Below are 71,195 nucleotides of genomic sequence, written 5' to 3'. Positions count from 1 at the left end.
TATCAACGTCATTTGATTTTGGTCACTTTTACTTGATTATATTAAATTAAATACGGAACAGAAACGGTGGATTTTATGTACATTTGTGCATAATTTTGTTCACATATATTTATCAATGCGTATTACTTTAACTATTTACACATATTTGATTGATCGACAATTTGTTGAATCATACATGTTCACGAGTCTAAGAACTTGTGAACAACATGATGTTAGCATGTGAATTATGACATCAATTTGATGGAATTTGACAAAAGTGCTTGGGATTTTAAACATTTGAAAACACACTATTAAAATTGACTAAATTTATAGCATAAGGACCAAATGAAAATTCAACTAATTAGCACATGACCGAAAATGAACTAAACTCATTTTAAATATCCATGTGCGTGACTCAAATAAAGATGTATGCATAGTGATATAGAGAGATACCCAAGTAATTTGTAGCAAATGTCATCTCAATCTTGTCCTCAGAATACTCCAAACCTTTAGAATATATCCCTCCATTGTTTCTGCAAATTAAATTGAGGATTTCATGCATCAGTGCCATGAACAACAAGTTCTGACATTGGTCGGTCCGATAGTCTAAACGGTATATATATCGAGCTTAAAAAGGAAACACACGAATAATCACCATCAGAAGAATGAGGAAACTCACATGAGGATATTGAGGGGTAGTCTTAGAGCCAAGAACTGGGAGCAGAATCTATTAACAGAAGTAAGGGAGCTCAAATCAATCTCCATTATTATAACCTCAGCCTTTGGATTCTCCCTTTGGATTCCCTCCTTCACTTTCGACGCCTTCGCCAAGTCTCTTGCCGGCATCACAATCCTCACCCCTCTCTTCGCCAATACTCTGGCAGTTTCAGCTCCAATCCCTGAAGTTGCTCCTAAACATTTTGCATATTCAACACAGAAATTAGCTCTTTAATTAAACACCAATATGTTTGTTAATTTTTTTAATTCCTGTTCATGAAAGTAGGTACGTGATCACTATTGGTTTCCAAACAATGGTCCAGAAAGCAGTACTGAGAACAACTCTGAACCAATAAGAAATTACTATTGATCAAAAGAGACAAAACAATATCTTGCCAGAGCCAAAAAGAGCCACTAACTTATACTCTATAGAACTTAGAATCTTAGAATTGTTTATATATTAGAATTATATATAATTTATTAATTAAAGTAGTATATTAGAAAATTGTTGGGAAAAAAGGGTAGGAATGTATGTTCTCCAGAGAGATCTTGTCAGATATGTTCCATCTCTGCAGATAGCTTTCACAGAGAGAGAGAGAGAGAGAGAGAGATTAAAGCTTGCAGAAGCATCTTAGAAGCAGCTAAGATACACACACACACACACTACACTTCTCTGATGATACTCTAGAAAATTTCCAACACTCGATAAGAATTGGCAACTCTTTCAGTTCTCTGTTGGTGAAAGTTGACCAAATATATATGAAAACATAATATATAGATCTTCATCACAAATTAAGGTGAGTTTTTCTTTAGAAAAAAATCCACTCTTGAAGACTTGAACATCCATCAGAAAACTATATATATATATATATATATATATTCTGTTAGACAGTGAAAATTAAAGGACAAAAATAGAAATCTTCATCATGTATATAAAATCTAGAGTTTATCATAGTACTAAATATTACAGAAGAGAATGAGATGAATATATGCATGTCTTTATCATACATCCATACAGATATTCTATAAGTCCGAGACCATGAATGAAACTAACCAGTGATTATTGCAGTTAGACGATGAGAAGGCACTGATGAAGACCAACAATAATCTTGAGTAACTTGTTCGGCAGTTGATTTTGAGCCATAACCACTTGGCCCTGCAATTCCTGCCAAGTACTTTAGTGTTTCTTTCATGGTGGATAATTTCCAAGAAAGAATATTATCCTAGCTAGACTACAGCAAATTAGAAGAGACCTATTCTGGGTAGAAAGAATTACAGAATTTATAGTACAACACAGTGGACGTGGAGAGTTTTAGGGTAGTCATTCGACCACCCTAACTAGTGTGGTCTCGACCAATAAACACAAATATTGGAAGTTTCTGTCACCAGTCAATACAAATGATTGGTCCAGACTACTTATTGTAATTATATCCAATGGTCCATGGGATAAAGTGATTAACTTCAAAGTTCAAAGTTTATTACTTTTAGAGCAAAAATGCACCATTAGTTTTTTGTCTTTGTTTCTCATTATTACTGTCTGTCAATTTCAGGCTTGATTAATTGCAATTTCAAGTGCATTTTATTGCTTAATTAATTAAAGTTATCATAGATATAATTAATCATGATCATCTATCACAAAAAGAGGTACCGTCACTGAATTAATTAAGTAGGATATTAGTTTGGGGGTAAAGTAATGGTGTGGTTAATTGTTAACCACTTATTTTTTTAATTATCTTATAAACTTGGATTTGATTGGTTGGGGTGGCCAGAATTAATTTTGCTTAATGGACAATTTCTTCTTAGCTAATCATCTTGTGGGAAATTACTGTCCTTAATGCCGGCCGAACCCAAAAAGTAATTATAAGGATGACATTTGTGCTTTGATTAGGTGCTTGATTGCAATATTTAAGTAGAAATGAAGATTAATCAACCTGCAGATTACTACTTTAACAAGTTAGTCTAATCCAGAGAGAGATCCGCGCGGAGGTAAAACATGACAGCTTTTAGTTAGTTGCATCATAGCACACGTACCATGCACATGGACACATATATATGGTCCATATGTGGATCAATTAATTGTGTTTTATATCGGATTATAAACCTTGTACGTCAACGATATATTGTTTCATTTGATGAAATGAAATGCAAGTTGATGACAAGGATTTGGAAGAAAGTTATTCTTTAGTCTTTACATTGCCATGCGTTATGTGTATAACAATGTCTAGTCGTATGGCGGACGAAGTACTGCTCAAAATTGGTTACTGTTGAGAATACAGAGTTTGAATTAATCTATTAATTAATTAAATTCTAAACTCTAAACGATAAAGACAAGATAATAAATTAACACTTGCCAGACAATAAAGAATCATCTGCTACATATGAATTAAATTAATTAAATAGAAAAAAAATTCTAAACAAGACCATATATGTATGTGTGAATTCATCCAAGTAGTTCCGTTTCCAGCATCTGCATCATTCTGCATGCACGAAAGCAGAAAAGGGCTAAGACCCCAGAAAAAGCAAAACAAAAATTTGTGCGAATTGAGAACCCCACACGTGCACAGCAAGAAGAAAATGATGTTGCATATGATATAATTACAGACAATGTTCTTTATTGAGAATGTTTTTGTATTCTACGAAACAGAAGAGATTGAAATTGTAGACTTTAGGTGATTTTTGCAGTAGACAGAAATGCTTTGTTGCGTGCGATCTGTCTCTCACGTCTCCTTTTTGTCCCTATGGCCATTTTTCACATTCGATCAATTAACCTTTACTTTCTTGTATAGAAATGATGCGCGGTGTTGGCTCTTTCATGGACTAAAAGAGAACACTGAGGTCGACTCCTCAACAATGGAGTGTGAACTGGCTATTGCACAAGGGACCCCTCCTGTTTCCTCTTCTCCATACACCTCTCATGACTTGCCACACATGAAGAAGCACCTCTCTCTCTCTCTCTGTACAGTGTTTGCCCTGGCTAGCTAGATCTTCGCATTCGATCATGGCATGATAAAAGTATTAAAGTTGCTGAGCTAGCTTAGCTTGAATGGAATGCCAGTCTTCGATCTGTGCGTACAGTGCGCCATTACAGATACATGCTTGTGGAATACAAAAGGTGAAGAGGAAGAAGGGCTTAATTTGCTTTTGTATTCAAACTGTTTTGCACATAGTTTTGTCGTGGGCGTGACCTATATTTCAAGATCATGTCATTGCTTTTCGAACAAAAACAAATGGGAGAATTCTCTGATTAGGATGTCCTCGATCATGCATCCTCCGTTTTTTTCTTCTGTAAGAATTTACTTGAAAAGCTTATAGCACTAATTAAGTAAAAACAGCGTAGTAGCTAGGTTAGACAAAATTATAAGTTTAGTAGGTTCTAAAGGTATTTTCAAAAAGCTAGCTTGACAAGTTCGATCTATATGCAATTCAAACAAAAAACATATCCAGCAAAATAAGCAACCCTAAACAGAGGCCAGCTAGCTGTTTATGCGGATATTATATGGGGGCAAAGAGTTGCTACTTGGGAGGATGCATGTAATAATTTCCCCAATATGTGAGTCATACGACAATTTATTAAGAGAAGGTGGAAAACGTTCACATTAAAAAAATAGATTTAGTGGACAAAATTAGTAGATTAAAATCCACACCCACATTATTAATTTTCTGTTGTCTCTTTCTCAGACTTGGTACCACTTAAAAAAAAAAATTGCATTAGCCACGGGCCACGCCGTCGCAAAAACCTCTTTTGTTGTGGCAAAAGAGCATTGGCGACGGCTCTGCTACGGCAATGCTTCTGACGCAATTGGTGGCGTCGCCAATAGTATTTGCGACGGTAAATGCACCGTCGCAAGATTATTAGCGACGGCAAACCATTTGCCGTCGCAAGAATTTTGCGACTGAAAAATGCCGTCACAAATACCAATGGCGACACCACCAACTGTTACTGAAGGTTTTTGCCGTCGCCAAAAGTCATTTGCTACGGCAAAAATGCCATAACAAAAGTGTTATTTATGAATAAAAAAATCTGGCATGCAAATATGCATGCCAATTATTATTATTATTTTTTATACAAGCTATACAAAAAGGAATGAAGCTTATATAGAAAAGTGTTACATTTTAGTTTTTGTCATGGATGTCACAAAAGGAATGATGCTTCTACCAAAGTTCACAAGATAATTAACTTTTACAAGGTAGAGTTATCTTCCTCTACTTCAAGATAAACTTTGCACGAATCTTCCTTGATCTGCTTCACGTACCAATTACTTTAGTGTTGCTACAGCCTCCTATAACAGAAAGTCAGAAATCTTCAAGCATTCATTAAGGAAACAAAAAGCTAGAAAATCAATGGGAGATGTACATGCATGACACATATATTGTTCATATCAGGAAATACAATATATTCCCCTCAAACTCTTTTTAACTTTTTGACATTTTGTGCCAGGAAGAGTAAGAAGTAGTTCACTAGCTGGTCTTACTTCGACATTAAAGATAGAGTAGTTGATTTGAAGAATGCTAAATCCATACTTACCTCGAAATATATGTCTGAATTTCCATTCATTATCATGAAGACCACTGCAATTAGTTCTTGCACAATGGGCTGTTGTGAGTAATCCTGAAGGAACACGAAAAATGAACTAATGACACCCAAGTTCATGAGGAAGAGCAGTTTAAACACTACAAAGGAAGAGCAGTCTAAAACAATATCCTAGTAAACAGACCATTTTAAGTAGGGTAGTTTAGAAGGTGCTTTGAGGTAATAGAAGACATTGGTGGTAGTTCATCAAGCTAGATGGTTTAATGTTCTTTAAAGGGAATAGACCTGCTATGCCTAGTATCAATCCTTAACAGGGCAACTCAAACAAAGGAAGGGAAAAAGAAAAACAAACAGGTGAAGCAAAGTGAAATTACAGGTACTTTAGAGATGTCATTTCACCAATGTATTTTGGGGATTGAACCATTGATTGAGCAGTTCTTCACTACTATGTAAAAACCATATGAAGAGTTTAGATAATATAAGGGTAGACTATAGATGAAGGGAAAACCCATAATGATGGCCTCATTTTGTTCACATAACTATCATAGAAAAAGTCAGAAAAGAAATACCATCAACAGACAATTACTAACTACCTATGGGGAAATTGCAACCAGTTCTGACTTTAAAATGATTACTCAGTGGATACTCCTTCTCAATTTTATTAAGTCTTCTTGGGATGAAAATTACCAGTCTAAAATTATTGAATCCTATAAAAACTCATGCGGAAATGCATTGAATATGCTAATACATTGTCTTAGCTTACTTCCCAATTCAAATCAACTAAAAACAACAGATGCACAAAGTCATCAATAAATTAGCTTGACATAATAAGATACATAGACATAGGTACTATAGGCAAAGAATCAGTTTTATAGCACAACCTGAATCCAATTGTGGAAGCCAGAAACCTCTTCTTCACCACGCTGCTTCATTTCTCCCACAAAAACATGTTCAAAAGCAGGGGAACAACCAGAAGTGCCACCACAACCATAAAGATCAAACCAAAGAGCGGTCAATGTTCTTTTGAACTCTTGATAGTTCTCCAATACAATGCCCTTGTGTGAGAGATATCTGTGGAGATATTTAATGGGAGCAATTCTGCTGATTTCTTCTATGAATACTGCTTGCTCTTATTTCTCCTCAGATGTGATGACTTCTCTGCACCCTTCATTTGGGTTGTAGTTATCTAAAAGAGAACAGAAATGAGAAAAAGTAGGCCTTCTGAGCATATCTTCACTCAGCAAGGCCAGGTAAATAAGTTTTCTTCTGCTAAATCTCCCTTATGGTAAACCTTCTTCCCTTGTGCTAGAACTTTAATATTTTTAAGGGAAAAAAAATGCAAACAGTACCTGACCTTTGACCCATTAGTAACTTTAGTACCTAACAAAAAAAATATCACTTTGGTACCTGAAGTTCGGACCCCGACCCAACTTTAGTACTTAAAACACTGTTGGCCATTACGGCATTAGTCAACTGTCAAACAATGAGGGGTGTTCTCGTTCTTTCACTAAATTTCTTCTTCTTCCTCGAGCTCTCTTTGTCTTCTTCTTCTTCTCTTCTTCCTCCGAACTCTCCCATCATCTTCTCCAGACCATTGCCTGAATGAAACCCGATCAGGCATCCCCACCACATCCACAATCCCAAATGAATTCACCGCCAGAAAACAACATATGAGATTAACAACCAAATAGGTTGGAACAAAACCCAGAAAACAAAATGGTGAAACCAAAATTTTTTGAAGTTTCTATTGATTTTGCATTTTCTTTCCCGATCTTCCAAAATCCCGATCAGATTTCGCTTAGCAACCTACCTACCTACTTTGCAATTGGAACTCAACCTAGCTCTACTCCGCTCCTTTCTTCCACTTCGGCACAACCACCGTCACCATACCATGCTTAACCTCCACCATAGCCTCACTGCTCTTACAACCCTCTGGAAGAGGAACCAGGGTTTCGCAGTTGTCGCCAGTCCCGGAGCTTAATGCTAACGGTGTTCTTCTCGACGTCCACGGCGACATTGACGATTTCCTTCCCGAATCCCAGAAAGGCTCTCGTGACGGTGAAGCTGTCGTCAGAGTCTTTGATCTGGAAGATGGAGAGGGGGCCTTTGTTGTTGGGATCGTTCGGATCGGCATGAAGATGTGGTACCTCATGGCGACACAGGCGGTGGTGGAGATTGACGGCTGTGATGGGTGGTCATTGTGGAGGAGCTGGTGGGGCAGAAGTGCCGGGGAGAGGAATGACGGTTGTGATGGGTGGTCGTTGACAATGGTTAAGGGACGAGAGAGAGAGAGAGAGAGAGAGAGAGAGAGAGAGAGAGAGAGAGAGAGAGAGAGAGAGAGAGAGAGAGAGAGAGAGAGAGAGAGAGAGAGAGCTCTGGAAGAAGAGGTAATATATATATATATATATATATATAAAATGAATTATATATATATATATAAATAATGAATTAAATATATATATATAATGAATTAAATATGAAAGGACGAAATTACCCTTCAATATATGCCACATGTCAGACGTCGTAACGGCCAACAGTGTTTTAGGTACTAAAGTTGGGTTGGGGTCCGAACTTCAGGTACCAAAGTGATATTTTTTTTTTGTCAAATACTAAAGTTACTAATGGGCCAAAGGTCAGGTATTGTTTGCATTTTTTTCCCTATTTGTAAAGAAACATACATTTGAGACTTGAGATAAAGAAGGATGAGCATGGGACTTGAGACTACACTTACAGGTACTAAAGTTTTGGCAAATTAATTGAATACTTCTTTAGTCAAATTTCCTTTAAAATTGTTTCCCATGAATGACCTGTAAAAAATGAAAAGAGACTACATGGTTGTATGATTCTTACATTTGACAATTGTTGCTAACTTGATGTAAGAAAAGATGTAGACTTGAAGCATCATATAAGTTGACTGCACAAGTAACTTACAAAGTTTCAATGTTAGTCCAGCTCTTTATGATGTCAACGGGCAGTGGAACAAAGATATAATTCCCGGATATTGAACTACATTGAGGAAATAGACTCTTAATTACTCGTAATAAATCTCAATCAGATTACATCATATAGAAATTGAAGAGACTTGGAGCAATATCCTAATATACTTAAAATAGGGCACACCTACAAAACATGGAACACTTGAAGTAATAATTGATGTAAAATGAAACAGACAAGAAAGACAGGAAGAGAAGAAAAGATCTAATTCTGCAGCGCTATAACTACAACATCCATGTTCCCTTGGCCATTAAAGAGAGATATTAGGAAATAAACCAATCGAGACAAGGAAAAATAATTATGATATAGGATAAATGTGAGCAGTATAACCCGACATATATAACAAGCATGGGTGTGTACTGTAAATGGATTACAAGTAAATAAATGGATCAACATCAATGCACGACATCATATCCTTCTACAAGTAAACCAATAACCTATAAATCCACGGCATGTATATCTCAAAAACAGAAACTACACAGCATGTCAATACAACGATATTGACATAGATCCTACATTTCTTATCTAGACAACAAGAAGATTCACTTATTCTGAGGAGATCTACTCCCAGTGGTCTAGCTCTACTTAGACATCTTGATATTGACTTAATTAAACACAAAACTATTTGACAAATTTAAGACAATAGTAACAAGCGTGCAAGTCCTAAAATCAAAAAAGCCATAGCATCAACATTGCAGATACAAAAAAATGCAATTGCATACTTAATCATAGATCCAAAGTTCTATTTATACCAAATGTTGTCGAAACCAAGAGTATGAATTGTTTAAGTAGATGAATATAAATTAAACTAGGAGGGAGCACTGACATTTGTTTTTGCTTGAGAACCCTCATGACTCTCGCCTTAATAGCTTCCTATGCAAGGCCAGGCCTTGTCTTCTTGGTCTGCTCTTTGTATCTATTAAGTTCAACATCAAGCTTCTTGATCATCTGATCCACTGTATCGCCTCTTTTATTAATTTGTTTGTTTGCAAATAATGTACAGTTGAACGAAGAGGTTTAGCAAAATATACCAATTAAAAAGCATATCTACAGCTAAAACTCCCAAACAAGAAATCCCATTGGTCATTGAATAACCTAGAATTAAGCCCATAACCAATTAAGCTCCAATAGTAATACAAACACAAATGGAAGCTTATCAATCACCAATTAAAGTAACCCACAATAGCCGTAGGCCATAAACAGAAAGAGAGAGAGAGAGAGAATAGAGCGAACCCTATCGGAGGTATCTCCAATAGAAGAGGAGGCGCTTTATCTTTCTTGGCACCAAGACCGGCGACGATAGTGAGAGAGATCCTAGTGGTGGCGATGGCAGCTTCTCAAGAGTATTGGCGTCGACGGCGAGATTGAGAAAGAGAAAGCTTAAGGCTGGTCGAGAGAGTCGACAGCTTCTCTGTTTTTTTTCTTGTCAAATATGATGTCTAGGGCTGGTGCTTAAGGCTACTGAAATCAGAGGTAGTCTGCCAATTCCTGCGACGGCCGTACATTGCTGAAGCAAATTTGAGCGACTGCACATTTTTCCGAAGTAAATATTGCACCATTGACAACGGCATATTTTGCCGAAGCAATTTTGGCCACTGCATGTTTTGCCGAAGCAAAACTTGAACCTTTGGCGATGGCAAATCACTACCGACGCTAACTATGTATAGCCATTGCAATTCTTTTTTGTAGTGGTAATTAGATCATTAATTTAGTTAGTCCTAACGTAGTTTTGTTTTCGATCTTTTCTTTCTGCAAATGACTGCTAGTCTTTGGTCTAGGAGAAAAGCATATTCCTACACTTCAAATTATAGGATTTTATTTTTGGAGGGGAAAGTTGTGACTAATAATTCCGGCTAGTTTTTGGTCTAGTTGATTAAAGTATTTCTTTCAAATAAACATATTAGTTGTAGAAGTTTGAAATTCGAATTTCTCTTCCCATTTTTTTTTGATAATTAAAAAAAAATTGAAACTAGGGATAACAACGTATCAATTAGGCGTATGGATCAAGCTTTCCATGTCTATCGATCCCATCTCATCGGATGAATCCATTCGACTACGTGTTGTTGGTTATTCGCTTTCGTTTATGTTTTTATTTAAACTATTTTTTTATTTTGTTTAGTTTGATGATGAATAAAACATATGTACTCACTTTTGCATACAATAAATCGATATTAAATCAGGTTAAGCTTATGCGACCTGAAAATTTAGATATCTACCAGTGCATATAGTGTTGTCATCCCTAGTTGCTACTTGGGGGAGGAGCCTACCCAATGTGAGTCATGTGACTAATTCATTAAGAGATGGTGGAAAACATTGACATTGAAAAATGGATTTAAAAGAGCTATAAAATCTATGAAAATCTAAATCCTACATTTTAAATCTTGTCTCTTTCTAAAGCTTGGCAATTAGTTTTGATAAATCAGTCCTAACTCTTGATTAGTGCAAAGAAAGGCCCAACAACTCCATTGAATAGTACCAAATGGAAAAGAAGTCTATGAGAGCTTAAGCACAACCTCTAACCTAACCAAAGAAAATGATTATAATCATCTCAACAATCCATAATTGACTTAAACACAGTATTTATACTACATTTTTCCTTCAAATGAAGAGAATTGAAATACCCTAAAAAAACCTAAGGGCACGAGGCTTCAAATGATGTCTCCTCCCTCACCAAGATTTCCATACCTGAATTGATTCACTCTGTAATATACGAAAATTCTCATTGCCGACAAACCCCAAAGCTTTTCCTCATATCAATCATATCAAAGCGAACCCTTTTTCCTCTTCCATGAGATTAAGTAAAAAAAAGCTAGGGTGGTTACTTGAAAAAGAACCTTATACACATTTCATCTTGATCATGAGTGCCATCCCCACGTGCCCACAATCCAACCATGCGATCAAAAAATCGATGGGACCTTCACGAAGAGAGTCAATCACGGAATAGAGTGAGACACAATTTAGCCCTAGTGCTTAGTTGCTTACCCTTTATTATACCTCTCTAATGAAGCTAATCTATATTGCCATTTTGTATGTTAAGGATCTTAATGATCAATTGCTATAAGATTCTAAAAGAATTTATTTGTAGGGGCCCTTTGTAAGCAGCAAGATTTGGAGGAAAAGTTTGTTTGTCTTCATCTTCCATATGTTTATGAACCTTATCTAATGTAATCAAATCGACGTGGGATTTTAAATTTTAATTCAAAGTCCAAGGAGAGGAGATAAATATATGTTTTAGGATATGCTAATGTAGCTAACATTAGGTTTGGTTGAAGGTATGGACATACCTCCTTCTTACCGACATTATTAAAGAAATGGTTAAACATATATATTCTTGAAGGATCACTGGTTAATCACATGATGGATGATCTCTTGTTAAAACTAAGGGTGGTGGGAAAGGAGACATTTAAAAGAAATTAGACCAATAAACATTCAAAGACAACATAATGTGTTTGCCATTCTTGGTGAGTGGCTTATACTATGTAAAATAGAGCAAGTCAAAACTCAAAACATATTTTCCCAAAGGAAATGATGATAATCGGGAGTGCTTAATCTTCCTAAGTTTGATATGTGATAGCTTGTGTGTCACTATTATCATGTGAAAGAAAAATCATTTTTTTTATTGAGTAGTGTTGAAGGAATCAGATTTGTCAACTGAACTTAAACATTAAACAAAGAATTATATTGCAGATACTTATGACCTGATAGAGCTTGATTTTATGCTTTGATATCATGAAAAAATCGGAGTATTACTTCTGAGTCAATTAGTAATGAGTGAGACCTGAAACTCTATAAAGCTCTCATACAATATTTTATTTTCAATGTGGAACATCGACACATAAAAACGGCTCAACTAGATGTGGTTCGCATATCACAACATGTTTTTATCAAACCCTAATGGAAAACAATCATATACCCCCTAAACAAAGTTGACCTTTAGACTCTAAAATGAAAATTTTCAATTTCACAAAATGAAATTCTCCTTGAATATCAATTGGGCTATGTTGCCAAGTAATGGTCCAGTCCCCAGGCCCAATAGACTCATCTGACCCAGAAAGCCCAATGGACATGAATGGGACGTAGAGTAATACACATATTACTTCCCTGCAACCTCACACAGCCGATAACAACTGTTCCCCCCCCCCCCCCCCCCCCCAACCCGACTCCATTGCTTCCGGTTTTGGACAGCTTCTACTTCGCGGCTACACACTAAAGTTTCATTCTTGCTTACTCCCCAGAATTAGGGTTTTGAATTCCCATGGATCCCCACACTCGCCTCGATGACGTAAGCCCTCAAATCCCTCAGCTAAACCCTCACTACATTTACATCAGCTTAATTTTGCATTCGGATTAATCCCAATTCGGTTTTTGTTAAACCCAGGATGACGATTTCGGAGGTGACTTTCCGGGAACTAGCGGTGCCCGCCGGTCAGGTTAGTTTCAATTTCGCTGTGACCAAACGCTGGCTCTTAATGTGTGATTTAATTTGGCTATTGATTTCTGTGTTCTCGTTTTGATGTGTGGAAATTTAGGTAACAAGAGAAGCTTTGGGGAGATTGAGGACGAAGATGATTTCTTTGGCTCAAAGCAGGTATCTTTATATTCATTCATGGCATTCATTTGGAAATTTGAACAATTCACAGTTGTGTGAATCCATTGTTTCCATTACTATCTAAGGTGGACCTGTATGATACAATGTTGCAAAAATTTATTCGTTTTCGATTTACAACAGAATTGGTAACAGTTAGCAAATGAAACTCTGATGATGCCGCGGTTAAGGATTATATGTATGAGGTGTATTTCAGATGCCGTGGTTAAGGATTATTTGTATGAGGTGTATTTCAGACATTAGGGTTTTTGTGGAAGGCATAACTTAGAGATGATAGTACATTAGCGCACTTCAACAAAACATTGCGTAAATTTTATCCAACGTAAATGTATAATGTTATAAGAGTAGGGTTTATGGTGGAGTCTGAATTTGGATAGTTTCTAATAGGATATATAGGAAGGGAACTTTAACAAGTTACATCTGATATATGCATTGCTTATCGTTCAGTTATAGTTTAGTCCCTTTAAGAGAAAGATAGTGATTTATTTACGATGTAGGTTAAAGCAAAAGTCGAAGAAACTGCTCCTGGTGTTGCAACAGGAATGATTTTGTCTCTGCGTGAGAGGTACTCTAAAATCTAGAATGGTTTATAGTTTACTGATCAAACTTCTATACCTTGGGCAGTTGGTTTTGCATTTAATATTCGGGAGGGCCTAAATTGATTATTACAATGAATTTGTTTTGCAGTCTCCAGACCTGTAAGGATGATCTTGCAAAGTGCCAAGTATGTATCATATCTCATTTTCCCTCGTTTCTATCTCTTCATTATCCTTCTACAGTTAGTGATATATCACTCATGTGACATCAAATTCCATCTAGTTGGAAAATCTAATGCTTACTACTGTGTAATTTTAAAAATAATTTCAAATGTAATTCCTTCTAGTCACATGCTTGATTCATGGCACCTCCTGATGCATGCACCACCATTATATGTGTTATATGGTTGTACCTACATTCTAATTCTTCTCTCATATATTAAATTATGATCTTCTTGGTTTCAGATGGAATATGATGCTGCAAAATCTGAGGTTCAGAAGTGGCATTCTGCATTTCTGAATGAACCCTTTATAAATCCGGGGACTTCTCCTGGTTAGTTTCACAATATCATCAGTGTTTTCCTTCTTTGCATACCATTATATTATGTAACATTATACTTGTTATTCTATGAGAATCAACTTACCTTTTGATATTCAACATGTATCTGTTGTCTTTCCTATTAAAAGTCATTCCAACCTGTAATTGTAGATCCTACATTAGTCATCAATTATCTTCAGACCCTGAAAAACTCCGAGGAGTCACTGAAAGAACAGGTTTGTGTTCATCGTTCCTTTATTAGTCATCAGTAATCTCCAGCTTTTGTTCATCTTTTAATTTTTAATTTTTAATTATTATTTTTCCACCAGTTGGAGAAAGCAAAGAAAAAGGAAGCTGCATTCATAGTTACATTTGCAAAACGGGAGCAGGAGGTCGCAGAGCTCAAGGTAATGTCTTTTGATGTCTGGTCCCTTTTAAATCCATGAGATACATTATGTACATCACTCATGTGAGAATATAGGAGCATTGTAGGAAACTCTCTTTCTAGTAGGAATAAATTTTTGAAGTCCTAAGGAGAAACAAGATTTTTAAAATAGCAAATATGTACAAAGTGTGGATGAGGAAACACTCAAAATTAAAAGCACCCTTCACTTCACAGGTGCTAGCATCTACATAACAGAAGAAGAGTGTAGTCCCTAAAATCAGAATTTGACACCCTTAGGGGTGACCAAAAGAGAGTAGGAAGAAATAAAAAGTAAGAAGGATTTTCTGATGAAGACATCGCTGATCAAGGGCTTCTGGAATGTATAGCCTTGAACATCAATTTATGCCATAGACATCTGCACTCATTACCAAATACCAATTGGTTTTGGTAATGTTGGAGGAAAAGATTGTAATGTTGCAATTGCACCTTTACTATGTTTTCGTGATCATAAGATACTTCTGATATGCTCCTCCTTATCATAGATGACACATGTGATTCTTTTTATGCTAGGAAAGTCTTACAATGCTCGATTTTCGACTAGTTTAATTATTTCTGTGTGATCTAAGACCCAATTTCTTAATACACAGTCTGCAGTTCGGGATCTTAGAGCTCAACTTAAGCCACCATCATTGCAGGTAGCTAAGCTTATCCATTGTTTTTTATGATTTCAAAATTGATCTAAATTTTGGTTTGGTTGTACTTAAGAAATTGTTTTTATTAATTCAAATAAAATGCTTGTCGCCTGAATCTTTTGTTCTCATTAATTTACAGGCAAGAAAATTGTTGCTTGATCCAGCAATTCATGAAGAATTTACTCGTCTAAAGGTTTGTGATCTAAAAGTTTGAGTTCTAGTAAAATTTTTTTGAAGTTAATGACAGACTATTTTAGCTTCTAAAGTTGGATGTGGGCTGAAGCTCGTTCACACCATCATGTGTTGTCTTTTTAAATGTTGGTAGATGTTCACTTGGAGCTATGGGTATAACCTGTGAGATTTGTTCTTTATAATACCCTTAGCTCCCTTATTATTTGTACAAAGAAACATTTGGCCAAGAAGGAGAAATATACTAAGGTCTCTTGTGAATAGCATCACAAGGGAAACAAGTTAAGAATGCACTTTGTCCTCTTGTATGCTTATTTTCATGTATCACCTTCACTTGCATGAGTGATAATCGTCAGGAATAATTAAAAGGGAACTGTGAATCACGAGAAGAAAATGTTTTGTTCTTTTGGTTGAGGTATTCTGTACATTTATAACTAACTTCTATCTTTGTTTTCCTGATGCTGAAATGTTAGAATTTGGTTGAGGAGAAAGAAAAAAGATTGAAGCAGTTCCAGGAAGATGTCGCTGCCAATAATTTTACTCCAACAAGCAAGATGGGGAAACAGTTAATGGCTAAATGTAAGACCCTGCAAGAGGAAAATGAGGAGATCGGCAATGAAGCATCTGAGGGAAAGGTGATATGCATTTGGTGGCTCCTGATTTTATAAAATAGCTTCCCTTCTTTCAATAGCCAAAATACGTGCATGCTTACAACGAATTTGTCCTAGTTATGTTTTTTTAACAAATGTGTATTGTTTCACTCTTGGGGGTGATCTAGTTTTCTACATTATACACTTGTTATCTGATTAAGGATTTGGTATTTGTTGGTCTTCAGATGCATGAATTATCCATGAAACTTGCTTTGCAAAAGAACCAAAATGCAGAACTTAGAAGTCAATTTGAAGGTCAGTCATACATTCATTATTCAGACTTTGGTTCATACAAATGAGAATTGCTTTGTGTTATGCTTGATATTAGCTATTAAAAGTTGGCTTTTATAGTCAGTTCCTCATTCTTTTTGTGTTTTTGCTTATAGCATTGCACATGCATATGGAGGGCCTCACAAATGATGTGGAAAGATCAAATGAAATGGTATGATTCTCTAATTTTCTCATTTATTGATATTCGTATCACCGGAGCATATCACATCTTTTATAACGATGTACAAGTCTAATTTCTGTTCATTTTGGTTGCATCTAATTCTTTGGCTGACTTTAATTAGATATTAAGAGTCGTTTTATGTGTATCACTGGGGAAAGTCAATCTGGGATTAATTCTAGATACTCTGACTTGACAATATATAAAGAGGAGAACTTTGTGTAACATCTTATGATTTTGTTACTTGTTGAGAACCAATACATGAAGCATCTTACTTTGCAGGTGGTCATCATGCAAGAGAAGCTTGAACAGAAGGATAGTGAAATCAAAAGATTAAAGGACGAGCTAGAGCAGAAGAGCGTAATGGTGGAGGAGAAAATTGATCCAGCTTCTGATAATGGAAAATTCAGCGATGAAGTGATGGTATCTGGGGAAGCCAATGGCTCAGATGATAAAGATTTGTAGGATATCATAGTTTTCAATAATCCTGTTTTATGTACATTTATCATTAAATTTTGGACTTAAATTTTGAAAACTGAGTAGTCTGGTGGAAATGCAATGTTTTGGGAGCGTTTCTGCTTCAATCTAGTTTTGGCGCATGTGTTGTCTCAGTGCGCAAGCGACGGCTTTTCTTTTAATGCTGAGTAACAATCGGCTCTATGGTTAAAATTTCAAAGCCGTTGCTGGTTGATTGAGAATTTGAGATGATAGATTAACAGTTCATCTGGATACGTGGTGGATGTGTACTATTACTGTCCCAGTTAGTTTCGGTTGATGGGTAACAATTCGTAACATATATTTTCTTACTAGCGAGGACGTTCACATCCAGTTTATGCGTTTTCTCAACTCAACACACAGTTTCTTCGGCAAAATATACATTTGTTGCAAATCTGGAATTGAGATTCAGGCTTCCCAATGCTTCAGTTTTAACTTTGAAATATGCACTTATTGCAAGGGAAGGGAATTGAGCTGCAAGTTCCTAATGCTGGGGTTTTAATTTGTCCAAAGTTCTTTCTTTGGTTGAATTGGTATCCCTTTGCCCCGCTTAATCATAAAGACATAAACTAGAGTTCCATTATTTTATCTGATCAAAACGAAATGGTTCGTTTAAAGTTGGGAGAACTACCCAGAATGTTGTTGCCACAAAATCCAGTTCCGCGGATAACCTCAAGCATTCATTTCTGTTCCACTATGATATGTTTTCTAATATGATATGCAAACCGTAACTTACATGAGGAGATCACATATACAACTTGTTAAACTGGGCAGTCATTTCAAAGATGGTTTAATCTTCCCCGAGGCCACCCTAATCCAGCACTACCAATGTTGCCTTGTGCTTGAATAGGTTCAACTAATCCCTTTGTAGTCTTGCCAAGCGTCTCCCCCTATGCACATCAAATAGGAGGAATGAAAGGTGAGTATGGCTACAAATGGCTCTCTTTGAATACAAATCTACGAAAAACTTTAGCCTGGTGCAAGTCCAAAAACAGGTAACTAGAATTTCAGTTTACTTTTACCCACAATTTACCGGACAACTCTAGAATACTAGTAACAGTACCTCCTTCCAGCCCATGCTTTCCAAAACTTTCCGGGCGTAACTTCCAGCTCCAAATGACATATTCAGGGCCTCTGCTGCAGCCTCCTCTGTGGAAGGTGTTGGCCGATCAATATCACCATCTACTGAATTCTTCTGTCCTGGACCCACACCAAAACCACCATGCAAGGCTCTTCTATCAGCAGCTCTATCCCTATATTGATAGCTTTCAAGCTGGAAATTTGAAAGAAGACAAATTATGAGGGAAGTGTGAAGATTGTGATAGAATTGCATCCTCAACATCTTACAATGAATAAAACTAAAAATGACTGCAATCAAACTGTAACCAATGCACTGTGTACCATACATGCGAATCTGGAAGTCTTAAAAAGTGAAAAATTAACAAAATATATAGGACATGCAATTCAGACCAAATTAGTAGTTTGGTGTATCCAGGTACTGTTCTAGATTTAACATATAAGTATATAACTGAACTCTGAGAGAATGAGGTATACTGGTAAGAGGGAATCTTTTTGACCAGTTACTTGTTGACATTATGGGTCTGCTTATGTAGCATTGCTTACTTGGACTGTGCAAGTGTGTAAAACTTGTGGTATTTGACAATTGATATACCTTTATAATTAACCTTAACAAGAAGAGTACAATTCAGCGATTCGGCATGCCCAAGTTACCTTTTCATGTGCTGTGTCTGGCAACGACGATGAACCCCTGCTGAATGCCATTACATGTGCAGTTTTGGAATCACCTCTTACGCTGGATTTAGGGTGCGGAAGGACTTCTCTGTTGTCTGCTAATTCTGGGAAGCCCCAATACTTGGTTGGGTTCGAAGAATCATAAGTTGATATGGAGGCCAAATATTGTTTACTGGGAGTCCTCAATTTATAAACTTGTCCTGGAAGAATCAGGAAAGGTTATCCCATACAACAATCAAATATTAAAATTAACTGTAAAAACATGCTTGTACACAGAACACAACATCAACACAAGCAGACAGCATGTTTTTCATTATTATGTATGCGTTGCCAACTCGCCAAATGGTAGAGGCAAAAGCAAACCTGTTGTGACTCGTACCAGGTCAAGATGCACTTCACAGATTGGAGCAGTTTTTAAAAGACCGCCACCAGACGGCAGAGAAGGATGAAGCTTAGCAGACTGCTTTGCTAACCTCCCAACAAGCCTTGGCCTTGGTACCTCACATTTTCCATCATTTCTTGGCTTTGTGACCATTTCCCAGTCCCATAAACTTATCAGTGAAGACTCCGGGATTGGCACTTCTGCATCTTGAACGACCTGACCATACTGAGCTCGCCAGTTCTCTTCATCCCATGAACCACCTGGGGAAAATATGATCATATGTTTCAATATATTATGCAACCGGTTAACTAGAAGCAAACCAATAACCCTACAGGTTAACTATGTGCTACTTATCAAAACAAAGGTGGGCAAGCAATACGTAGAAGCAACAAAATGGCAACACCTTCATCAGAGACATTTTCACTCGACTGAATTACAGCACCATAGTCTTCTGGAATCGGCGTGGATTCATTGAGCTCGTGACCATCATTGTTCCCTGCAGTTCCAGAGAAAAACTGATCAGAATCCTGTTTCAGCCATAGCAATCTTTTATTTCAAATGAATAGAACAACTAGGGACAAACCATCAGGTACAAATGTTTCGGGGTACGCTGCCGCCGTATCACGATCACCAGCATTGGCTTCTAAGTTGGAATAACCAGACAAATATAGTTCAATAAGCGTATCCTCTAGCCTAGCAAAAACCAAATCATCACAGTAAGTAAAATACTTGACCAAGCATTTAAATCAACAAGGAAAAGCAGTGACTAATGAGAAAAGGCAGAAAATACAATACCATTCCGAGGGAGGAGGGTGGTTTTCAGGTGCATCACTGCTACTGCACTCTGTATTGCCTGTTTATAAAACAAACCATTTCCGTAGTTCGAAGTAACCAAAAAATATCACTCATAGTTTCCAACCATAAAATTGCAGGCACATTGCATATGTATACTTGGTTCAAATATTCTCACCTACAGCTGAGAAGGGCTCTTCTTGAATGGGATTCTCAGTGGCACCCATTTGGCCATGACTGGTTTCCAAACTATTACCCTGAAAAATAAAACTGCCGAACATAAATTTCAAAACTTTGAGACACGCAGGAGAGGAGGATAGGGGGTACCTGGTGAGAGGGAAGAAGAACGTAGTTTCCATCTTCGAACTTGTAATAAAGGCCGTCGCGAGTGCTGTAGTACCAGCCAGCGTTGGGGTCATGGTAGAATCCGGTACTGGCATGAAAGTAGAGCTGAGACTGTTCGTCCCAGACGAAGGAATTTTCCGGGTTCTGGGAGTCGGGTAATCCGGTGGCAATCGGACTCTCCATTTTCATTTGCCTCCTTTTGTCACTAATCGGAAATCTCCGCGACCGTTTTACTCGCCGTAACAGAAACGAGGTATGGTAGTGAATTTGGGCTAAGAGCCCATTTTGGGTTTGACTCGTTTATATTTGGTCGTGGACCGTCCTAAATGGTTAGTTTAGGCCGAAACGATCTTGGTTTTTTTTATTTTATTTGTTTTTTTTTTATCTGTTTTCTTATTTTTTAATCATAATACAACGGGCCTCATCGATAGATAATCAAGCATCTTTGTTAACATTGTTATTCTTTTTCAAAATTGTCATCACTTATTATTTGTTATTACTAGGCTTTGTTTACATAGCACATTCTGACGGAGGAAATAGAGAAGTAGTATGCTCAGTAGAGCGAAGCAAACGGCTTCGGAGAGTCGCAGTAGGCCGGAAAAACGAAGTTGGGAAGCAACATTACGTTGAAGAATTTCGATGGTGCTTGAAGACACGTTCTTTGTTCTCTCTTTCTTTGAATCTTTTTTTTAATCACTTAATTTTCTATATGTTTCTCAATTATTATTAATTTTCTAAAATATACTTAACTCATAATATAGAGGAAATGACTTTTCCTTTTGATGAAAAATAGGTGTTATTACATTATTAAAAACTTTAAAATTGTATGAAATTAATGTTTAGATTTCTCCAATATCTCAACTGCACTAGTTAAAATGTAGTTTGAGTTGTAAAGCATGACAACAGTACATTTTCAATCCCTTGTATTGTTTTCTTTGCTAATGAAATTTATGTCAAAAAAGTCACAAAATGGTTGCTTTACAAGTTTGCATATGGTTCATATGTTTGCTAGTCCTCACGGTTCTATATTTAATTTAGGACTAAATACTGTTAGTCCTTGAGCTTTTGACTATAAAACATTTCAATCTCTGACCTTTTAATTTCACACGTTTAGTCTATGTACTTCAAAATTTCAGACCAATAGGTCATTGCTGTCTAAAAGTAGAGACGAAATGTCTATTATGCCCTCAATTCTTTTTTTAATTAATTAAATTTTTTTTTTTTTGGAAAATGATTTTTTTTCCCTTTCTTTCTTTATGTTTGAAAAAAAAAGAATAAATAAAATAAAGAAAAAAGAATAGATAAAAAAGAGAGAAAGGAATAAATTTTTTTTTTTAAAAGAACTGAGGGCATAATAGACATTTCGCTGTCACTTTTAGACTGCAAGGACCTATTGGTCTGAAATTTTGAATTACAGGGACTAAACATGTGAAATTAGAAGGTCAGAGACTGAAATGTTTTATGGTCAAAAGCTCAAGTACTAAACAATATTTAGTCCTTAAAGGACTATCATTAATCATCACATTGAAATTATCTTGTGATATCATATAATTTCTATGTAGTTCATGGACTCTGACGGACAAATTTAACCTCTTATTCAAAAAAAGGAAGAAGACAATTTAACCCATGAGTGTTCAAATAGAAGTGTGTGCGAATAGGTACTCTTAGGTTAGAAGTGGAGTTAGCATGTGTGTGTGGACTTGTCTTTGTTCATTATCACACTTATCCACTGTCAATTGTGGTCAGTGTGTATTAGTTATTAGTTTTATTTACATTTGGATTAAAACTATAAAGTAAAAGAAATATATGTTATGAACTAGAATTGATTGACTAAATTAGAAACCAATAGTTTCTTAATAGCTTTTCAAACATATATGGCAACAAAAGTACCACTCCAGAAAAAGTATATAGTTTTAACATATATATATATATATATATATATCTGTGTGTGTGTTATACCAACAAAATAACTAATATGAATTAATTTGTCATTGAGGCCTAGAATTAAAGTCATAGATCTAAGGCCTCATTGAGGACCCGAGTCATTTGCCCTACAAGAAACATGTCATTAAGAAAGAGGAAGCACATGTCCCCTAAGAGCAAGTTCACCCGTGGGTCACCTACTATTCATTGCCTTTTATGTGTTATTTTGCCCTCTGGGTCACGAGTACAATGTATTTCGTGCTCTGGGTCACGGGCACAGTGTATTTTATGACCCAGAGAATGAAAATATATACAAAAAAGCAGTGAATATAGTAGGTAACCGGTGACCTAATGGGTGAACTTGCTCTAAAACATCACCTAAACCAGTGATATCACTACTATCGTAAATAAATTTTGGAGTTCTTCCAATGAATCTTAAATAATTTAAAGTTACAATTTTTTAGTAACTCAAATAATTGATGCGATGAAATTAGAATTAAGTTGTATATATCACCAATCATTAATTTTCTCTAATATATTCAAAAAAATATTTTCATTCAAAAATGTAACCTACCTAACCAAACCTTGAAAAAAATGCACTACATTTAAGTTTTTAATGCTAGGAGCACATTTTCTCCTTTTGCTCATTTTAATATTGAAATTCTTGCATTTGCTAATGAATAGACTTTACTTGCTTTGCATGCCCTCGTTTCACATGTTTATATTCTACTAGCTCTGAATCACACGCAGCTCATGCAAGTGCTTAAAATGGCTTGAGAGTTGAGACTTGAGACCCATGAGCAGATGAGCTTGGGTGAAACAGAAAAAAAAAACAGAGCATCGATCTAGCCGTCACACGTACTTAGAATTAATGTATTAATTCCGTTAACCAATACTGCCACGCGGTTCAATTGAATCACATCACATCACTCCTCTATATTTAACCGGTGATCGAGTCCGTAAATATCAGACATAGCTAATTAAACTAGCGTTAGGGGTGGCATGTCCATGTGTGGACTTCGGGGCTGAGTCAATGAGCAGAAATATAACTGTGGCATGGTTGGCCAACAAGTGTTCAACCTTAGCCTGCTGCGCACAGCAATGCCATTGTTACACCTGTCTTCTGAACACGAGGTTTCTCTATTTTCTAACAATGGAGATGCCTTCCTGACTAAGAGAGAGGCTGATGTTGGAAATATGCAAATGCTCGCGGTCCACAACGAAGATGAAGAAACCTCTAGAAAAAGTAATGAAAGACCTAGAAGACAGTTCGAATAAAGAGGACATAATCTAACGAGATTATGAAAGGGGGAATAAAGAATAGATTTCATTTACCAACTTTGTTCCAGGTCGAGTACGTTGGAGAAGGACCATGATGAAATTAAGTTACTTTAACCTTTACCCTGACTCCACTTTGACAAAAGTGGACACCAGTGGACACCATTCCTCACCTTATTTGAAATATGGAAATTATTAAATATTTCGTCCTCTTTTTTGTTGGACATGAAGAAATAATAACCGATCTTCAGTTAAACAAACGCATATTACAGCTAATAAGACGATATTATTTATATAATTTAAAATAAAATATTAAGTATTTTTAATTTTTTATATGATAGATAATACATTTAAATTATTGATGTTCTTTCATTTTTTAAAGGATGATTCTAGTTGGAGCTTTAAATTTGCTATATGGACCTCTATCATTTTTCAATAGTTATTGGATTTTGTCAACTCATATAAAAAGACATATAAGGATAGAGAGAGAGAGAGAAAAGAAAAGAAAAAAATCTTCTTACCTCCCACCACAAATTAACGACGTTTTTGTTTTTACTTTCAAAATATGTTCTTCCTTCAATCTCCCATGTGATACATTTGTAGAAAATTTTAAATTGTTATTGTTTTCTATTAAAGTCCCATGTTTTGAAGATGGAATTAGATAGGTTTGGCCTTCATACTTGTAAGCAAGAGTGAGCAAGACTACTCCTTATTTGTTTCAACTTTAAGAAGGGATAGATGAATGCAACAGTAACAAAAAATACTTGTAATTTCTCATTAGTTTGTTCGGCTGCTTCCCTAAACTTTTTCTTCTTTTTCTTCAAAGCTTATATCTTCAATTCTCCATGGCTTACGACACTCCAAAATGTTGGATTGATTCATAGAACCGGGGGAACCAACATCAAAGAATCTCGCTTTTAGAAAAGGCTCTTCTTCAAGTTCTAGCGTTAATCCCTGTAAGACTCACGAGCAGCGTTAATACCTGAAACTTGACTTACTTGACCAGTCCAAGTTCATTATGCTTCTTCTTCTCTTAGTTGAATTAATAGAGATAATAATAATATTAAAAAAATAAAACAAAAGCTTGTTGAAGAATAAATTTAGTTGTTTAAGGATATTTTGGTAAAATTAAGGAGGTGCACTTAGCTATTTAAGTATTTAAAAAAGTGAATTAGAGGTCCAATAAATAGGAGAGGTTCAAATAGCAAATTTAGATATCCAACTAGAACCTCATTTTTTAAAACGTGATTTATACTGTTATAGCAAAAGGAAAGAGCCAAAGAGGTCCATTACCTCGAGTGATTAAGTGGTGGCTAGGGAATTATACCGGTCTGCCCCATAGAAAAGGCCCCGCCCGGACACTACTAGCTAGCTAGTCTAGCTATTGTCTTTCACTATTCATTTGCACGCATCATGAAGCATATGTTGCTATTTGCTTCATTTGATCGTGACTTCCTAACCAACATTCATTCTATTTCACTTCACGGAAGCATATATATAAGTTGCTAATTGCAAAGATACCATGTCTTCTTCATTACAATTATAATTCCAAGAATGTGTTGCTAATTCCTTGGATGCTATGTTCTATTGGCCCTCTTCTTTTGGATCGAATATGTCATATCCATTTGGTCATATGCATCAATGGGGTCAGTCCTTGGTACAAGTAAAGGTGTATTAACCCTTGTCTATATACTCGGTACTAACTAATAAATTGGAAAAGAAAAAAGTACTTGTCCCATAACCCATTAAAGCAAAGCTCACTACAACTTGTTGATGGTTAATTCCCAATCTTGAGCCAATCACAAACGCAAATAGCTCGACTTTAATTCTTCTCGCACTTTGTAACATAACATTCTAGATTACTCACCTTACCTTTACAAATCCCTATTTAAACCCCTCCAACTCCCCCGCTCAATCACCAACCAAAGCCTACACTGCAATCTTTTCTACTCCCTCAGATATCTAAGCTTTGTTTCCATGGCTCCAAGCCTAAGCAAGAACAATGCCGCAGACGTAATGGGCCTTGTAGACAGCAACTCACCACTGTCAATAACACTACAAGGCACAAACTTCCTTGCCAACGGACACCCAATCCTCACAGAAGTCCCACTAAACATCACAGCCACTCCATCAACAAACAAAACCACCGTGGGCTGCTTCATTGGCTTCGACGCCGACGAGCCCAAAAGCCGCCATGTGGCGCCACTCGGCAAGCTCAGCGGCATCAAGTTCATGAGCATTTTCCGGTTCAAAGTCTGGTGGACCACCCACTGGGTCGGAACAACCGGAAACGACATGCAGCACGAGACTCAGTTCATGATCCTCGACAAAAAAGACTCCACCGGCCGCCCCTACATCCTCCTCCTTCCACTTCTCGAAGGTCCCTTCAGAGCCTCCCTCCAACCCGGCACCGACTGCCACGTTGACATGTGCGTCGAGAGTGGCTCGACACGTGTCAGTGAATCCACCTTCCGGAGCGTTCTCTACATGCACGTCGGCAACGACCCGTACGGTCTTGTCAAAGAGGCCATGGAGGTGGTGAGAGTCCATTTGGGAAGCTTCAAGCTTCTGGAGGAGAAGACGCCTCCGCCTATAGTGGACAAGTTTGGTTGGTGCACGTGGGATGCGTTTTATCTTATGGTGCACCCCAAGGGAGTTTGGGAAGGGGTTAAGGGCCTAGTGGAGGGTGGGTGTCCTCCGGGAATGGTACTCATCGACGACGGCTGGCAGTCCATTTGTCACGATGACGACCCCCTAACCGACGAAGAAGCCATGAAAAGGACATCTGCCGGTGAGCAAATGCCATGTAGGCTCACAAGTTTCGTAGAGAACTACAAGTTCAGAGACTATAAGAGCCTTAGTGGTAAGGGCATGGGTGCCTTTGTTAAGGACTTGAAGGAGGAGTTTGGGAGCGTGGACTATGTCTATGTTTGGCACGCGCTATGTGGGTATTGGGGTGGGGTTAGACCCGGGGTGAAGAGCGGGTCGGGTTTTCCGGAGAGCCGGGTGATTAAGCCGAAGCTGTCGGAGGGTTTGGAGAAGACGATGGAGGATTTGGCGGTGGACAAGATCGTGAGCAATGGAGTGGGGCTGGTGGAACCGGAGATGGCCCACAAGTTGTATGAGGGGCTTCATCAGCATCTTCAGTCGGTCGGGATCGACGGTGTCAAGGTCGATGTCATACACGTAAGTTCTCGAAAGCTCTCGCTTTTACTTCCACATTCAAAAGTCAAAACATATATATCATGAAGACGTGAACCGTTAGCTTAAGTCGGGGTGTTTTAGGTCATGTGCGTGCCGAGTGCCGACTGCTCTGCATAAGAGGAGTTGTTAATTTTCAATTCAAATTTGGTGAAAGAAGACAAAATTTTGGAGACTAATAGTAAACTAGCTCAACATAATGGTAAAGATATTTCACTATGGAGTGCCTAAATTTGTAACATCAGTGGGGTAATTTGAATTTTTTTTTTAGGGAATAAAAATTTTATTACTAAATACGATTCAAATCGTACTTGAGAGCATCTAGGATTAAGTGTGGAGCATTTATAAACCATTCATCATGGACCTTAGATTCAAATATGTAACTCGCAAGTCTATGAGCTATTGTATTTGCCTGCCTAGGAGCTATTTATAATCATTATAACCCCTGGAGCTGGTCTACTGGGGAGTAACTGTATATGAAATTTCCACTTGAAGCACTTACACCGCCATGGTGCGTGCAGTTGCTTGAGATGTTATCCGAGGAGTTTGGTGGTCGGATTGAGCTGGCCAAAGCTTATTACAAGGCACTTACTGGTTCTGTGAGGAAACATTTCAAAGGCAATGGAGTGATTGCTAGCATGGAGCACTGCAATGATTTCATGTATCTTGGCACAGAAGCCATTTCACTTGGTCGTGTTGGTATGTAATCTCTCTCTGAATAGTGTTTATTCTATCTATTACGTACCGCAACAAAAATGCTAATGTTGTGCTTGAGAGATTTCTAGCTATTGATGATGCATGTAGATCAGATCTTTGGCTCCCACATTCATCTGATGGTTAAAAATTGCTTATGCACTATATACATAGCACAACTCGTAAAAACAGAAGGTATAAAATGATAGAACACATGGACTAATTAATTTCTTCACCTTGATCACACAAATCTGTAGGAGACGACTTTTGGTGCTCTGACCCGTCTGGAGATCCAAATGGGACATATTGGCTACAAGGGTGTCACATGGTCCATTGTGCCTACAATAGCTTGTGGATGGGGAACTTCGTACATCCAGATTGGGACATGTTTCAGTCGACTCACCCTTGTGCTGCATTTCATGCTGCATCAAGAGCCATATCGGGAGGGCCGATCTATATCAGCGATTCTGTGGGACAGCACAACTTCAAGCTTCTTAAGAGTCTGGTGTTGCCTGATGGATCCATATTAAGATGCCAATACTATGCACTTCCTACTAGGGATTGCCTATTTGAGGACCCTGTTCATGATGGGAAAACAATGCTCAAGATTTGGAACCTCAACAAGGTAAGTAAAGTTGTAAACACTTCTCAAGTAAAACTTGCAATTGATGCTACTCCTTCTCCTTTCAAATTTTAGTCTAAACAACGGGACGGTGTTATTTTTTATTTTATTTTTTAATTCAAATATGAGTTCATATTGACGCTACTCTTTCTCAAGGTATGTAAAGTTTTAAACACTTTCTCAAGTAAAACTTGCAATTGATGCTACGTACAAATTTTAGTCTAAACAACGGGATCGATGGTGTTTTTTTATTTTTTTTATTTTTTATTTTTTATAATTCAAATATGAGTTCATATTGACGCATCATTTAACAAGTCTAGCTAGATTATAGTTCATCTAAGATACCAAAAATGGTTATAAATACATGCGCGCAGTTAATTCATTAATGTCTCCATGTTTTTGTACATATAAACTTGTACCAGTACACCGGCGTTCTAGGACTTTTTAACTGCCAAGGAGGAGGGTGGTGCCCCAAATCAAGGAGCAACAAAAGCTTCCCTGAGTTCTCAAAGTCGGTGACTTGTTTGGCAACCCCAAAAGATGTGGAATGGAGTCATGGGAAGAACCCGATTCCAATAAAAGAAATCGACGTATTTGCTGTGTACATGTTCCAGGAAAAGAAGCTGAAGCTTTTGAAGCCAGCAGATACGGTAGAGATTTCACTTCAGCCTTTCAGTTATGAGCTCCTCACCATTGCTCCAGTGAGAGTGCTACCAACAAAGTTGATCCAATTTGCTCCAATTGGATTGGTGAACATGCTCAACACTGGTGGTGCAATTCAGTCAGTAGAATTTGAGGATGGTGAAACTGTCGTGAGGATTGGACTGAAGGGCAGTGGAGAGATGAGAACATTTGCATCAGAAAAACCAACTGCTTGTAAGATTGGTGGAGAGGAAGTGAAATTTGATTATGTTGATAAGATGGTTATTGTCCAAGTGCAATGGCCTAGCTCTTCAATAACAACCGTGGTTGAGTACTTCTTTTGAGTAAATGGGAGAAGTTGTATTTGATCTATGGTGTAATTGCATATGATCTCTTCCCGGAAAAGTACTAATATTAGTTCTCTAACATATATATTGGAGCAACAATGTATTTGTAATTATTTATAAAGTGTTTTTATCAAAAGTGTGCGATATTCATACCGAAATTTCTTTGCCAAAAAAGAAGAAAAAGACGGGTATGTATATGTTTATGAGAAAAAGGCCTAAAATGTAATCGAATTAATTTTCAAACCTTTTCACTGGATTGGACAAGTCCGACATTATTAATGAGGTGAGACCGTGAGAGGTGGTGGCTTTCATGTTGGTAGCCCGTAGCCCCAAAAGAAACCCTAGTAATGTGGTGGTGCTTCCACATTCCCCACTACATGGAGCTCTAAACCAGGCGGTAAGAACATTCACTAATGTTCATGTTGGCTCTGTCATTTGCTATTCTTTGATCCATATTAGGGCATCTCCAACAGACTAGCTATTTCAACAAAAAGTTATAAATTTGGCTAATTTGAGATAGTTTAGCACTCCAGCAGAATAGCTATATGAAAGTCAAATTTGGCTTTTGCTAAAATCTCTAGCTAAATTTAGCTAGGGAGGAGAGAGAAAATAACAAAAAGTTAAACGCTCCACGTTCAATTTTTTAGTTTAGCTAACACTGCTGGAGGAAAAGCTAGAAATTTACTATCTAAATTTAACTTTTAGATGATTTAGCTAAAAAAATAGCTTTTACTGTTGGAGATGCTCTAAGAGTCTAAGATGAGACATAGATTCATACATGGGAGTAAAATTCCTATGACAAGTGTATTCAAATTCTGATACTGATTTTGTTTTGACTTTGAATTTCGCATGTCTAAAACACATTAAAATTATTGCATCATGAATAATTTGTGTCACAAATTAGCAATGAATCAGTAATATTTAAAGTGAGAAGAAGAATGTTTCAATATTTCCAATGGTTCATCACCGGTGATTAAATATTAAATAATTAGAATCTTCATAATGTTATTAATTATGTTTTGGGAGATAGTGGAGAAAACTAATAATTAACCATAAGTATAGATCAGAGGTGGTAAACGGGCCGACCTGACCCATTTTAAGCAGACCTAGTTGTGTTTGGGCCGGCCCATTTATTATCGTGCCGGGCTCGTGTCAGCCCATTTACTTAAACATTAAGCCCGGTCCAACCCATGGCCCGAGCTCATATGTTGCCGGCCCGTGCTCATACCGGGCCAATAAACGGGCCATGCTCGTGCCTACTCACTATAAAGCACGATTTTAAAATATTAATTTGAATAAATAAAAAGTAATTTTATTTAACTATTTAGAAAATTCAAATAAATTAAGTTCTACAATGTTTTTCTCAATGTTAGCTTTTTAAGATTAGTTTTCTAATGATTTTTTTATATTCCACTACAAGAAAGAAAGAAAGAAAAAAAAAACTCAAAATATATTGTTTTTATTATATTATTGTGAGATTAATCTCTATTAATATAATGAAGATTTAGTATCATATTATTTTTTCCTTCATTCTATAGTTGTATTATTATGAGATTAGTCTTTATTCATAAACATATATTTAATATTTAGAAAAAATACTTTATGTCAAAACAAAAGGATATAATGTTTTTTTTTTTTTACTATTTTGACAACATAAAAAAAATAGTATTGGTAAAACTGTCATGAGATTTTAAATAAGGAGGTCTATTATTCAAATATCATCATTGTGGTTTTTAATATTTTTTTTAAAAAAATAAAATTGTGTGTTTGAAACGGGCCAGCCCAAATATGTCATGCTCGAGCCGTGCCGGGCCAATGGGCTAATATTCCTAGGCCCAACTCGGCCCGTTATTATAACATGCTCAGGTCGTACCGGGCCACTAACGGGCTTGGGCCGTGCCGGACTGCTTTTAAGCGTGCTAGACCCGTGCCGTGCTCGTGCTTAGCGGCCCTTTTGCTACCTCTACTATAGATCAGAGTCATCAAACTCCCTAGTAATAAACCATCACACTTGTGGACGGTGGAGATTCAGTATCCAAGAGTACTAGATTTGTGTACTTAGAGCATCTCTAACAATGAAGTTATTTTATTAGGGTAGTTTAGTTTTTGAAATTTGCTCCAGCAAAATAAGTTAAATTCTCAGCTAAATTAAATAGAACATTGGAAAATATAACTTTTAGTTAAATTCTCTCTCCTCTCTAGCAATATAGGTAGCTAATTTAGGAAAAGTTAAATTTATCTTTTATTTAGCTATTGTGCTAGTGTGAAATATTATCCCAAAATTAGCTAAAATTTTGAAATTATTTTGAAATAAGAAGTATGTTGGAGATGCCCTTATATAATAAGGCTAACCAATCACACACTACAATGGCTTTCAATTTTATGCATGACATATGTTATAATCTATGATATTTGGCTTAAATGCATGATTAACTCTTAAATGTAGATGAGCATATCTAGAACAAATTAGGAGCCTAATCTCCTTTATGATTTATAGCTAGGACAATAAGAGTTTGTAGGTACAAGGTTTACATTTGATGTGTTGGCATCCCTATACAAAGCACTGAAAAAGCCTGCAAAGTTCATCAAAATTAATCTCAGAGAATTTCAGGTAATTGCATCTCATGCATAAGCACGAAATTTGCAGTGTTGCAATCCCCGAGTCAGTCCTAGTCAACTCTACGTTTTTGGGAGTCCAATTTTGGAAAGTATATTTTGGTTTTTAAATTTTATTTTACAAAGATATTTTCCAACTGATAAAATCATGTTTTTGAAGTCCTAGGTGATTTAGGATTTGTTTATTTTAATTGGATATCTTTTATTAAAGGATCTTTCCTAGTAGGAGTCCAATTAGGGTTAAGTCTTAATTGTTGAGAATTTATTTTCTCCTCAATATATTCAAAAAAGCAGTGTTGATTGTGTAAGGATTTTGACGCAATAATTATTGTGTCTTGCTTGCTTAGAAAGAGTTCCATAGGAGTCCATGAAACACTTGTTCTGTGTCTAAGTGTTTCATTGTTCATTCAAATACATGCGTTGATTCTCTCGAGATCAATAGAGAAGATTGGTGTTGGAAGAGGAGCGATATTTGCAAATCGTTCAAGTGAAGAAAAAGGTCAAGATTCAAGACAAGTACATTTTTAGTGAATCTAGAGATTGTAGCGGCGTAAAGAGCTATATGTGTTTGTAAAGAACCATATCCTTCACTATTATTGGATTGATTATATTTGAGTTCTTAAGAGTAAGAGTCCCGCAGTGTTTTTAATCTTAGAAGTTGAGATTTTCACTGCGTAACTAAAATTGTGTTTTCTGCGTGAATTTTTGATTTCTGCCCAGTAAGGATTGCAATGTGTCTATCAATCCCCGTCACACCCAGATTCACATTCTTCCTAGTATTTACAGAGTTCGTACGTTGATGTTTAGAACATGATTAATTACAATACAAGTTTCGATTGCAGTATTGATTAACTTGAGAAACTTGATTTCAGAACTAATTTTTGTACTAAATTGTAGTCCTCAACAACTTGGTGCACGACACTGAAAATTATTTTGTAAAAAATTATAATCAGCTATCTGTGAATAAAATTTGATCACAATATTTGGATCTCAAGCATGAAAAAGAATTTTTTTTTTTTTTAAACATGAAAAATGTAAATGATTTTGTTATTGGGCTCAGCTCACAAAGATTGAGCAGGAGTCCAACCCAAGAGAGAAAGCTAGAGGTGACAGGTATAGGACAGGTATATGGCAGCAAAATCTATGAGGCCAAGGCTTCAACTTGTAAGTCAATTATGGTTGACAATGGTTTGCACTAAAACACAAATCTGAGCTTGGAATCTCAGAAAAGCATGACGCCAAATTACGCAATAAGCCCAACAATCCTACGCCGATCACGATGAGAACAACGTCGGAGTTCATGGACAAGCAGATTATGGAACTTTCTAGATCCTACTCCGACGACTTCTCTCAGCTCACATACCCTCCTCATCCTCATCCTCATCAGCTAGAAAACGACGACGACGACGACGAGCTCTCCAGCTTTCATTTCCGCCCCGTAGGGCAGCAGTCACGCGCCTCCACGCTCGAGGTATGCATTTCAAGCTTCAAACTTTAGTGGATTGTTCAGCTAAAGTTTCAGTCTTTATGTGTTTGGCGGCGTTTGAAAGTTGGGTTTTGACTGAAATTTATATGCTTTTTTGGTGCTTACGTTCATTTCTGTGGGGCTGTATAGAGACTTCATCAATTTAGTTTTGGATAACTTGATCAAAATAAGTTCAGTTTGATTTTGTTACTGTATTGATGGAAAAATGATGATCAGTTGGGGTGTGAGTATATGTAAAAATTGTAGATTGATTTGGCAATTTTGGTTGTTTGAAAATATTGATGAATTTGGTAAGCTGTTTGTGTTGATTGCTGCTGTGGAGTTGTAATTAAGTGATTGCTTATGTTGTGTTGTGACTCACAGATTCGTGGTTCTATGGATCAAACTGAACGTGCGAAATCCAGGGACTTGGCGATGATTTCGGTGATTGATGGGAAGATGAACCAGCATTTTGGCAATTTGATGCATGCGGTGGAGGGTCTCAGCGCACGAGTCTCTCAGCTGGAGACTCGGTTGCGCCTGGTAGAGAATTCTGTTGACGACTTGAAGGATTGTTCTGATGTTAACTATGGCAAGACTGATGGGAAGCTGAGGGAAGTAGAACACATTTTGAGAAAGGTATTGTGAATTACTTCCATTGCTTTATGGCCCTTATTTAACAGTACGTCAATTAGGTTGCATTATTAAGTCAACTTAGAGGATAGAGAACTTGGGCTGTAAGTTTAGGTTTTAAAGCAGCTGAATATGATGGGATGTTTATTACTTTGAACTTCAAATTAATATGATGTAATCTAGGTTTTAATATGATGTAACCTAAACTTCCCGTCAATTAAAGCAGCTGTAAGTTTAGTTTGAAGCTTATATATTCACACGCTCAGAGTCATATAGGCTTTTCAGGGAATTTATGTAATCTAATTTTGCATGTCCTAAGAGTATTATGCACTACCAATTGCATTCACTGTCTGTTTTGTCTGCACTTGTATAAAACCATCGTTGATCTTTGGCCCCAGTGTCTAAGTAGTCTTCCAGTTTGAGCAATGTCACTTTTGAACTATGAGAAATTGTTGAAGATCTCCTGTTACCACAATCCTATTAAATGCAAACAATGTAAAACTCTTGTTGTAACTTGTACGTAAAAGAACCAAATTAAATAAGAGTGGTGTATGGATGACAATCTTCTTGACAGGCTTCTTGTTTGTAAACAAACCACAGGTTGAAGGTGGTATGCAGGATTTGAGAGATAAGCAAGAGATCTCAGAGGCTCAGCTGCAGCTTGCAAAACTTCAAATGCTTAAGGATCACCAGAAGTTGGAACAAGAAAGGAGCAATGTGCAAACAACTTCCGCGTCATCTGCTCCTCAGAAATCCCACCAATCATATTCAACTCCTGTTGTTCCTCATCAATCCCACCAATCATATTCAACTCCTGTTGCTTCTGTACAACATCCTTCCCTTCCTCCTGATATTGCCCCAACCCTGACCCATCAGAACTTTCCACCAGCACCTACAGCAGCTCAGCTTCCAGCTCAGTCATCTCAGTATCAAACTCCTTATAGTCAACAGCCAGATTCTAACTACTCGGCACCTGTGCTGAATCCACCCACAACTCAGGCATACTATATGTCTCAAGTTCAGCAGTCGCAACCACCTCCCACAGCACCATATCAACCCTATCCAGCAGTACCACATCCTTCACAAACATCACATTTTCAGAAGCAGAGTCAACTTCACCCGCCTCTCAATGCTCCTGATCCACAAGCCCAGTATTCATCGATTCACAATCCAGCAGAAACCCCGTATGGGTTATCTCAAAGCTATCCCCAGAGCATCCACAAAACCTCTAGTGTGCCTGGCATGGTTCTACCATCACAACAACAGTTTGAGGGTTCCATGCAGTATACACATGACCCATCTACTAGAAATTACAGCACAGACTTCTCCCCTGGAAATATGCAACCAGTTCAACGTTCAAGCTACGATGACTTTTATTCCCACGGCGGATCTCCTTCTCACTACAGTGATTCAAAAATGAAACAGTCGCAAGTATCACCATCCTCTTCGGTCGCTTCTGGTGGAAGCAGTTTCTCAAGACTGCCAACTGCAAAGGTATTGCCGTATGCATTACCCATGGCTGCCAGTGTGGATAAGGAGTCAGATTCTGGCGGGACTGGAAACCGTGTTCCAGTTGATAATGTCATTGATAAGGTTGTAGCTATGGGATTCCGAAGGGACATAGTCAGAGCAACAGTGAGGAAAATGACTGAGAATGGGCAGGCAGTGGACCTTAATGTTGTGCTGGATAAACTGATGAACAGTGGAGAAGTTCAGTCCCAAAGTGGTGGATTTGGCCAGTAACGTGGTTCCCCCGTTTCTGATTTGATCTATGATCAATATGGACCTGTATGATCCTATATATTCACTTGCTCTTTTGTTGTGTGCTTCTCTATCATGTAATATACCATGTCTTTTCTTTTTCATGTTTGCAATGTAAATAGAACGAGTAATGATGTTTGACATGTGTTCTATGAATGTACATTCTGGAAGATACTCTACTAGGTTTTCCTGTTGTTGTTTATCATGGAAATGCATTAACTTTTGTGGAAATGCTTGAATGTATTGACAGCATGTTTGAATTGCAGTGTCAAAGCCACTAGCTTGATGGTGTTTTGTATGTTGGGCTTAGAAGTTGGGCATTGAGGTTTAAAAAGCTTGGGTTTTAAGAATGGGCTTAAGACTTGGGTATTTATTTGATGTTTAAAAGCTTGGGTTTTAACTTATTAAAGGAATGGCGTAGGAACAGAAGCAGTTTTGTACTGTGAAAGTCCTGATGGAACCGATAGCGAGTTTATAATAGGTAATTCGTTTTTATTTCATCTGAGTTAAAATAAAAAATTTAAATTGTGGGAACACTTTTGCCAACGAATTAGTTGGCGGGATAAAGAGATTCCGGCAAATATATTTGACAATAATTTGTTTCAGTAAATACAGTTTCACGGACACCTTTGCCGACGAACTGAATATACATTTTTCAATCAATATGTTGTCTGCAGAAGTGGTACCGGCAAATGAATGAAACTATATCTTCGGTTCCTATCAAAACAAGTGGAGATCACTAGTTCATGACACACATATGTCTGTGGTGCTGTGTAACTTCTGCACTTCGGCCAGAAATATTGTAACAAATAAATAATATACTTAAAGGCTGAAAAGAAGCTGATTTTGCATTTAACACTAAGCACAACTCTGTCAAAGACAAGAAGCCAATCAATAATAGATTTCATGAGGAAATCCATAAGATTGTTGGTTTTTTCTTTTGTTTTTTGTTTTTGTTTTTATTTCTACATCATTTTAAAGAAGTACATCAATCTAATCATTCATAAAGAGCCTATAGCCCTGTCTTTGATTTTATGGACCTCAACATGGAAGGGAGAGTGACAACTGGGTAGACTTTAAGGGGCGGGTGATAGAGATGCCATGCCTATAAAATTGGCTCTGGGCTATCAGTATTTACAGCACTTCCGTTCTGATGAGGAAAACAGACAAGGATAGCATGAACAACAAAACAAACATATATTAGAAACCAACACAAGAATATTGTGAACAAAATTAACGAAAACAACATAAGAATATGTCAAATTTGAATAGGGTACAACTTGATTTGGTATAGGCAAAGGCTGACACGATCTTCTATCATGTATATTAATGATTATAATTAACCACATTCGCAACTCTTTCTATATGTTCTAGATATAGAAAGGTGTGAATTTAGGATAACATTGTTTACCAAAACATCATTTATTTAGTAAAGTAACAATTCTGTTTTGTTTTATAATACATCAATTTGTAATAGTGGCAATAAACTACCATTTCAGACTAGTACGAACAGTTTGGATTATGACTAAACGATATGATGAAATATATCGTAACAAGTAGACAATTAGCTCATATTGAGAAAGCCGGTTAGCTCTGGGGCAAAATCTTCTCATACTTCAAATATCAAATTTTATGTTGTTTTTACAGAGATTGTTACTTCTGTCTTTAAGAAATGGACCATCTCCTTAATGGGTGCCACTGGACCACTTTTGCTAGAATTACTAGGGCAAGATAGCGGCATACCATGAATGCATCAAGAGCAAGCTGAGCCATCAAAACCATGTGAACAGTGAACTGTAGGGGAGGGTTTAAACAAGCTTTGGATTTTTTGGGTGAAGATCACTATGACTGAGTTCTCAGCAACATAAATATTGGTCCCCGGGTTTGGATGGCCAAGTCTTTCCCTCTATGATTTATTGTGCTGATTTTGTGGACCCTGAGATTTAGGGCAGAGGTCCAGCCCCTTCCTTTGTTCTCTAGGAATATACATGTCTCATCCCTTTCATGTCTATTTTCATCCACTTTGTTTAAACAACAAAAATGAAACTTGTTTGATCCATCAGCATCCTTGCAAAGCATGGCATTTAGCTGATATATTTAGTAGCACGATAATGGAGTCAGTTTGATCAATTATCACTACTACACAAAAGGCTTCACACAACGGTTTAAAACTGTCGTCTCATGTTTTGCATTTCCGTGGTCTGTCGAGGCGTCGTCTGATGAAACGCTATCAGACGACGGTTTTCAACAGTCGTATACCGATCATTGAGTCTACGGTTTGCAGCTGACTCCGTGGTCTGATGGACGGGCAGATCTGCCGACAGGCTGTCGACATAAATATGCCGTGGTGTGACTTCTACTCATACCATGGTGACGCGCTTTGAGCAAGCGCGCAATTTAACCCTGAAATATCGTTAGTAGTATAAGCAAATAGGGATCGTTCTATCCGGGGATTGAGGGTACACTTGTAATTGTGAAACAAATAAAGAAAAGTATTATTTACAAAAATAAAATAAAGAATATAAATATATACAATTGTATAAACAAATAAAGAATTAAAATAATAAAGTATTATTTACAAAAATAAAATAAAGAATAAATATATACAAGTAAACACAAATAAGGGGGGGATTAGGATTCTTAAAATTAAAATTAAAATAAATAAAATGTAAAAACATATATACAAGGGTGAAACATAAGGAACAAAGATCAAAATTAATTCCATGTAATCAAATTCGATTCAAACCCTATAATTGTTCTTCCAAGTCATGAGAGAGGAGTTGATCATGTGAAACATTCGAAAGCAAATGATTTCCCATGTGAAACATTCGAAAGCAAATGATTTCCCATATTTTACTTTTCAATGCTAATTAACCTAAGCGAAAGCACCTAGATTAATTCTATCAAACATGCAATCAAGCCCTAGAAAGCTAGTCAATCATGACATGTTCAATGCATTAGACATAGAGAAAGGCTATCAACTCAAGTGTACAACTTAGTTATGGAAAAGTCCACCTAATTGCAATCCTCTTCAATTAAATTCGATTCTTGTCCAGAACCTTTACTACTTTTGATTCAAGTTACACAAAACGAAAAGTCGATTTCATGTTCTTAAACCTAGCACCAATTACATGCAAATCCTATAAGTGTCGACCCAAATAAGATAATGTACATACCTCCAATAATATGGAGTATTTACTACATCACCAAGCATAAGTAACACCTACTTTGGGACATCCACAAGACATGGCAAGGCCCAACCGAGACATGCATCGTGTAGCCCTATGTTCAGGCTACGCGGCGGTATCCGGAAGTCGCAAATTCGCCACCGGGAAGCCACCTTTCCGCCCTTGCCAAGATGCCCCCATAACATAGCTTTCTACATGTTAAATAGACTAGAATAGTAACTTTGCTTGTCCCACATCGAAGAACAAGTAAATGAGAAGCATTCCTTCATCTATAAAAGGAATGCCTCCTCCCACAACTCAACACATTCATTACAACACACTTTGTAATCATGTTAGGCCGCAAGGCTCAACACACATAGTTAAACATTCAAGTGGACGTAGTCTCCCGCTCATGCGGAGGCGAACCACTATACTTCGCTTGTGTCGTTCTCTCTCTCTCTCTCTCTCTTTTACTTATCGTTAATTAGATCCCCACGGATCCAAACGTTAACAGATAAACATATAAAAGTTTTCTGTAAAGCAAATTTAATCGAACAAACTCACATAAGCAACTTAGAATCACAATTATAGAATTCGAAAACTTTATTTAAACATAGAAATTGGGCTTAAACTTTGCCCTAAACGTTAGGTTAACTAGAAACAAGTTCATACGAAATCAAACAAGAAAACCAAAAAGGTTACAAGGAAAAGGAACGAATTACACCGTGAGTGGAGATGGAGATGGAGAGCTAGATGGTTGGATCTTGAATCTTGGAAGCAAGCCTTCAAGGTGGATGATGGAGGATATGATCTTCACGGCTCCTTCTTCTTCTTCCTCTCCTTGCTTGAAAATGCAGAAACTTAAAACTAGAGAATGGAGAGAAAAATGAAAAGGAAATGGAGAGACAAAGAAGATGAGATGGATGAAGGAATTGGTATTTTGAGAGTGAGAGGAGAAGTGTATTTATAGCCCAAAAAATGATGAATGGAGGGTGGAGATGAACATAAATGAAGGGCTAGATATGTTAGACAAATTTGTAAAAAAAATCTTCCCACTTGTTTATCACTTGTTCAACTTGAATTGATTTTCCTCCTCAAGATTTTCCACTTGCTTACAACTTTGATTTTCCTCCTCAAGATTTTCCACTTGCTTGCAACTTTGATTTTCCTCCTCAAGATTTTCCACTTGCTTGCAACTTTGATTTTCCTCCTCAAGATTTTCAAAGGTTGTTAGCAGATTTGGAGGTGAATTTCTGCCCCTTTATTCCTTCAATTATTTCTCCATCAAAACTTCATATTGGGCCTCCGATTTCTTCATATCAAATGTTCCTCTATGAGTGTAGATCATCCTGACAAATTTTTAGAGCTTCAATCCATGTGGTTGGGCCGGAAATGCTGCTGGACCTCTTACAGGTCCAGTTTTCCGGTTTTGCTTCTGTAGAAAATTGGGCTGATTGTTTGAAGGCCTTCCACTCATATTTTTCTCTGGGACTCTTCATAAGAAATGATCCTTTGGGTGTCTAGAATGGATCTGGAAGGTTTCAGCTCATTTGAAGTTCATTTGGTCAGGCGGCCGCTCCTTCTTCTTTGCTTGGCTCTTATTCTCCTAGCCGGAGTAAGAAAATATTCAAGGTTGACTTTTTAGTGCATTTTCATTCTTCTCCATCATTTCTAGGTAATTATGGACGTAACACTCATTTCTTCTTCATCTACTCCAATGTAACTAAAAATAGAAATTAAGTTAAAAATCGATTCGTTAAGGAATAACTAAGCAAAATGTGAGGAATTAACATTTAAAATATCACATTAAAATGCGCCTATCACATGGATTTTAGGATTCCAGCCTTATCTCTTTGTTGTTCAGAAGTCAGTTTTTATTTTTAAGACGTTGTGTAAATTGTATACATACAACAGTTCTTTCAGCATAAAATGTGGTCTGATGACTTAAAAATTCAGTGCGCACGCTTTCACACGACATATATAACTCTAACCATTGTATTGTGACATTTGAGACGATGATTTTTGCTTACTTGTTGTCTGTGTGTGTATCCAACAATGATATCAGTAATAACCGTCACGTGAATTGTAGAAATTTTGTTTGATTTCAACCTATAATCCTCATCATACGACATATTTTTCTATATATTGTTGTTATAATGGCAAGATTTAGATTCTGGAATGAAAAATGGCCAAAAGAACAGAAAAGTAATCATAATAGATAGTTGTTATAATCCCATAACAATCTAAATGGGTCTGATAATGCTAATTACATCTACAAAATAGGAGAATAGAAAAAAATCCAAGTCAAGTTCTAATTCACTGATCTCCTGCTCTTCTTAGCTTTTGTCTTCAAAATTAGGTTTCACTTCATAACATTGGCACTCTCCATGGCCTAAAGAACAGTAATGGGGCTTCCTCATTGAAAGAGTTCTAGGATGTTGTAGTGCTCCAAATACAGGAAGTTGTTGTGCTAATTATACAGCAGCCAAATACTCTCATTTGGTGCTCCAAGTACTTACACATTTACGGCAGCTACAGCATTCTCAGAATCCACCGCTGCCTCACTGCTGCTAACCAGACAAGAAAATAAGCTTAGCAACTATCCAAAGAATAAAGTTTTAGTCTGTATATGCGTCTTGTATACAATTAAAAAAACTATTAACTTTACCAATATTTTTCAGTGCATCAATGACTTACAGAAGCAACCAAGAAACATAACTTAAATGTCTCCCCTCCTTCACAATAATCTATCATGCACACAAAGCACGACTAAAATTGATATATTTAAGCCAAATACACCAATTCTCGGCAACTAATTCCAAACAGATATCACTAGGATAGAAGTAAAGGTCATTTTACTCTAATTCTTCATTCAAACACTGCAAATAGAAAAAGTACTAGCAACACAGTGCAACACTTGATTTGTTCAAATATCCAAAACTCCCTACATGTGAAACCAGAGGCAGTTTGATAAAAAAAAAAACAAAAATATAAGTTATAATGCCTTGATTAAAGAATCTATGAAATCACACACATACACACACAACTATCTATGTTAATTGTAGTGAGGAAGGAGCAGAGTTGACCAAAGAAAGAAAAGGAAAAAAAAAAGAGCAGAACACTGCTTGTTTTATAGACTTTATCTATGTAATCTCTTGGTCCAAATAAATGACGTGAGATAAAGTAGCTGATGAGTAAAGAGAACAAATCAAGACTAAAAGTTCTCTCATGCTTCAAGCTGACTAAGAAAATATACTAGAGTGACAATTGGTTTACTCTCAAGGCTAATGGAAAGTTACATCACCGACCTGGACATATATTCTTGCTATAAAAGGGGATTCCAGGAGCATATTATTAGATAGTACCTTATTATAACCAATTGCATTTTCTCGAAGAATATGCCTTGCAACAATAGGATCCGATACCACAACAATTCCTTTCAGTCCAAACGTAAGCTTATACACAGAGCCATGCTGTAAAGTCCAACAGAAGGTTACAGAGAAAGTTAAATAACAAACCTCAGTACCACAGTTGCAAGTATATATTCTTATAACCAAAGGACAAGAAAAATAAGGAAAAAGAGTAACTTTCATAACCATGATTAACTCATGTAAATAAAAAAGGTCTAATATTCTATTGTACAAATGCAAAAAGCGTATGATGGCATATGAGGATGCATATATATACCCTAAACTCTTTTAGGAAACTTTGTTAGACGCTATATTTAGTGGCACCCATAGAGCACATGAAAATACACTTGGTCGTGTAAGCTGATTCTTATTGACAAAAGTAAAGTGGAACCAGTGAGAATGGAATCTGTAAGGAAATTAATCTGTCATATCTTCTATGTTAATGCAAATTGTTACACTGATTGAGTTGTATATTAGCTGTAACTTTCTTCTATGTAATCTAGATAGTTAACAGGTTCCTGACTTGTAGGAACTGATTGTGATAGCTCTTGTATAAAGGATACATTCCTAGGTTAATGAGAATATATTCCTAGTCTATTGTTTTCTCCTTCTTTCATGGTATCAGAGCAGGACTAGAACCTGACTCTCTTTCTTCCCTGCTGCACTTTACCTTCTCGTACAGCCTACTCTCTAGTTCCTCACCGTTCTGGCCAACATGGCTAAAGACGATGTTCCACCATCAAAAGATCACGGCAAGACACATGATGACTCCTCCATCTGAGATGTCAAAATCTGATCTTTCTAATCCTTATTATACCCATCATTCAGATCATCCAGGGCTCGTCCTAGTCTCTAAACCTCTAAACGGAGACAATTATGAAGGATGGAAAAGGGCTATGACTCTAGCTCTGAATTCTAAGAACAAGTTAGGTTTTGTGAATGGAACAATCAAGGCTCCCTCGCAAGAAACCAATCCAGAAGGCTATGCTACTTGGTCCCGTTGTAATGATATGGTCCATTCTTGGATCATCAACACAATTGACTCAGAAATCACCGACAGCGTCATCTACTACCCTACCGCTCATGAAGTATGGGAAGATCTTCGTGAGTGATTCTCTCAAGGTAACGCACCATGAATCTTTGAGATTCAGCGAGAAATCGCCTGTCTTCGACAAGAATAGATGTCAGTCTCAACCTACTATACAAAATTGAAGGGCCTATGGGATGAGTTAGCTACCTATTCAGAGGTATCTCGTGGACCACAAGCAGAACAACAAAGACTCATGCAGTTTCTAATGGGATTAAATGATACTTACAGTTCTGTTCGCGGACAAATTCTCCTTATAATTCCTTTGCCCACAGTTCGTCAAGCATATGCAGCGGTCGCTCAAGATGAGAAACAATGTTCTCTTTGTGCTTCTCATCCCATTGCAGATTCATCCTCAAGTGCAGCAATGGCCGTGCGCAATTTAGGGAGACCCAATTCCACTTTAGGAAGAGGACGACATTTTGAGGGAGTCGACCAACACAACCACTGTCCAGACCGCAATTTTGCACCTCAGGATGGACGCCGTGGTAACTCAGACCGGCGTCAAAGCTCAGGCAGAGGAAGACCACATTGTACCTACTGTGGAGATCCGGGTCGCTGGGTACAGACTTGTTATCAATTAACTGGCTATCCCCCAGGTCATCCTAAAGCCAAACAGTGCACTGGTTTTTCGAAGCAATCAAGAACAACAATGCCTTCGGCAAATCAAGTTGGTGAAATTGTTGGAGATGATAATGGGCCGACAGTGACACTTATTGAAGCCCAATTTAAGCAATTTATGGCTGCCCTCAGCAATCCAACTTTGAAGCCCAATTCAAATGCAACCTCAAGTCCCAAAACCAATGTCATAACAAAACCAGGTTTGTCTAGGGTAATTTCCCGAAATTGGATCATTGACAGCGGTGCGACTGATCATATTACTTCCTCAACGCAATTATTTCATAAAAATAGTAATTGCTCATATTACCATCTGTTCTATTGCCTAATGGGGATAAAGTTGAAATTTTTGCAAAAGGATCAATACCGCTGAGTACCATGTTCTATCTTCGTGATGTGTTCTCTATACCTAAATTTAAAGTCGATTTATTATCCGTTAGTTGATTGATGAGAGGATTGAATTGTTCGGTGACCTTTTTCCCATATTGGTGTGTTTTGCAGGATCTGGCTACGAAGAGTATGATTGGTTTGGGTGAACAACGCAACGGATTATATTATTTGATGGCATTAGCGACGGAGAAGTCCAAGACTAGTCCTTCCTTTTCCACCACACGCCTAGCTTGTCATCTTACCATCTTAACCACCAATTTATGGCACAACCGCTTAAGGCATGTGTCATTTTCTTGTTTAGGTTTCATTGCTAAGAATTTTTTGCATGTTTCTATTCCATCTCATAATGCTTGCCCCATATGTCCTTTGGCTAAGCAGAGTCGCTTACCTTTTAATACTAGTACCATTTCTTCTATCAAACCATTTGAAATTATTCATTGTGATATTTGGGGTCGATATCGATTTCCTTCCCTTTCTGGTGCTAATTATTTTCTTACCATTGTTGATGACTATACACGTTTTACTTGGATATTTTTAATGCGTCATAAAGATGAAGTCCAATCACTCATAAAACAATTTTTTAGTTATGCTATCACTCAGTTTGATTCTCGTATTAAAATTTTCCGTAGTGATAACGGTAGTGAATTCCTCTCACTTCGTTCTTTTTTTAATGATCACGGTGTCATTTTCCAACATTCTTGCTTTTACACGCCCCAAAAAAATAGGGTTGTGGAACGCAAACACCGTCACATTCTTCAAGTGGCTCGTGCACTAAAGTTTCAAGCACATCTTCCTTCTCAATTTTGGGGGGAGTGTGCTCTTACCACAGTCCACATCATCAACCGTTTACCTTCTCCTATCATCACTTTCAAAACACCTTTCGAACTCCTTTATTCCAAACCACCTTCCTTCTCCCATCTACGTGTTTTTGGTTGTTTAGCCTATGCTACTAACGTTCACCCCTCTCACAAGTTTGATCACCATGTCATTCAGTCCATTTTCATCGGCTATCCCATCGGTCAAAAGGCCTACAAGTTGTTTGACTTAACCTGCAAGAAGGTCTTTACTAGCCGCGATGTCAAATTCCATGAACATATCTTTCCTTATTCTTCTCAACCCAGTCCTGTTGTTTCATCCTTATACTTCTGCATCTGATGTTGACTTTTCCTTCTCTCTCCCCAAATCTTCGTCTCCTTCTCCTCCAGATCGCGATTCCTCTTTCCCTTCGTCCCCTCGGTCTCATGTCTTGTCCTCTCCACCTCCCCTTTCGCCCCCACCACCATCACTGCCTCACCGCCTCCACCTCCACCTCCACCTCCACCTCCACCACCACCTTCTCTTCTTCTTTACTCCTGCCATCGACTTCCAGATCCCCCTCCCTCTCGGGCGCCACTCTTTCCTCCCTCCTCACCACCGATTCCGGCGGCTACCCTGCCCTCTCCCACCCCAGCTGCTGACCCTGACCCTGTCCTCTGTCCGGCGCCCTTCATCCTCCGTCGCTCCAGCCGTACAGTCTGACCACTAGATTGTCTCACATATCATGTCTCCTTTACCGTTCTCTCAGACCAATCGTCGTCTTTGTTGCCTAGTCCAATCAAAGGTACTCGCTACCCCTTGGCTCATTATGTTTCATATCATCGATATCTGCCTTCGCGACTGCCGTAAGCGCCGTTTCTGAGCCTCGCACCTATTCTGAGGCTGCCGTTCATCCTGAATGCCAGGCCGCTATGCTTTCTGAATTATTGGCTCTTCAGGCTAACCGCACTTGGACACTCACTCCTTTTCCAGCCTGTAAGGTTCCTATTGGCTGTCGTTGGGTCTATAAGGTGAAACACAAGGCCGACGGTTCTATCGAACGATATAAAGCCCGCTTGGTTGCCAAGGGTTTTACTCAGTTAGAAGGGGTCGATTACCAAGAAACCTACTCCCCTACTGCCAAAATCATTACTATTTGCTGCTTGTTGGCTTTGGCTGCAGGTCGTGGTTGGACATTGTATCAATTGGTTGTGAACAATGCGTTCCTCCATGGCGATTTGTCGGAAGAAATTTATATGTCTCCTCCGCCTGGTCTTAGGCGACAAAGGGAGGAGAATCTGGTATGCCGATTACACAAGTCCTTATATGGTTTGAAGCAGGCTTCACAGCAGTGGTTTGAGAAGTTTTCTGATGATATACGGTTAGCCGGGTACGTCCAATCTAAAGCTGATTATTCATTGTTCACTAGAAAACATGGGAATTCATTCACTACACTTTTGATTTACGTTGATGACATATTGATTACCGGGAATGATTTGAAGGCTATTGCTGAACTGAAAGCTTTCTTACATAGCCAATTTCATCTCAAAGATCTTGGAGACTTAAAATACTTCCTTGGTATTGAAGTTTCGACTTCTAAACATGGGATTTTTATATGTCAACGTAAATATGCCCTAGAGATTATTGAAGATGCAGGGTTATTAGGAGCTGCACCTGCTGATACTACCATGGAAAAAGGCTTAAAATTGTCCGATAGTAGTGATTTGCTGAAAGACCCCGGAAAGTATAGAAGATTAATTGGCAGGCTCATCTACCTCACTGTCTCACGCCCTGATATTACTTATGCAGTCCATGTTCTTAGTAGATTCATGAGTCACCCAAGAAAAATGCATTGGGAAGCAGCACTAAGAGTAGTACGTTATCTAAAAGGTGCTCCTGGCCAAGGTCTGTTCTTTTCCTCTATCAATGATCTCAAATTGAGAGCTTATTGTGACTCTGATTGGGCAGGATGCCCTGCCACTAGAAGATCTACCACCGGATATTTTGTCTTTCTTGGCCCTTCTTTAATCTCTTGGAGGTCAAAATGTCAAAAGACAGTATCTTTGTCTTCAGCAGAGGCAGAATATCATGCCATGACAGGAACATGTTGAGAGCTAACTTGGTTGCAATGCCTGCTTAGAGATCTTAGCCTATCTCTCCGTGAACCAGCCCTGCTATTTTGTGATAACAAGGCTGCACTGCACATTGCGGCTAATCCCGTATTTCATGAGCGGACTAGACACATCGAGATGGATTGCCACTATATTAGAGACAAAATTCTAGATGGTACTGTGGCCACAAGGTATGTAAATTATGCGTATCAGCTTGCCGAAGTCCTAACCAAACCTTTGGGGAAAGATATCTTTGTTCCTATGATTCGCAAGTTGGGAGTGCAAGATATCCACTCTCCAACTTGAGGGGGAGTGTAAGCAAATTAATCTGTCATATCTTCTATGTTAATGCAGATTGTTACACTGATTAAGTTATATATTAGCTGTAACTTTCCTTCTATGTAATCTAGATAGTTAACAGGTTCCTGACTTGTAGGAACTGATTGTGATAGCTCTTGTATAAAGGATACGTTCCTAGGTTAATGAGAATATATTCCCAGTCTATTGTTTTCTCCTTCTTTCAGAATCCTCGTATCTTGTAGACCAACAATACATAGACCAAAAGCAGACCAATAGATAACACCCAGACCAATGCCAATACTGAAAAAGAAAAAGCAAGCTAGTAAAGAATCATTTTTATCAATCGCCCGTATTTCACTTGTCTATAAGAAAAGACTTAATTACAGTACGTAGACATAGCAGTCTGAATCTAACATGCAAATGTAGAGAGATTACATAAGAGACAAAGATCTAAAGCCACAACAATAAATTCACCTTTACAACCATCTAGCCTTCAAGGTTATAAACATACAATTAGTTGGGATACAGAACAAAGCCTTTTGCTACACCAATCAATAAACCCCCTCGCTACTGAAAATCCAAATTGCAATCTCAAGATTTAAAACTTCAGTCAACGTGAAAACTGCATTGCAGAAAGGAAATTAAAACTTACAGGTATAAACCTTTTGCACAACAGGAATGATTCGAACACACCCAAAATGAATTGCAAGTTCTCTAACTTCCAGTTTGTTCCTGCACCACCACAACACAATCCAATCCACTCCAATAATCAATATCCACTATATTTAGAAATGACATCAATATTGAAACAAACAATAAAAAAAATCAAAAACCCACTTTAGACCAATGCTGTTCTGCAAGGAATTGAAGGATCTGGTATAAGCCTTCTTCAACATCCCACTCAAAAACCCACTTGAGAAAAGCCTCTACCTTTCTTTTCGTTTTTCGGCTTTGCCCTCAAAGATTGTACCTTTAAGACACAAAGCAAGGCAAAACATACAAACGATCAGATATTGGGATCAAAACTCGAGATCATATCAATGCAAACTAATCAATCAGTGTCGTAATACATACGTGGAAATGTCTGAGCAGCTCCCTCTCCTTTTCAGCATGACTAGATTGCTCTTCCTCCTCTGGGTCACTATAGAGACATCAAGAACAACACAAGTGACTCATGTTCAAATTAACCAGAAAAGAAAAGGATAATCAATAATAAAGTACATTGGTTTGAACAAAAAGTGAGGAGTTTATACGGTTTAACTTCAGCCTTTGGGCGAGCTTTTGGTATGAACCTCCTCTGAGTCAAGACAAAACAAATCAGTAATATTGTATAAACTACAGGTTCACATTTAACAAAGGGCAGTGCACCATGCCTTTCTGGGAGCAGGAGCACCAGATTGTGGTCGTTGGCTCATTAGAGATTAAGATACAATCTACTAGTCAACCACAATCACAAACGCCCAAAACCAAGCACATAACCAAGGACTTTACACGAATAAAACTTGCTCACCATAGTTGAAATCCCAGATAAAATACTGTTGATGACCACTATCTTCACCACCATAACCGATTTCTGCAGAGCATTGGGTACAACAGTATGTCATTTTCACAAAAACAATAAAAAACCACATAACAAATAACACACCCAACCATTCGAAAATTGAAAGACTCAACTCACATAATTTAGAACAGCATACATAGTATGCGCAACATCCGAGGCCTTAGCAGTGATCCTATAAGCAACATCCTCAGTCTATTTCGCCTTGGTGCCTTTAAATAACACAAAGTCCCTCTCCAGAACCTTCTCCCAGACATGAACCTGAACCCGAACGTAAAACGCAATGTTCAATGCAGCCTCCCATAGTCACGCCTGCTGCGAATAGATGATGGACGAGCCTCGCCAGGACCAAAACCCCCAAAGCCAAGCCCTCATTTCGCAATCACGGATGATGGTAAAGCCAAAACCATTATTGATCTCTTAATTGAAGTAGTAGCAACTTAGTTACCTTCTTGGCCCAAATTTTGACATTTGTGCCTTCAATCTCAAATCCATAGCTCCAATGTACATTCGAATCCAATACTAAGACCACAAAATTCAAATCCCAGTTACCCAAAGCTAAATTTCGAATCAAAATCCTGAAGCCTGTCGAAAATCGACGCAAATCTCTAACTCTAATTAATCCGACTCCGATTTCGAACCCTGGCAATTCGAGGTCTTCTTTCTCTGATTCAACTCCACCTGAAAGCAATAACCACCATCAGTGAAAGATCTGAAGAACCCTAGAGGCTACCCATTAGGTTTTCTTCCCCTTCATTACTTCCCAGATCGAGTAACCAGATCGCTAGAGGCGGAGATGGTTTTGGTCGAGGTTTGTCGAAGAGAGAGACAACTTTCGTTTGGGTTTGTCGAAGAAGGGATAGGGTTGGGGTCTATCGAGAAAGGGTTTGTCGAGGAGAGAGAGTGGTCAGGGTTTGTGAAGAAGAGAGAGTGTCGGGGTCTGTCGAAGAAAGGGCAAGGCGTTTGTGAGGGTCTCTTAGTGTCAGGGGTAGTTGTGGAGTGAATGCCGCTTTCTTCTAGGGCTTTGTTTTTTTCTTTTTATTTTTTTCTTAAGTATAATTTGGTGGTCTAAATGGGCTCATTTGGCATGGACACACGTATAAGCAATTAGTCGATGTATATGTACAAGCCATCAGACAATGGTTTTACATATAAGTGTCGTCTGAATGCCATTTCAAAGTTTTCAATTTTGCCTCCTCACTACCTGGTGAGAGGGAAATAGATTTGGGGGGAGAGAATGGAGGGAAATGTTTGGGGGGAATGTCGGTGAACAAGTTTTGACTTACAAATCTATAGATTCACACCACAGTTTTAAAGTAACCATCATATAAACACTACATGCTGAGGAAATTTATGTGGTGTCAATTGGTGTGAAACTTGCCGCCTCTCTAACAATTTAACCTCACACCACCCTTCCATTTATAAACGTCTTCTGAAGCAATACATAATTCCAGTATAAAAAACACCCGTTGGTTGAATTCATATTAGAAGACAGAAATTTTACAATCGTAGTCTCAATAATGAGAAATGATTCACACCACGGAAAATAGTGTGGTGTCGTATGAGAGGTGTCGTCTGATTCATTTTCTGTAGTAGTGTATGATTCATCAACACCAGAAGCATCAGCAATAGTATCACATTATTCACTCAATTATCACGTCATTTTTCAAATATATCACTTTGGTCACTCAATTATTACTCTGTCAATCACTTTAGTCACCTAGGGAGCATTTTATCTCACTTTAATCACTTTTCCCAATCATTCTAATATAGATTTCTCAATTTTTCACAATTGGTTGGACGAAAATATCATTAATATTGTGGCAAATAAATTTTTTTTTATGAAAAAAATTAACGAAGTGACTAAAGTGAATAACAGAGTTAAAGTTGAGTGACCAAAGTGATATATTTAAAAAGTGAATGACCAAAGTGTCGAATAGGTAAAAATTGAGTGATCATTTGTAATATTCTCCTTTTTTGAATATCAGAAGTTTAGAGTTCAATGAAATGACATTTGTTTCAAGAAACCAAGGCAGACAGGCTTGATACAAGTTCCGCGTTATTCATAAAAAAATAAAAAATAAAAACTAAATTCAAACTTTCGATGAGTGTAAATGTTGTTTCATTTGTTCAATTATCATTTTAAGGTGTGTGGCTAACAATAATATTACTTTACTTTTCGGATATTGAAAGTATTGAATGTGCTTTTATGATTTTTTTTGTTTGTTTGTTAAAATCTGTTATGCAAATGGAGACCTTAATATACACTGAGCATGTGCTCTTAGTACTTTTAGTAGCACGATAATGGAGTCAGTCTGATCAATTATGATTCATCAACACCAGAAGCAGCATCAATAGCATCACATTGATGGGGCAATTCTTTCCATCAATGCCTTCATTAGTGAATCAGATTAGGTCTTAATGTTGCTTTAGTACTCTTCAATACACAAGAGTTTGTTAATTTGGTAATCTTTAGTACAGAACAGCCAACGTCAAGGAATTATGAATTTTTCTTGTCAAATGAAACTCCCGCAACTTTAATTTGATTTTTTGTTGAATTTTCATTACCTCCATGCTCATCTTTTTAAGCAACTTATCAACTAAGTTTTATTGTTTTGGACCTTTGGTATTAAGCATCTTTATACAACTTGGCAAACATTTGGCTCCGTACTTTTTTTTTTTTTTTTTATCAAAGAGAACTTCATGTTCAAGTAAAAGAGAATTCGAGAGAGATTGATGAGAGAATTGTGTATTCATTATTGAGAATAGGAGCCCTATATATAGGGATTACAAATTACATGTTCTAATGTTACTGATAGGAGCATTTTAATGCGACGTTTTACTTGCTTTTCCCTACATTTCTTGCGTTATTTCCTTATTAAAACCCTGTTTAGGAAAGTTTTCATTCTTTGATTGGGAAAGTTCCTATTTGTAGAAAGTTTCTATTTTTATAGTTTCTATTTATCATTTTTAGTAAGTTTCCATTTTCGGTAGTTTCTATTTTTCAGTTTAGGAAAGTTTCTATTTTTCTTATTAGTTTCTATTTTCAGGACCTCCGAGCTAAATATGGAAATGAACTCATAAATGGAAAGAGGAGCTTGCGAACACCAAGGGGAGCAAAGATGAAGGTACATTGGAGTAGAAAAATGGAAATGTACTAAAAGATCAATTTTACACATATTCCTACTTCGGCTAGGAGAAACCAAGCCAAGCAAAGAAGAAGGAGCGGCCGCCTGACCAAATGAACTTCAAATGAGCTGAAACCTTCCAGATCCACTCTAGACACCCAAAGGATCATTTCTTATGAAGAGTGCCAGAGAAAAATATGAGTGGAAGGCCTTCAAACAATCAGCCCAATTCTCTACAGAAGCAAAACCGGAAAACTGGACCTGTAAGAGGTCCAGCAGCATTTCCGGCCCAACCACATGGCAAGAAATTCTGAAATTTTACCACAGTAATCTACACTCATGGTGGATAATTTCATATGAAGAAGTCGAAGGCATATAATGAAGTCTTGTTGGAGAAATAATTGAAGGAATAAAGGGGAAGAAACTGACTTGAAAACAGCTCAACACCACATATTCATGTTTCCCACCCACATGAAGAAAGCATTTCTTTTTCCTTGGATACATTTTTCTACTCTAAAAGATCATCATCACTTCCACGTTTCTTCACCTTCATGCTTTGTTTTCATCATTACCTCATCTTTTACATATTTTACAAACCACTCTCATACTCCACTTTCATTATTTTTCTTCATCTCATCATTTCACTCTTCTTTTTCCTCCCTATTTAAACACCTTCTCCTCTCACTCTCAATCACCAATTTCTGAATCCATAACACACATTCCTTCATCCATTTCATCTCCTTGTCTCTCCATTTCCTTTCCATTTTCTCTCCATCCTCTAGTGCATTCAACATTTCAAGCAAGGCCAAGGGAGAAGAAGAATTGCCGTGAGCATCATCCTCCATCACCATCCTTGAAGCTTGCTTTCGAGATTCAAGAGACCACATCCTCAATTCGTTCATCTCATCTCCATCTCACGGTGTAATCCGATTCTCCTTTGTAACCTTTGCTTTGATTTCGTTGGTTTTGTTCTAGTTGACATATGTGTTTGAATGAATATTAATTTCTGGAATTTTATGATTAATTGAGAATTTTCAGATTCATATTATTGTGATTCGAAGGTTGCTTATGTGGGTTTGTTTAATTAAATTTGCGTTATAGATAACTTTTGTATTTTAATCTTATGTGGTTGCAAACACTTAGGGTTTTGATATGAATGGTGCTAGGTTTAAGAACATGAAATCGACTTTTCGTTTTGTGTAAACTTGAATCAAAGTAGTAAAGGTTTTGTGCAAAGACCGAATTTAATTAAAGAGGATTGCAATTAGGTGGACTTTTCCATACTAAGTTGTACACTTGAGTTGATAGCCTTTCTCTATGTGTAATGCGTTAAACATGACATGATTGACTAGCTTTCTAGGGTTTGATTGCATGTTTAATAGGATTAATCTAGGTGCTTTCGCTTAGGTTAATTAGCATTGAAAAGTAAAAAATGGGAATTCATTTGCTTTCGAATGTTTCACATGATCAACTCCTCTCTCATGACTTAGATGAACAATATTAGGGTTTGAATCAATTTTAATCATATGTTTCGGTTTTTGATCTTTGTTCTCTCACTCCATTTTATTTTTATGTTTTTGCATTTTAATTATTTTGTTAACTTAGTTTTATTTTCGAAAATCCAAAAACAAAATCCCCCCTTATTTTTGTTCACTTGTATATATTTATTCTTTATTTTATTTTTGTAAATAATACTTTTCTTTATTTGTTTCACAATGACAGGTGTACCCTCAATCCCCGAAATAGAACGATCCCTATTTGCTTATACTACTAACGATATTTCAGGGTTAAATTGCGCGCTTCCCAAAAGCGCATCAGTTACAAGGAAAACTAATCCGAGTAGGACTCTGAATTCTAGAACCTTCTCTCCTATTACAACCATGAAACTAATTCTAGTTTGATTAGGCACACAACGTCGATTTTCCTTTAACACTCCCCCTTGTGCCGCTCAAACTTGGTGGTGACGCTTCATCCGTTGCCTCGTTAAAAACCTTGCTCGAGTGAAAAACCCCGTGGGACAAAAACAAGCTCGACGAGGAGAAAAAGAGTACAACACGTCCTTCACTCTGCGAGAACGAACATGTAGACATCATAACTCCCCCTTATGTCGATATCTCCCTTTGATTGCTACAATCGTGGAAGTTTGAATAACTTTCTCAATCCGATGCTCTTCACATGTTTCTCGAATGTGGATTTAGGTAACGACTTAGTGAATAAGTCCGTTACATTATCCTCTGATCGGATTTGATTCACTTTAATCTTTAGAAGTGATTGTTGTTGCTTATTATAAAATAACTTAGGCGATATATGCTTAGTGTTGTCGCCCTTGATGAAACCTATTTCATTTGCTCAATACATGCTGCATTATCCTCATAAATGCATGTAGGTTCATCCGTGGTAGACTTCAAATGACAACTTCCTTGAATATGTCTAATTACAGACCTTAACCATACACATTCATGTACAGCTTCATGTAGAGCAATAATCTCTGCATGATTCTAGGAAGTAGCAACAAGGGTCTGTTTTATAGACCTCCAAGATATCGCGGCGCTTCCCATGGTAAAGACATAATCTGTTTGGGAGCGACATTTGTGAGGGTTAGAGAGATACCCTACATCAGCAAAACCCATCAAAATATCATTGTCATTTTGATGGAGTGGAGGAGGGTGTGGCTGGCCACCCTTGGTGGTGGCGACGACAATGTTGCCGTCCATGGCATTTTGGACAGTGGCACTTGAGACAATATGGTCAGATCCCATCCTTCTGTCATTCTTTTTCTCTGCATAGGGATAAAATAGGCCCATATCAATCTTACCTCTTAAGTATCGAAAGATTGTCTTTACACCAATCCAATGGCGGCGTGTTGGCGTAGAAGTATGTCGAGCTAACAAGTTCACTGCGAATGAGTTGTCTGGTCTTGTGCATTGAGCTAAGTACAATAATGCGCCTATTGCACTTAAGTAGGGCACTTCGGCCTCTAATGACTCTTCGTCCTCATCCTTTGGACGAAACAGATCTTTTCCGGGCTCAAGACTATGGCCAATCATGGGAGTACTCACAGAGTTTGCTTTATCTTTATTAAAGCGCCTTAGAATTTTCTGAGTATATGCAGACTGAAGGATCAAAATCCCATCACTACGGTGCTCGAGTTCTAAACAGAGACAAAACCGTGTTTTCCCAAGATCTTTCATCTCAAATTCGGATTTCAAGTATTTAGCAGTTTCCTTTAACTCATCTAGAGTTCCAATTAGGTTATGTCATCGACATAAACTGCTACGATTACACATCCGAAAGTTGTTCTTTTGATGAACATGCATGGACATATTTCATTATTAATATATCTCTTCTCAATCAAGTAGTCACTTAGACGGTTATACCACATCCGTCCTGATCATTTTAATCCATATAGTGATCGTTTTAATTTTATTGAAAACACTCTCCGTGGTTTAGAGCCACTCGATTTGGGTAATTGAAGTCCATCTGAAACCTTCATATATATCTCTGAATCTAGATCCCCATAGAGATATGTTGTAATCACATCCATAAGATGCATGTCAAGTTTTTCAGAAACTACCAAACTGACAAGGTAGCGGAACGTTATAACGTCTCGTAGTCGATTCCAGGGCATTGTGAGAAATCTTGCACCACGAGGCGGGCTTTATATCTAACCACCTCATTTTTCTCATTACGCTTTCTAACAAAGACCCATTTATGGCCAACAAGCTTTACATATGGGGGTGTTTGCGTTATAGTCCCAAATACCTGTGTCTTTGCTAGCGAATCTAATTCAGCCTGGATCTCATCTTTTCATTTAGGCCAATCCTCTATTCGTTGACATTCATCGACAGAGCGAGGTTCGATATCATCATATTCTATAATTCATTTTGCAACATGATATGCAAATGCATCATCAATAGCCATATAATTTATATCCATCATCTCATGTACATTAGTGTAATTTATGGAGATCTCTGTATTCTCTGGATTTGGTTCTGACATTGGAGCGTCCCCCAATGATGTCTCTTGGACATAACCATAATCTGGAATATCCTCATGAGATGGATTATTTACATCAATGATTAATGAATTATTTTGTGCCAAACTCGCTTTCTTTCTTGGGTGAGAATCCATCGAACCTATGGGCCTCCCACCCTTCCTAGCAGGGGCCATGGGCCTAGCCACAACATCACCATGGGTGGGGACGTTGGCGCCATGCTCAGGTATCCTTGAGATGGCGTCATGTCCTCTAATTTTAGGGACATCAATCTTTGCAGGCACGTTTGCAGCAGGTATATATGATATCGTCACTTTAGCGATATCAAAAAACGCATCAGGCATCGATTCTGCTACGTTCTGAAGATCGAGAATTCTCCGCACTTCAATTTTGGACTGTACGGGTCAGGGATCAAGATGAGACAGAGTGGGGACAGACCACGACAATTCTTGTCGTTCCTGTTGAACATTTATGTTCTTATCTCCCCCTAACAGTGGGAAGACTGTCTCATCAAAGTGACAATCCGCAAATCTAGCGGTAAAGAGATCGCCTGTCAAGGGTTCTAAGTAGCGGACAATCGTTGGAGAATCATATCCAACATAAATGCCTAATCGTCGCTGATGACCCATTTTAGTGAGTTGTGGCGGCGCAAATTGGCACATAAACTGCACACCTAAATATGCGTAAGTGTGAGACATCAGGCTCGTACCCAGTCACCATCTGGGACGCAGAAAATGGTTGATTGACAGTGGGTCTCAAACGAATAAGCATAGCTGCATGTAATATTGCATAGCCCCAAGCATAAATAGGGAGATTGGTGCGCATTACTAATGCTCTAGCTACCATTTGTAGTCTTTTAATGATGGCTTCTGCGAGACCATTTTGGATGTGAACAGGATGTTCAACATCAATCCCTATGGGCATGCAATAATCATCAAAAGTTTTTGATGTAAACTCCCCAGCGTTGTCTAATCTTATAGACTTAATAGGATGATCAGGGTGGTGAGCCCTTAACTTAATAATTTGTGCTAGGAGTTTAGCAAATGCAGCGTTCCTTGTGGACAATAGCTCTAGCGACCATTTGTAGTCTTTTAATGATGGCTTCTGCGAGACCATTTTGGGTGTGAACATGATGTTCAACATCAATCCCAATGGACATGCAATAATCATCAAAAGTTTTTGATGTAAACTCCCCAGCGTTGTCTAATCTTATAGACTTAATAGGATGATCAGGGTGGTGAGCCCTTAACTTAATAATTTGTGCTAGAAGTTTAGCAAATGCAGCGTTCCTTGTGGACAATAACATGACATGTGACTAGCGTGTCGATGCATCAACCAGCACCATAACATCACCTTGGATTCGTTACAAGAATGATATATTTTCTTTAGTGTCCTTTGCATAGGATGGTCTCGATCCTAATTTTGCTAAAGAGCAGGCTTTGCAGAACGAATGATGGGCTTTAGAAACAATCAATGAGGATTTTGGTTGAGCCACGAAGTCACAATTGACTTTAGAAGTAAAATTTGGAGACAAAAGAGCATTGGTGGGGTCAATGCCACCCTTAGGCCGTAGGGGGACGGTGGCGCCGGCCAAGGATGGCCGGTTTTGGGGGTGAATGGCGCCGTAAGGCGCAGGGGCTCTTTCAGGGTCTAAAATCAGATTTTTACTTCTTTTTGTTCTGAAAAATGGATGTTTGTGTGAAGTCTTTAATATACGGATCATCATATCACGACCTGGGTGTCCCAAACGGTCATGCCAAAACCTATATGTGTCGGAATCCCATAAATCATATCTCATAACATGATTGGATTCAATTATTCGAATAATGGTTGCATACAACCCACTAAATCGACACATAAGTTTCTCTAAGACTCTTTTATGTCCGTAGTCATTAGAGGCGATGCAAATGAACTCTTGTCCATTCTCACAATGTGCTTCCACATGAAAACAATTGGCTCTTATATCTTTGAATCTCAAAAGGGTTCTTTCGGCCCTAGGAGCGTAGAGAGCTTCAGTGACATTAATGATTGTGCCATGTGGCAACAAGAATTGAGCTGGTCCTCTACCTTGAATCAATTTAGATGAACCTGCCATCGTAGTCACTGAAGATTGAGTAGGCGTCATCTCAAGAAATAACTGCCTATTTCAAAGTATGGTGTGCGTAGTAGCATTATCCACGAGGCATTCTAGCTCTCCGGGAAACATACTTGAATGAATAAAGTTCGAATCAAAATCGACACTTTATTTCAATGAAAGCCAATGATTATGTCAAAGTTTCTAAATTTAAACCAAAAAGGATAATAAAGCTTAGACAAGTAGTAGTTACTCAATCCGTTTGGTAATTCCAATATGGTTGTGACCAGGTAAGGTAAGTCAAGATTTTGGTGGAGCGTTGCTCACTTTTAAAACTGTTCTCTCAGTTCAAACCTTTCCTAGAAATCACAATTACTCTTGAGTACGCCTAGTGAGAAAGAGTTATAACCACTGTCTATGTTGATAGTTTTCCAATTTTTTGGATTTGGATTGAAACCAATGACGTTTATATGGTCAAATTTTTATGCTTACGAACGCTCTTAGTCCGTAGCCTACGAATGCTCTTAGTTCGTAAAAATCGATGCTCATGGACTATCTTAGTCCAAAGATCACGGACGCTCTTAGTTCGTATGTAGCGTGAATCCCCACGATTCCGCTTTTAGCAAATCGAACCCACGTTACAGAAAGGTGGGATGCAGAAGAAGGGATTTTGTAAGTCCCCGAAGAAAAGTAAATTTAAATTTCAAAAACGGGAATAGCTTGCTTGTGAAAACTTACTCATGAATTTCGGAACTTGAAATCCTCAATACACGCGCGTGTTGATGCAGGCGTGTAGGTTGGCAGGCATGCTATCGATCCTGGGTCGGGGATTACAAACTATCTTTCAATCCCTGCTGTGTGACCGATACAAGTCTGACCGAGGAGCTGGCCGACAGCTGCGTGCGCAGGGGCGCGTAGGCACTACATGGGAAAGCACGCAGATGAGGCTAGCGTGGGTTAGGAGCTGCTGCAGCGATGCTTGAAGGTGGCAGCGGTGGTTTTCAAGGATTTTTTGTTGAAATTCGGAGCAGATTTGCCTCTGAAAAGCTTTCACTTCGATTGGTGTACAGGTCTCAAAAAAACTTTGATAAGGCTGAAATTCTGAGTTCAGATAGAGGAGACAGAGACGAACAACTTTGATGAGTGAAGGATTTTGATCTGAGGTCCCTATCAAGGCATTTCGGGGCTTGCAAGCAGATTGATCTGCACAAGAACGAGCCTCCTGCTGTGCTGCAGGGGCAGTAGGCGGCACATGGATGCGTAAGGGCTGCAAGTGGTCGGTCTAGCGAGGGCTAGGTGCAGTGGTGATGAATAAAATTTTCTGGTTTTTGGTTTTTGTTTTGTGGTTAGAGCTCGTGCTGATAACATGTTCAAGTAAAAGAGAATTTGAGAGAGATTGATGAGAGAATTGTGTATTCATTATTGAGAATAGGAGCCCTATATATAGGGATTACAAAGTACATGTTCTATTGTTACAAGAAAAACTAATCCGAGTAGGACTAGGAATTCTATAATCTTCTCTCCTATTACAACCATGAAACTAATCCTAGTTTGATTAGGCACACAAAGTCGATTTTCCTTCAACACTTCATTAATATTAATGAACTGCATACATAGAAAGATGGAATAATACTTTGCAACAAACAACTAGTAGTTGCTGCAAAGAAAGACCACACTAGACTTCACACTGGAAATCTATATTGACACACTGATGGAGCCAACTAGTCCCCGACTCCAGACAAAATAAAGGTTGACAAACTTTCAATGCCTCTTTTGCCAAACGATGAGCAATCTTGTTGCTTTCTCGTTTCACAAAGTGACTACTAGAACTATGAAAAGACTGAAATAAAGACTTAACTTCATCAATTAAATGACCCTCAGAGCTATAGTCCTCCGAACTCTCTTGTAAAGCATTGATGACTAAGAAGGCATCCCCTTCAACTTCAAGATTGGAGAATCCAACATGAATTGCAAATCTGAGGCCATTTAGCAATGCTAAAGCTTTTATAGATCTTGGGGCGAGGTTACCAACCTGTGGGACTGCCATAGCTCCTTTCAATACTCCATGATTGTCTCTAAAAACAACCCCCAGACCGCAAACTCCATTTTTTTCATCATAAGCCCCATCGAAGTTCATTTTAATGTGCCCCGTCTGTGGAGGTTTCCAACTGATTTTGCCATGTACTGCAGCAATAGGCAACTTATGTGTCAAAGCTCCCAAACGCACAAACTCATTCTGCCACTCCGTAGCTAATCGGGCAACCTCGTCAGGCTCCAAGATCTTTCCCTCATACTGATGCAGATTTCTGTTTCTCCAAATCCACCAAGTGGTGAAGCAAAAGGTTTCCAGTTCAGATCCAGTAGCTGTGGAACATATGTGATGCACCAAGTAGAGAAGTGGGCTCCTGCCATACTCTACAGACTCTTTACAGAAAAGTTCTTTTCCATATTTTCTTAACTTTTGGACAATCCTAAAATACATGCAGCACCGACTCACTATTCCACCCACATTGCCAACATCTAGAAGTGGCAATGTGTGTGAAATAAGATTCATATGCAATAGTGGTGAAAGTTGTTTGTTGTACAATAGAAGTGGTGAGTTTGAAACCTACTCACTACAAAAACCAATTTTTTTTTTAATATTTAAATAAATATATGAGTCTATTCTATAACCAATCTCAAAATCTCAGGTCCGACCCTGCACATATCTCTCAAATATTAAAAAAGTTGTCTATTTTGCATAGGGGTCTTGACCAAAAGCACAAAAATAAGCAAAAATTATCCCACTTACTCCAGCAACAAATTTTTGTTCACACCTACCTAATTTAACAGAAAACGACTATTTTACCCATAACTTAATTAAAAAATTACAAAATCCCAGTCTTTATCTCTCTCTTCATTCCAGATCCGATCTCTCTCTCTGATCTCCGATCACCATATCCGGTGCAACGATGGCGACGACGCCCTCCGTCAACAAGGCCGCCTGCTTCTCTCGGCCTGAAGACGACGACGCCGCCTTCTGTCGACCTCGGCGCCAGTGTCTCTATGGCCACCTTCGAAGTCATCAACGCTCAATTCTCTCCAATCACCAGTTCGACACGAGTTCGTTTCTAGACCCTTATCTTCGACGCCGAGTTCGTTTCCAGTCCTTCATCTTCGACGCCGAGTTAGTTTCCAGTCCCTCTTTATCTCTCTCCTCCTTCCAAGTCCAATTTCTCTATTCCTCTCTCTCTCTCTCCGACGAGAATCTGAGGAGCATCCCCAATTGACTCAGCTTCAGCTCATAAACTATCGTGCAGCCAATTTTCTAGTTAGGTTCCGGCGAGCTTCTGTGCTAGATCACAACCTCTTGGAAGGAACGCTGCCGTCGGCGATAACCAATTTCGCAGCCGGTGGATTTCAGCATCGAAGGGAATACCCTTGGACGGTGTATGTGTGCCCAAATCTTTTTTTTTTTTTTTTTGCAAAATGGGGGCAAAAGCCCAAAAAGAAAGGGAAAAAAAGGTTCTATTGAAGGTACATATGTTTTTTTTTATATATACTGTGAACTCCGAGAATGAGGAAGGAAAAAAAAAGTGAACGTGTACAATTGAACATACAAATTGATCAATTGTGTCTGTAGTGTTGGTTTTGGGAGTTTATGCAATTCACTTAAGGGCAATAATATGATTATTGGAGGGTAATAATATGATTATTGGAGGACAATAATAAGATTATTGGAAGATAATAATAAGATTGCTGAGGGGCAATAAAATGTTTATTGGGGAAATAATAAGATTATTGGGGGGGGGGCAATAATAAAATTATTTATTTGGATAAACCTCCGGAAGCTTTCAAAATTCAAAACATTTTCATTTTGCACTAATTATTGATCCCCAATAACAAGTTTATTGGGGAGCAATAATATGATTATTGGGGGGCAATAATATGATTACTAAGTATTATTGGGGGTAATAAAATCAGACGCCGGAATCCGGTCACCGGAGTCCGGCAGTTGGATTCCGGAATCCGGTCACCGTAGACCGCGGCCGGCCACTGGTCGAGCACAGCAAGGTGGAGGATGACTTCTCTCTCTAAGTGAGAAAGAAGGAGAGGGCTAAAAAGTCCCAAAAATAAGTAAAAAGAATAAAAAAAAAAAATTAATTGGGTATTAGGGAAATAATCCCTTAGAGTGTTTTGGGTAAATAGGTTAAAAAACTGTTATGGAGCAAGTTGGCAATTTTTAAGCTAAAATTGGGTAAATGATCATTTCCCCTTTTGCATATGCATGGTTAATTCATTTATTAGAATTTTATAAAATGATTATTTATCCAATATCTAGGTAGAAAACTAGGCCTATTTCTTGCCGGAAAAATTTTGGGCCTGCGGTGGCTGCTTCTTTTGTCTCTGGGTATGCTTGTGCATCTTTCATTGTAATGTAGGCATATTTTGCAGTCTAGTTATATTTGTTTCTCTTCCCACTTGATTGACCATCAAGTGTGGAAAACATTATGGAAAATCAACTCTCTGCCAAAGGTTAAAATGTTTCTATGGAGAGTTCTCAATGGAGCTACCCCTACTATGCACAATCTGTTCAAAAGAAAAGCGGCTCCCACCCCCTTGTGCCCTATATGTGGTGAGGTTTCTGAAACAATTGAGCACACCCTTCTTTTGTGCTCTTGGGTGGATTTGGTGTGGTTTGGGTCCTTCCTTGGTCTAAAAATTAAAAAGTCTCAGATTTCAACTTTTGATTAGTGGTTTCAACAGTTAACATCTACTTGTAGTACCAAAAGTGAAAGGAATCGACTTCTTACCATTGTTAGCTTAATTTGCTGGAATATATGGAAGTCTAGATGTGCCTTTATTTATCAGCGAAAGCCTGTCCACCCACTTCATACTGTCAGGATCACCTCTAGCCAGGTTTCGGAATTCATGGAGGCTCGGTCTCAGATTCAAATGGCCATCACTCCTGACTCTTCACCGGTCCACTCCCCAGTGCCTTGGATAGCTCCCCCTAGGCTGTGTGTGAAAGTGAACTATGATGCGGCATGGTCTGCTCCTCATTCTGCTGGATTGGGGGTGATTATCCGAGACAGTGTAGGTCTTGTGCTAGGTGGGTCAGCTTCTCGGGCCTCTTGTGCCTCAGTCCCCATTGCAGAAGCTGAAGCCATCTTGTCTGGTGTTGACCTGGCTATCTCCATGAATCTGAAAAAGATCATTGTTGAGTTAGATTCCAAAGAAACCATCGCTGATATGAGAAACTCTACGAAGTGTAGGAATTGGCAGACCTTTCCGATCATTAACCTGATTAGGAAGCGTAGCTCCTTCTTCGATGACATCTGTTGGGAATGGATTCCCCGTGAAGTGAATCGGGTCGCACACTGTGCAGCCTCGCTTGCCAAAAGAAATGTGGGTCCTTTGAGATGGGCGTCTTCTCCACCACCTTCCCTAACTCTGGTTTTGAGAAACGACGGACTACCTTGCCCGCATGCAGATGAGAACTGAGTCTAGCAGTGAATGACTGCTGCATTTTTGTGTTTCTGTTCTGGGTTTGCTTTCTTGTCACTATTTTCGTCTGTTGGATTTAGTTGGGAAGTCAACTTTTCTTTCCAGCTGTATTCTGGGCCTTTGTAATTGTTTATAGGGCTTTGCCTTTAATGAAATCTTTATTTCCAAAAAAATATATGTTTCTCTTCTCTCGTGAAATAATGTACCGCACTCTTAATGTGTACTACTTTAGTACTTTTACCTCATGTGTAAGTGGCTTTATGTGACTATACATATGAGATACGGTAAAGTATTGTACCCGGATTACACTATTGTTTACTTGTTCGTGTATATAATGTGATTTTTATAAAAAAATTATGTGACAATGTATGAGAAAAATGTGTAGTCTCCAATTAATTTTTACACTTCTATAAAACAATTAAGTATAGCAAAAGTTAATAGTTTTTAATTATTGTATACAGTCTCTACTCTCTACTTTTCTCTACTTGCTCCATTTCTATCAAAAAAAAATTAAAGATCCAAAACGCATCCAAACAATCTAGGACATCATTGACTAATTGAGGATTACCAATCTACAAGTTTCTTTTCCCTCAATTGTATAGTTTAGTACTTGACAAGTAAACTTGTAAACACATAACTAATCACTAAACATCTCATTGGTGTATCATAACAAATTTAGGTTTATATATTTTAGGTATATATCAAGGAACAATCAAAGTAGGTATTCTGCTAAGTAATTAAGAAAAATCCTATCTCTTAAAACCGAAACCCCCGCTAAGTGGTGAACCCTAGCCGCCGTCAAGCCCTAATCGCCGCCGTTTTGAGCTGTTGTAAGGGACTTCATTCTCAGCAATATGTTGCAGATCAACATCCTTATGTGGAACTGTCGTGGGATTGTTAATCATGAAACTCAAAGAGCTTTGGTGAGCATGGTGCAGGCCAAAAACCCTAGCCTAATCTTCCTATCGGAGAATTTTGCACAACCGAGCCTATTAAACTCCATTAGAGCGGACCTTGGCTTTGCAGGTTGCATCAGTTATCCTTCTGAAGATGAATCTCGTGGAGTGACACTATTGTGGAAGTCAGATACACTGGTAAGATTGAAACCTATGGCCCTAATCATATTGACGCTGAAATTGGACAACTTGGTTCACAAGAAATCTGGAGGCTCACTGGCATATATGGCTTTGCACATCATAGTCAAAGGTTTCAAACTTGGAACCTCATCAAAACCCTAGCTGCTAATCCATGTTCTCTCCCTTGGCTTATGACAGGGGACTTTAATGAGATTATGAGCAATAATGACAAATCTGGAGGAGTACCAAGAGCAATGGCATCGATGATCTTATTCCGGCAAACCATGGTGGATTGTGATATGCAGGATATGGGGTTTGTAGGCAGTCTTTACACTTGGTCCACCAAGTTCACAAAGGAGAGGTTGGATAGAAGCTTTAACTCCCCACAATGGCATAACTGATACCCATATTCTAGGGTTGTCATGTTACCTCCCATAGAATTAGACCACTCTCCTCTATTGATTGAGACCTTTCACAAAGTTGCGTATGATTTCAAAGGATGATTTCATGAGGTTTATTTCATCATTTTTTTATGGGTTAGAGACTCTCTTTCACATAGGTACATATATCATATTCATAATTCAAATTACTTATTCATCAGATTTATTTAGTATAATATCTTTGTTAATCTCTTGATTTTGTGTAAAGCTTGAATTGGATGGATTTTTAGTAAGTAGAAATTTCAACCTATGAATTTGGTACAAAAGTTAGTTTCGTTCCTTCAAAATAGAATCGTTGTTTCTAATTACCTGATACTTAGATTTCTTTAATATGTCATACGTATGATTTAGATGTCTATTTTTATAGTTTCAAATTAGTTGTTTGACTCTATATCATAGGTTGTTTCTGGACCACCCCATAGAATACCGACATCTATGTGGAGAAAAATGTAGCGGCGAAAAAAAAATTCTTAAGGCAATCAATCTACATCAAATACATTTTACATGGGCTAATTACATTAACAGTGTCAACTCGACCATTTGAGAAAATTAATGAATATGGAATGATTGTATAACTACACTAGAATGGAGACGCAAAATAACATACCTTGATGAGAGGATGTTTAATCATGTCGAGAAAGAGAAATATCTATATAATAGGAATATAACACAATCTGATGATACACAAACATATTTTCTTAATATGAGCTTTGTTATTTGGGGTTTTATCTAATTTTCTCATTAAACTATTAAAGGCTTATGGGTTATAGCCTCAAATACCATTTTTATGTAGAATCCAATTATTTATTTATATATATTTTTTTAGCAACATGTAGAATCTAATCACTTGACTCATATACTTTTTTAAGTAGAATCTAAGTGGTGAACTTAAATTTTTTTTGGGGTAAAAGAGAAAGAGAAAGAAACCATTAAGTTGTTATAGTCTCATCATATAAAACATTGTAACCGTCATTTTTTTCGACTAATATATATTCTAACAACAAGAATAGTAGTCGTTATAAGATAACATGCGCCGTAACGATTAATGGTTCATTATTGAATCTTTTAGATCGTTATAGAATACGACAACAAGTGCTGTAACAGTTATAATTGGTCATAGAATACGACTAATAGTTCGTTATAGTATTTCCATACACCAGTTAAACAAAAAAAAAACAATTAAAGTTGTAGTCTCGTTACATTAACTGTTGTAACTGTCATTATTTTGTAATAATTAAATTTCATTCAGACAACATCATATAATAACAATTATTCTTTAAACCACTGCAAGTGGCCTAGTGGTTCTTGCCTAGTTGGGTGTGCTCCCCAACCTAGGTTCGAATCACGAAGCTGTAAAAGTGGCCAGGCACTGTGCTGCAATGCACAGTTGGAGCATTTCACATGCGCCGAAGGGGTTTATCTTGGGCCTAGGAAGCCTTTGGGTTCCTCTTGACAAACGTCAAAAAAAACAATTATTCTTTTGTCAAATTTAATGAACAAATGGTTGATTTTTGTGTTTTAATGATAGTAGAAATGTTAGAAGTGCATGTTTATTAGGGCAAATTACTATTCACACCATGTACTTTGGGCGCGTCGACAATTTAGTCCAAAATATTTTAATTTCAACAAGTAACTCCCCAGACATTGGAATTTCAACAATTTGGTCCAAAATGACCATTTTACCCCTTACTTTGGCTTTTATTTTATTTTATTTTAATTCTTCTCTTTTTTTCCTTTTTTTTTGGTTATTTTCTCTCTCTCTCTCTCTCTCTCTCTCTCTCTCTCTCGGCTCAGCAGTGCGATCCAAAACCCACCGCAGCCTCTCCCACCTCATCTGCATCTTCCCTCAGGACACCGCCCTCGTCGGACCCTACCTCTTCGACCTCGCCACCTCGCCTGGTGCCTCAGAGACGGAGCCTGCAGCGGTGCCTCATTTTTTTCCTCTTTCTTTCCCTTTGGCCGCACTATTTTATCTCTCTCTTCCCGACCTCTCTTCTCTCCTCTTTCCTCTTTCCTCTTTTACGGCCGGAAACACCACATCCGGCTACCACCTCACGTCGCCATCACTATCAACCAAATCAAGATGGAAATCCGATCCAAGCCCAAGCTCCTCGCTGCCAAAACACGATCGGCAGCCTCCGCGTGAGGTCCTTCAGCCCACGACACCACCTCCATTACCTTTCTCTGCTTTCAGGCCTCCATCTCGCCTCACCGTCACCATCACTCGACTCAGCAACCATCAATCAGCCAAACCCCGAAGTCATTACACCAGCCGACGCCGAGCGACGTCGCGCACACACCGTCGCTGAAACCTGAGCTTCTGCTGAGATTGATTCACCGTTCTCCGGCCACGTCTGAGCTTAAGGATCACCATGATTCACAGTTCTCCGGCCATGTCTGAGCTTAAGGATCTCAGGGCGGAACCCGAGGTCCTAGTTTGTTGTTTGCCCGTGAGGTCAAAATTAGAAACTTGGTTTTTTTTCTTCTTCCTTTTTCTTTTTGGCAAGGGTTGTTGATGATATTCATCATGAAATTGAATTTCAGAGATAATTCTAGGGTTTCATAGTGATTGATAGTCGGATTGCTTTTTAGATTGGTTTCATTTGGTTGCAGATAAGGGATTGTTGAAGATTATGGAGGAAGAGTCATGGAGACTACGATGGCGGTGAGGATGACGGTCATGGTGGAGTAGAGTATGGCGTGCCAGTGGGTGCAGTAGGAAGAAGAAGACGCCATTGTTGGTTCAGTGAAGGTTTTGGTGTGGTTGTTGTGTGCGTGTGTGTGTGTGTGTGTGAGAGAGAGAGAGAGAGAGAGAGAGAGAGAGAGAGAGAGAAGCAGAAAAAATAACAAAAAAGAGAGAGAAGAATTGAAAGAAAAAAAAAGTGAGGGGTAAAATGGTTATTTTGGACAAATTGTGTGAGATTTGAATGTCTGGGGAGTTATTTGTTAAAATTAGGTTGTTATGGACTGAACTGTCGATGCACCCAAAATACAAGGGGCCCCAGCAATTTCCCCTTTATATTAAGAGTAAGTTCACCCGTGGGTCACCAGGTCACCTACTATTCACTGTTTTTTATGTGTATTTCACTCTCTGAGTCACGAGCACAGTGAATTTCATGCTCTAAGTCACGGGTTTAGTGTATTTCTTGACCCAGAGAGTAGAAATAAACACACAAAAACGGTGAATAGTAGGTGACCGGGTAACCCAACGGGTGAACTTGCTCTAAACAGTAAACACTGGACTTTGAGTTAAGCCGTTAAAAGCTTATCTATACTATTATTAAGAGAAGAGGGTTTGTTAGTCAAAATTTAAAATTTTGATAGAAATGACCTTAAAAAATTAATAAAATTTAAGGATTAATTAAATCACAAGAACAATTATGACATTTATAAAATATATTTTATTAAAAATAAAATAAAAATATAACCCACTTTTCTCTCCCATAACCATTTTCTTTTTTATTTTTAGGAAAAAAAAAAAAAAAAACCTTACATTTAAAGTATGTGTAGAGAAATACTAGTATATATAATCCAATCACTTGACTTGAGTTAGGAGTCTAAGGGTCATAGACCCCTTCCAAGTAGAATCTAGGTGGTGAAATTAAATTTGGGATCTCGTAGTCTAAAAAAAGAAACAATGAAAAGAATCACCAGAGCACATAAACGTTCCGCTCTGAAAAGGAATTAGCAGAAACCTGATCCGTTACTGTCTTCTCCTAGTTTCCAGTCCAAATCCAAACTCCTAATTGTTAACAACTCAAAACCAGCATACTTAATAACCAAAATAGATTGAAAACCAAATACTCAAGAAGCCAAACCAAAATAGAAAATTGTAAAAACAGTATAAAGGAGGAAACATAATAGAAAAATGATGGGGGAGAGCAGAAAAGGCAAACAGAAAATTGCAGACAGAGCGTGTAGCAAGAGCCAGGCTTTTATTCCGTTCCTTAATTAACCCATATGCATCTTTACAATACCTGCCATGTATTTATATTCACCTATGAAACAATGAATCTACTACTTCTACTCTTTATTGGGCGTTCTTGTTTTCGAGATCTAGTATCGATAATCGTTCTGGGATTTCTTGGTCCCTGAGAAAATCTCCGGCCCGGAAGTGTTTTCAACTCTCCGGTGGCATTTCACTACCTACCCACCTCACAAAGTTTCTTCCTTGTCTGTTTTCCATTATCTGATTTCACAATTTTTTTTTTTTTTTGGGAAGAAATTTAGTGTCTTTGAAAAACCCACATGCTACAGTCTCTAGAACCCCCGGAATCTGGAGTGTGTCCTTCAAAACTATCGATTAAACAGCTTCTACATGACCCAAGAATCAGTTTCAAAATTGTCATGGTTGGATTGACTGACCTAGTTTGTTCAATTGGACTCCAGAAGACCAGTTTGAATCCAGAAGACCCGTTTGTGTTAAGTGTTTAAGTTCACTCTTTACCATCCATTTGGCACAAACGCTTTTGTTTTCATCTCCTGGGTTTTGCTATAAAACCCTCAAGTTTCTTCAGTTCCTCACATTCACTCAAAGCACTCTGTTTTCATTGCTCTGTTTTCTGTACTCTGCTCTTGCTCTGCTTCTAAGTACTTCCCTTTCCTTGTTTTACCAAAATGGCCAAATTTCTGAGCATTTTCACAATGAGGAACTTGCTTGTGCTGTCTCTGGCGCTCAATCTAAGCTTGATTATGAGGGTTTTTTTCGATGGTGAGAAACAGGGCTTCTTCTTCTCCGCGGAGCAGAGAGGTCCATCAATGGCCGAAGACAAGGAAGCTCACGCAACCCAGAGGACGCTTCAGTCAGTTTCTTCTTCGTCTGGCCAAGAAGGCATGGAAAAAGTCATTAATCTGGACCAGTGAGTACATTCAATTCAATACTCTGTTTTTATTTCTCTCTGCTTTTCAATTGTGTATAATCAATTCCACCATCGACGTTTCTTCAAGTATCATTTACCGTCTTGTCAGTCTCGGCCAGCCTGTTGTATGTTGTCATTTCGATTGTCTTCGGGTTTTTGCGCACTCCAAATTAGTGGTCAAAGTGAATAGTGTGTAAAAATTTCCATGGGCAAAGTTGTCTTCTCCCCCACTGCAAAAGTTTCGAGCATGGGGGAAGAAATGTCAGGCTAGTAGTGATGATGGCATCTGGAATCTAAAAGGAGGTCAAGATATGTCAGAAACCTCAGTTGACGTCAGTGATGAGATTTGCCAAGAATCATTCTCACAAAACAAGCTGTTAAATTATTTAATGATACTTAGAGAGCTATAGAACACCCCACCAAAAATTAGTTTAAAGCTTTAATCTTTGCACTGTTCTTGCTTGAGATTTTCCATGGTGCATGTTAGAGTTCGGCAGTGGAGCCAACCCTTTTGTTCTTGAACACTGCTTTTTCTTATTGACACTGCTTTTTCATCGTGGACCGCAAACTTGCTCATTGAAAATTCACATGTTCATAACAAGGCTGCAGAAATTGGAGTCCCCCAGATGCTTGTTTTTGTGGGTATACTAAATAAACCTATACCCTTAGTGCATGTTGGCACGAAGCATAAACTTCGCTTTAGATGTACACGTATGTGGCCTTTTCTTTTGAAGTGTTGGCCTTTGGTGCAAGTGAAAGTGTTGTAAAAAGACTACAGTGGGTGTGGTGTTCCAAATCTTTGAACTTTTGGCCGCCCCAAATTGTGAATTAGCTTTTAGGGGCTTCTTTTTTAGTCCCATAATTGGGATGGTCTGGATGGATCTTCTTCACCACTTTGTGGGACCTCTCGAGATTTTAACCCGCTCTTTAGGTCTCCACCAATTGACACCCACCAACCTACTCAGGACTTTGATCTGGTGCTAAAAATGTGTAACACCTAATCATTGATTTCTTGATGGAAGGGGACCCAAACCGCACCCTCCAATTGCTGTTTTCCCCATGTCACCTTACCTCAATGTCTCCATGCATTTTCAGAATCTCAATTTGCTGTTGCACAGTTTCCTGACTTTCCTCCATCTTTGGAGTGAAAGTTCTTACATTTTTTACTTTGATACTAACATGTAATGAGTCCTGTCACTGTGTTTTTTTTTTTTTTCACTTTTATTTTGAAATGGGTTGGTGAATTTTGTGAAGATTTGATGAATTTCCAAGAATTCTACATGAAGATACCAGCTTTATACTATGCTTGGCTGCTTGTTGAACATGCTATCACCTATTTATATGACTGTCAGTATGTTTTTTCACTTTTACTTTGTAATGGATAAGTGCATTTTGTGAAGATTTGATGAAATTCCAAGACAAACACAAAAGATGCAAGCTTTTTATTGTATATTAGCTCAACATGCACATGATCTGTTTGTGTTAATGC

General features: G+C 38.0%; 6 protein-coding genes and 1 long non-coding RNA gene across 9 annotated transcripts in view; 4 read left to right on the top strand and 3 right to left on the bottom strand.

Annotated features, from left to right (window-relative positions):
* The window catches only part of LOC112179093 (short-chain dehydrogenase TIC 32 B, chloroplastic), a 3,478-nt gene extending 1,528 nt beyond the window's left edge, over positions 1-1,950 (bottom strand). Inside the window, exons 1-3 of the mRNA XM_024317419.2 lie at positions 1,751-1,950; positions 659-890; positions 433-512 (exon numbers count right to left, since the gene is read on the bottom strand). Coding sequence (XP_024173187.1) covers positions 433-512; positions 659-890; positions 1,751-1,889 — 451 coding nt within the window. The 5' untranslated portion in view covers positions 1,890-1,950. The remainder of the gene's footprint in view (positions 1-432; positions 513-658; positions 891-1,750) is intronic.
* A 10,419-nt stretch (positions 1,951-12,369) lies between these two features.
* LOC112175237 (FKBP12-interacting protein of 37 kDa) lies at positions 12,370-16,994 on the top strand. Its single transcript, XM_024312897.2, has 14 exons — positions 12,370-12,503; positions 12,600-12,651; positions 12,751-12,809; positions 13,325-13,392; positions 13,515-13,551; positions 13,829-13,916; positions 14,073-14,137; positions 14,231-14,308; positions 14,934-14,981; positions 15,118-15,171; positions 15,641-15,802; positions 16,003-16,072; positions 16,204-16,259; positions 16,548-16,994. The coding sequence occupies exons 1-14, from the start codon at positions 12,477-12,479 to the stop codon at positions 16,728-16,730; spliced, it is 1,047 nt and encodes a 348-aa protein (XP_024168665.1). The 5' UTR covers positions 12,370-12,476; the 3' UTR covers positions 16,731-16,994.
* A 349-nt stretch (positions 16,995-17,343) lies between these two features.
* Positions 17,344-20,305, bottom strand: LOC112179084. Its single transcript, XM_024317402.2, has 9 exons — positions 20,014-20,305; positions 19,865-19,943; positions 19,690-19,747; positions 19,478-19,587; positions 19,298-19,390; positions 18,876-19,154; positions 18,492-18,712; positions 17,824-18,033; positions 17,344-17,650 (listed from the first exon to the last, which is right to left on the bottom strand). Exons 1-9 carry the CDS (start codon positions 20,218-20,220, stop codon positions 17,540-17,542), a joined length of 1,368 nt encoding a protein of 455 aa, XP_024173170.1. The 5' UTR covers positions 20,221-20,305; the 3' UTR covers positions 17,344-17,539.
* A 4,641-nt stretch (positions 20,306-24,946) lies between these two features.
* LOC112179312 (galactinol--sucrose galactosyltransferase) lies at positions 24,947-28,895 on the top strand. Its single transcript, XM_024317699.2, has 4 exons — positions 24,947-26,418; positions 26,955-27,132; positions 27,384-27,751; positions 28,171-28,895. Exons 1-4 carry the CDS (start codon positions 25,210-25,212, stop codon positions 28,732-28,734), a joined length of 2,319 nt encoding a protein of 772 aa, XP_024173467.1. The 5' UTR covers positions 24,947-25,209; the 3' UTR covers positions 28,735-28,895.
* A 3,615-nt stretch (positions 28,896-32,510) lies between these two features.
* Positions 32,511-35,414, top strand: LOC112179157 (transcription factor SPT20 homolog). Its single transcript, XM_024317494.2, has 3 exons — positions 32,511-32,824; positions 33,203-33,457; positions 34,052-35,414. Exons 1-3 carry the CDS (start codon positions 32,633-32,635, stop codon positions 35,192-35,194), a joined length of 1,590 nt encoding a protein of 529 aa, XP_024173262.1. The 5' UTR covers positions 32,511-32,632; the 3' UTR covers positions 35,195-35,414.
* Positions 35,415-36,786: 1,372 nt separating this feature from the next.
* On the bottom strand, positions 36,787-39,155 carry LOC121050838. The gene is made up of 2 exons (XR_005804165.1): positions 39,102-39,155; positions 36,787-37,615 (listed from the first exon to the last, which is right to left on the bottom strand). It is a non-coding gene; the product is annotated as an uncharacterized LOC121050838 (long non-coding RNA).
* A 29,498-nt stretch (positions 39,156-68,653) lies between these two features.
* LOC112176054 (tryptophan aminotransferase-related protein 2) overlaps positions 68,654-71,195 on the top strand; it is a 5,157-nt gene continuing 2,615 nt past the window's right edge. Inside the window, exon 1 of one of the 3 annotated variants that reach the window (XM_024313867.2) lies at positions 68,654-69,706. In XM_024313867.2, the coding sequence (XP_024169635.1) occupies positions 69,465-69,706 (242 nt within the window). In that variant the 5' untranslated portion in view covers positions 68,654-69,464. Of the gene's footprint in view, positions 69,707-70,491; positions 71,058-71,195 lie in introns of those variants that run through there. The other 2 variants (XM_024313868.2, XM_024313869.2) reach the window with 2 other exon arrangements.

The sequence above is a fragment of the Rosa chinensis genome, chromosome 7 (genome assembly GCF_002994745.2).
Source record: "Rosa chinensis cultivar Old Blush chromosome 7, RchiOBHm-V2, whole genome shotgun sequence".
Lineage (NCBI taxonomy): Eukaryota > Viridiplantae > Streptophyta > Magnoliopsida > Rosales > Rosaceae > Rosa > Rosa chinensis.
This window is presented reverse-complemented; position numbering and strand designations above follow the sequence as displayed.

Coding starts and splice junctions, on each gene's coding strand:
- LOC112175237 (XM_024312897.2), top strand. CDS start 12,477: ATGGATCCCCACACTCGCCTCGATGAC. Junction 15,803..16,002: donor ATGAAGCATCTGAGGGAAAG/GTGATATGCATT, acceptor GTTGGTCTTCAG/ATGCATGAATTATCCATGAA. Junction 16,260..16,547: donor TGGAAAGATCAAATGAAATG/GTATGATTCTCT, acceptor CTTACTTTGCAG/GTGGTCATCATGCAAGAGAA.
- LOC112179084 (XM_024317402.2), bottom strand. CDS start 20,220: ATGAAAATGGAGAGTCCGATTGCCACCGGATTACCCGACTCCCAGAAC. Junction 19,588..19,689: donor CACCCTCCTCCCTCGGAATG/GTATTGTATTTT, acceptor GGTTTTTGCTAG/GCTAGAGGATACGCTTATTG. Junction 19,155..19,297: donor TGAAAATGTCTCTGATGAAG/GTGTTGCCATTT, acceptor TATTTTCCCCAG/GTGGTTCATGGGATGAAGAG.
- LOC112179312 (XM_024317699.2), top strand. CDS start 25,210: ATGGCTCCAAGCCTAAGCAAGAACAATGCCGCAGACGTAATGGGCCTT. Junction 26,419..26,954: donor TCAAGGTCGATGTCATACAC/GTAAGTTCTCGA, acceptor TGGTGCGTGCAG/TTGCTTGAGATGTTATCCGA. Junction 27,133..27,383: donor CATTTCACTTGGTCGTGTTG/GTATGTAATCTC, acceptor ACAAATCTGTAG/GAGACGACTTTTGGTGCTCT.
- LOC112179157 (XM_024317494.2), top strand. CDS start 32,633: ATGAGAACAACGTCGGAGTTCATGGACAAGCAGATTATGGAACTTTCT. Junction 32,825..33,202: donor CACGCGCCTCCACGCTCGAG/GTATGCATTTCA, acceptor TGTGACTCACAG/ATTCGTGGTTCTATGGATCA. Junction 33,458..34,051: donor TAGAACACATTTTGAGAAAG/GTATTGTGAATT, acceptor AACAAACCACAG/GTTGAAGGTGGTATGCAGGA.